At 36.7% G+C, this 72089-nt stretch overlaps 4 protein-coding genes across 6 annotated transcripts in view; 1 reads left to right on the top strand and 3 right to left on the bottom strand.

Moving 5' to 3' along the window:
• The window catches only part of LOC132606724 (uncharacterized), a 2143-nt gene extending 186 nt beyond the window's left edge, over positions 1-1957 (top strand). The window contains exons 1-5 of one of the 3 annotated variants that reach the window (XM_060320344.1): positions 1-131; positions 216-356; positions 1268-1387; positions 1537-1636; positions 1741-1957. The exon at positions 1-131 is cut by the window's left edge and continues 186 nt beyond it. In XM_060320344.1, coding sequence (XP_060176327.1) covers positions 1-131; positions 216-356; positions 1268-1387; positions 1537-1636; positions 1741-1769 — 521 coding nt within the window. In that variant the 3' untranslated portion in view covers positions 1770-1957. Of the gene's footprint in view, positions 132-215; positions 357-1267; positions 1388-1536; positions 1659-1740 lie in introns of all 3 variants that reach the window. The other 2 variants (XM_060320345.1, XM_060320343.1) reach the window with 2 other exon arrangements.
• Positions 1958-22809: 20852 nt separating this feature from the next.
• Positions 22810-24767, bottom strand: LOC132605276 (probable WRKY transcription factor 70). Its single transcript, XM_060318476.1, has 3 exons — positions 24294-24767; positions 23704-23808; positions 22810-23582 (listed from the first exon to the last, which is right to left on the bottom strand). The coding sequence occupies exons 1-3, from the start codon at positions 24641-24643 to the stop codon at positions 23042-23044; spliced, it is 996 nt and encodes a 331-aa protein (XP_060174459.1). The 5' UTR covers positions 24644-24767; the 3' UTR covers positions 22810-23041.
• A 14679-nt stretch (positions 24768-39446) lies between these two features.
• LOC132608128 (uncharacterized) lies at positions 39447-39920 on the bottom strand. The gene has a single exon (XM_060322204.1). It carries the CDS (start codon positions 39918-39920, stop codon positions 39447-39449), a length of 474 nt encoding a protein of 157 aa, XP_060178187.1.
• An 18577-nt stretch (positions 39921-58497) lies between these two features.
• On the bottom strand, positions 58498-60066 carry LOC132608127 (uncharacterized). The gene is made up of 2 exons (XM_060322203.1): positions 59323-60066; positions 58498-59202 (listed from the first exon to the last, which is right to left on the bottom strand). Exons 1-2 carry the CDS (start codon positions 60064-60066, stop codon positions 58498-58500), a joined length of 1449 nt encoding a protein of 482 aa, XP_060178186.1.
• Positions 60067-72089: the final 12023 nt, after the last annotated feature.

The following is a 72089-nucleotide window of genomic DNA, read 5'->3' as shown; positions in this document are numbered from 1 at the left end:
GTTCTTTCGATTTTTGCAATCGTTTGGTATCAACAGTTCATGCAATTTTAGCAGTAACTTTAGCTTCTCTTTCTGTTCAAGATTGGAGTTGCCCAATTTGTCCTTTGGCTTCAAGATCTTCTCACAAGCAGGTACTTTTTTGTTATTTTCTTTTTTACTCAAGAATATGGTAGAGTTCTGTTCTAATTGTGATGTTTGAAAAAACTAATGAACAGATGAAGGCACTAGCATTGACAGTGGCATACCTTATTTATGATTTTGTATGTTGCCTTTTTGACAAGCAAGTGAAGATTGATAACTTAATTCACCATGTGGTGAGTGGTGTTGGACTTGGAGCTGGGCTTGCTTATGAATGGGTAAGTACGATTCTCTTGTTATAATAATCGTTTTAATATTTCTTGCTGTTTTACTTTATCTGTCCATTTATGTGATTCTATTTGATTGTGCACGGAATAAAGAAATGAAAACTTCTAAAATTGGTGAACCTATATATTGATTATGCACCGAATAAATAGACGATGATTTTGAAACTTATGATATATTAAATATTGGATAAGATATCTAAATAGTCACTTTTTATTCCCTGTAATTGAAAAATAGTCATTGTCTTGAAATGTTCAATTCTATAGGTGAAACTCTAGGACATTTTTGCGAAATTTCACTTGTTGAATTAGAAATTCCTTAACCGTGGCTATTTTCAATTACACAACCGAAAGTGGTAAGGGACGCTACTTCTACTCAAATATTTCATAACATTTGTCTTGACTATAAGACTTTTGAAACCTATGTCTTGAATTTGTCATATTTGTGTGACCTAAAATTTCACCAGTGAAATTTGAAATTCAATAACAATGGTTATTTTTCAGTTACAAGATTGAAAAGTGGTTAGTGGGCGCTATTTCTACTTAAATATGTCAAAATATTTGTTTTGAATATAAGACGACTTTTGAAACGTGTGATCTTAATAAACGTGTCATATAATTTCTGTGTGGCTATAACAGATTGTCGTAAGAAAAAACTGAGAAGTTTAAGTTAGAGTTAGAGACATGTCAACTAAAAAAGAAATAGGATCAACATATACATTACCATGTTAGGATAATTATAGGTAACTTTTCATAGAAAGCGGAATTATAACCTGAAAAATAAGGTTGATTACCCTGTTACAAACATGTTAAATATATTGATAATGAAAAAGAAATTTAGACCGACAGTGTATATTAAGTTAAATCCTTAACTTGTAACTAATAAAAAATTCTGTGATATGCAGTGTGGTTCAGAAATGGTAGCAGCATTGTGGTTGACAGAGATTTCCAGTCCATTTCTACACTTGAGGGAGATTCTCAAAGAGCTTGGATATAAAGACACTGATATTAATCTTGCAGCTGATGTTAGCTTCTCAGATTCTAATTTATTTCTTTCCAATTTAAAGATTCTTTTTTATATATATTTCCCCGGATACATTTTTATATGATATACTCCATTAGTTTACTGGACACACAATTTAAGTTAGTCATTTATGGTTGATCTCCTTTACAGGTTTTATTTGCAGTGATTTTCAGCATTGCTAGGATGATAGGGGGCCCATATCTAACCTATGTGACTCTATCAGCTGATAATCCAATCCTCATTAAGGCCGGTAACTTCACATATTAAATAATGTACCAATATACAATTCTCTTACTTTGACAAATCTTATTTTAAAACAACAAATGGTGACATAATGTTTATATGATTTTACAGGCCATGGCTTTCGGACTGCTACTTGTTAGTGCTTTCTGGTTCTATAAGATTGCTAGGATGATCATGTTTAAATTTTCTAGGAGAACATAAGTTAAAATTGCTCCTTCAAATTTTTAATTTGCTGATAATTTTTATTATGCGGCAAATCAAATTCTTCTGTATCGAACATTTGTAGCCTTTGAGGAGAACTTAAAAAGGTTCATTACGTTTCCAAGAATTTGTTGGGTTCGAAATAATCGTGGTCATGCGAGAGCTAATAATTGCAAATCTTGAACGAAGATAAATAAGACGAAAAAAAAAACTATACTAAAAAGGCATAATATCTTATTATGGTTTGACCAATTAGCCTACATATGAGAAAACTGATATAAAAGAAAGCATAAAACTATGAGAAAATATATCCCCCTAAACAAGACTCTTTAACCCTAAGAGACAACATTGTGGATGCTATATATTATATTATTGTATGAGAAGAAAGATCTTCCATTTATAGAAGTTTAAAACTTCTCCTCCAAGAAAAGGGATAAATATGGTAAGAGTCATTTTCCACAAAGAAAGCGTTTTCTATCAAGAAATCCTTTTTGAAGTAAAATACGCTTTTGATAGAATCAAAATAAGGTAGAAAATCCAAGGCAAACCCTAACAGAATATGTAGATAAAGACAAGGAAAATTTTTGTCATTTGTATCCAAGGGTATGACCTAATGGTCAATAATGTAATCAAAAATCATGAGAGATACTCTTCGTTTCAAAATACTCTTCACATTTCTCTTTTTGAGATTCAAACTACTTGAACTTTGACCAATACTTTTAAAATGTATTTTTCACCATATTAATATAAGAAGAATACCATCTTATATTACTTTTTTGTGTTTTGAATATCTAAATTTAATATTACTAATCTGAAGTGCATGACGTGTCCTAGACTCTCTCGGCGCACGTTAGCCTAACGTGCACCACACCATGGGAAAGAGACCTACGACTGTGATTGTACCGAAAAACATGCCAAAGAGTGATGGAGGTAGGAAAGCTAATCAAATGACGGTCATAAAAAGTAGAGTGATGGTTTATCACCAGTTAGTAACACTGGGCCGGTAACGATGAATATGAGAACTAGAACAATTAATGAAATTGTGCAACAAGGACAACTAGAACAATTAATGAAATTGTGCAACAAGGACTAGTAAAAGGTACTCCAATGCAGGCAGCGACTGGCGTTAGTGGAACCAAATCAAAGGAGGGATCTCCGATTCGAAAACCTAGCGCAGTTAAAAGTAGGGCAGTGCAAGCGAAGGAACAAGTGGGAGAATGGATGATGGAAATTAACTCACAAGGAAGCACAGGCGGGCTGTTACACCTCGGAAACTTTTCCATTGGAACACAAGTAAATGAGCTAGTGATGCATGCAAATGGATGTGGATGATTAAAATGAGAAGTCTAAGAAATATGAGAAGTTGCAGATTTGCAACTGCCCAGTGGTCGTAAAGTACTAGGACGGACCGTAAATTGATATACGGTCCGTAAACTGGCAGTCGTAAATTGTCATGCAAGACTTCAACCTTCTGCCAGTTTGAGGAAATGGTATAATACGACCTGGAATACGGACCGTAAAGTGATTTATGGCCCGTAAACCATGGTCGTAAATCACCATGGTTGCAGTCTAAAGTTTCTGGTTCTGGAAATGGTTCAAGACGACCACGGGGGACGGTCCGTAAACTGCAATACGGGTCGTAAACCATGGTTTACGACCACTGTTCACTTCAACACAGATTTTTAAGTCATTAAATAAGGGGATCAAGACTTGTTTTATTTCATTTCTACATTACACTCCTTCTCTCTAAAACATCTCTCTACATCCATTATACAAGTTTTCAAGGATTATAAGTCATCAACAACATTAAACAAGTGAATCAAGAGTAAGGAAACCATCAAGGGTGATCCAAGGTCAAGAAATCCAAATGGAGATAAACTAGGGTTTTGCTCAAAGTGGGGTATTATCAACTAAAGCTTGTTCCTACAACTTCTAAGGTAAGAGTCATGATATTTACATGATGTTTAAGGTATTGGAGAATTAAAATACATGGATTGTAGGAAATATGGTAAAATGGGTTATGAATGATGAATAGTGACATTTTGAGGAATAGTTTAAATTGAATCATGAATGATGTTGTGTTGTGATATAAATGTGTTATAAATGGCATTAAGATCATGAACTAGACACTTTAGACGGATGGACGAAGTTGGGTGTTATGACCTTGAATATGGATGAATTAGAAGCAAGTTGAGAAATCTAGATAATGTGGATAATGTGAATGACTAATGGCCATTGTTATGATATCGATGAAGGTAGAAACGCTAACATTGGAAGGGAGCTTACAAGTGTAGAATAATCCGACGAAAAGGTATGTGAGGCTAACCCTTCTTTCATAAGGCATGGTTCTTTGGTCAAATTCCTAATTCCTCTATATGAGTATGACGTCTTCAAATGATTGATATTCCGAGCTCATAAGCTCACGACCCTTGATGTGTACTACGACGTTACTACGCTCCCCATATGATGAGTAAACCTATAATGTAGACGTAATTATAATGATGACGATAATAATGATGCTAAAGGTGTCTATGGGCTATGATACGAATGTGTGCCTATGAAGGGCTATAATGAAACCCCGAGCTTATAATGCCGGGTAGAATATGGGTATATGAATATATGTATATGTATGTATATGACTACGTAACGCGCGCGCACATCTGCAGATGGTACGGATAACCCTGAAGCCTTGGTAGGGCCAGGTATGAGTAACCTTGAGCCTTGGTTGACCAAGTATGTATAAAACACCGATCCTACGAGGTCGGGTATGTTATGTAAATGCTATGTATATAATATGAATATGAATGTGATAAGACTATGTATCTGAAAACGAATAAGGACATGTATATGAATACGAGCCCAAGCATGGTACGAGTACTATTATGGAATACAGATGATGACGTATGTGTACTAATACGTATGAGAAATGGACAGTCCCTATGTAAGGCAAGTAAGTGTCAGGATGATGATATTATTGTCTTCCCTCCTATGCTATTGTCTATGTTGTCTATTATGCTTCTATATCGATATTGATCATGCTTTACATACTCAGTACATTCTTCGTAATGACGTCCTTTTGTTTGTGGACGCTGCGTCATGCCCGCAGGTGCACAGGGAGACAGACTTGATCCATAGCGGCTTGTTCAGAGATTTCATAGCAGAGCTCCATTTCTTCGGAGCCATAGCTTTTGGGTACTTATTCTTTTGTGTATATAATTATGGGCATAGCGGGGTCCTGTCCCGCTCATGTGATATGTTATACTCTTAGAGGCTCGTAGTCACGTGTATATGGTTAGATATGTCCGGCCTTGTCGGCCTATATTTTGTATATCATTTTGTTGGCCTCGTCGGCCCATGTACAATGTTGTGGCACAGATGCCTATGATGATTAAAGATGTTGTCGCCCAATGGGACTAGTATGATTGATGCTTAGAGATGTATGCTTAATGATGTGGCTCACCTAGATGCAAGCATAAGTGTAAGCTAAGGGGTGCCCGGGTGGGCTAGCACCGGGTGCTCGTCGCGGCCCCCTAGTCGGGTCGTGACACGGGCAATCCTAGGTGGAGGAGGTGGAGCAAGTAGAACACAATGGAAGTGTCCAAAAGAAAAATGGTAAGTTCACTGAATTAGTGGCATCAGTATGGGATAACTTCGACATTACCAAAATTATAAATGTTGGATTTAAGCTTGAATTTTGTGAACCCTGAGTCTGAAGGGGATACTTTGATTGTTGAAATTGATGAGGAGGACATTACAACTGAGAGAGAATATTGGAAACATGTCATTATTTGCTATGTGTTGGGTGCTCATCCCTCATTCTCTGTGTTGAATGGGTTCATTCAAAGGATGTGGGGAAAACATGGCATAAATAAGGTAGTGATGATGTAGAATGGGATTGTGATTGTTCATGCAGAGGGGAAAAATGAAGTGATTCAAGGAGGCATATACCACTTTGACAACAAACCTTTGATTGTGAAGGCATGGGACTCTGATATGGAATTCACTAGGGATAAACAGTACTCTGTCCCTATTTGGATTAAACTACCTGGACTGGATTTCAAATATTGGAGTCCAAAGGGGTTGAGCAAGCTAGGTAGTCTGATAGGGAAGCCTCTCATGGTGGATAGAAATACTAAAAGAAAGATGGGTCTTAATTTTGCTAGACTGCTTGTGGAGAAAAAGATAGATGTGCCACTACCAGAGGTGATTTTGTTTAGAAATGAGAGGGCAAATGTGATTGAACAGAGAGTGACTTATGATTGGAAGCCCTCTTGGTGTAAGTTGTGTCATAAGTATGGGCATAATGAAGAGGTGCGTAGGAAGAACAAAAAGAAAGTGCAAGATGAGGAAACTCCCATAGTGCAAGATGGAGCCAGGAAGGAAATAGAGAACACTGACAAAATAGTACAACAGCAGCCAGGGTCAGAAATAAGCACTGGTGATGCAAAGGTAACTAAAACAAATAAAACTCAAAGGAATGGGATGGGGAATACAACCCAAAGTGGAAGGGGTGGAGAATGGAAGAGCCAGCAAGATGGGAGTAAAGGGTAATACTACAGATATGGTGGGAATAATAGAGGTGTTGATGCTAGAGGTAGAGGTGGTAGATGGGGAAATAGGCCACAGAACCAAGGGAATCAAGTGCCTATTATCAACTTCTTCCAACCTTTGGATAAGGGAGGGGGTGAGTCAAGCACAAAAACTACTGAAAATGGGAGGGGGTGTGTTGTGTCTCCTCCTGGAGATGGTTAAGCTCTTGACATGGAATGTGAGAGGCCTGAATGGCCTGAATAAGCAGAAGGAGGTTAAACTCCTCTGCAATGAATTAGACCTGGGATTATTATGTTTTGTAGAAACTAGAATAAAAGTTAGTAAAGTGGAGGTTATAGTCAATAGTATGTTTGGGGGATGGAACTACCATAGTAATCATAGTTCTCACTATAATGGGAGGATTATGGTGGTTTGGAGACAGGACAGGTTTGAGGTAGTGGTGCAAAGTGAATCACCTCAGGCTGTGACTTATCTTATAACTTGTAAGTCTTTGGAATTAAAGTTTGCTGCTACATTTGTCTATGCTTTTAATGTGAGAGAAGAGAGGAAGGAAGTGTGGAAGTATATTACACAACAGAACTTGGGGACATGTCCATGGGTGGTTCTTGGTGATTTCAATTATGTATTACATGATGAGGACAGAATTGGAGGTAATCATATTGTCACGACCCGGCTAGGGGCCGCGACGGGTACCCGTGCTAACCACCGAGCACCACTCGTTTTACTACTCCTTAGCCTCTTTATCAATCGATTATCCACTTCATAGTTAATTTATAAGAAAATAATTTTCATTTGGAAACAAAAGCATTGTATATACTTGAGCCCTATAGGCTAGCAAAATAATACATATACGTTCATACATACAAAATGACCCTTCCATGAGACCATACAACCCACATCGAGTATCTACGAGCCTCTATGAACTGACACATATACAACTGTACACAAAAGATTGTCATAGGCACCTCCGGAGCAATGAAGGGCTTTTAATCGGCAACTCTAGGAATCTGGAGCAACGTCTCCTCCCTGCCTACCTGTGGGCATGAACACAGCGTCCAAAGAAAAAGGACGTCAGTACGAACATTGTACTGAGTATGAGAGGCATAAACAATGAAGAAAGACAGTGATAATATAATGTGAACGTCAATATGAAACATCTGAATCTGAATGGCAATCATAAAAGAAGTATTGCATGTTGTCTTACTCATACTCATCATAATCTCATATATGCATAATATGCAAGCTGCCCGTCCATATCGGAACGGTGTGATAATCAATAACATTAGCCCGCGTCCAGGCCTCCCGCGTCCGGGGTACCATCTCATGCCGCCCACTAGTGGTGTCTGCCCATGCCCGAAGGTCATGGTGTCTCCGTATAGCTGCCCGCCTTGGCGGGGACTGCCCGGCCAACTAGGCACGGTGTAAAATGCTCATGACATGCTCAATGCAAAATACTCATAATAATATGCTCATCATAAATTACTTATCTTATCCTAATGCGTATAGAAGACTCATGATAAACTTTACCATATCGGGGTGACGTAAGGTCGTGATCCCCCGGTTACGTTATGGAGCAATTATGGACATTCTGCCTCACCTTGAAAGGACTAGTACATAAGGTGAGTGTAGGCAAGGAATACCATCCTCACATCGAATAGCTTAACTCACATAGACATTCATAAGCATAAGCCTCTAACTTCTTAGAAGGTGAGAGCTCATGAAAGGAATAGGAATTCAAGCTAAGAGATTCATGCCATTAGAAGGAAGGACTAGCCTCACATACCTTTGTCGTTTAGCTAAGCTATCGGTCTCTCGTTCACCTCCGATGTTACGTCGTCACCTTCATTAAAGAATGTGAGGTACATTAGCTAAATAACTATGAGAACGCGTCGTTATTTCTAGGAAAAATTGGGCAGCACTTCCTTTGTTTATACTACTTTTCCCATGTTCTATATCAACTCCCAACATTCCCAATGCTACTCACAATATCACAATCAACAATCATCATCTATGTGCATTTAGCAAAATCCACCATTTCTCTCCAATTTCATCACATTTATGGTTATAGGTTCGATATTGTATTTTCCCACGTATCACATTTATCTCAGGGTTTACAAGTCATTTATAACCTATTCATACTCACAACACCCTATAATCCATGATTCAATTCAACTACTAACCAAACATGACACTATTCACTCTTGAATGACCCATTTGCTATGCTTCTCTACAAGTCGAGTACCTTAAACTTCCAATATCTTAAACAACATGTAATAGTCATGAAACTTACCTTGGATGATGGTTGGACAAGCCTTGAGTGGAGTTTTCCTTTCTAGCACCAAAACCCTACTTTCCCTCTTTGGATTTCCTTGAGGAAGATGAACCTTACTTGGGTTTCATACACTTTGATTCATGGATTTGATGTTGTTAATCTTGGTTTCCCTTGATTTTTCTTGTGGATGAAAGTTTGGAGAGGGTTCCAGAGGTTTTAGGACTAAAATGGTGAAAAAATATGAGTTAGAAACGAAATTGGGTCTATATATAATTGTCCAGAAGATTCTGGACTGGCACAACATGTGACACTATGTGCGAGTCGCATGTCGAACATGCGAGTCGCATGTTGTGTCATAGGTCATGCCAGTTGATCAACTCTCACTGTCACAACATGCGACACTATGTGCGAGTCGCATGTCGAACATGCGAGTCGCATGTTGTATCGCAGGTCATGCCAGAACGTGATGAACTATCTGCCGTAAAATGGCCATAACTTTTGATCCCGATGTTCTGTAAGGGCCCACCACCTATGGTTGGAAATATATTTCAATTAACTACAACTTTTATACTGTGGTGGTTTTCCCAAATTCCGACTTAAAAATGGAGTTTTGGTCCCTACAAACCAGATCCTCCGAAAGTGTTTCCTTAACTCGCCCTTTTTGGATGGCTTGTGCCCATATTTGGCTTGTGGGTACTTCTTGAAACTCACTTGGATCCTAATTACCAACATAAGGGGAATTATAATTCTTCTCCTAAATATCTTTAAGACATCTCTAGTTCGATACTCGAAATTGTCCTTCGCCAGTCGATCCACTGTGCGCGAACGAAAATTTTCCGGGGTGTAACATTCTCCCCCCCCCCCCCCTTGGGAACATTCGTCCTCGAATGTTAAACGCTCGGGAATTCTACGAAAATTTCGCCAGAGTTTCCCCTGTACTATGGCGCTACTAACCTGTCACAACAACCCATAATATCATCGCCTCACAGGGCTACATCACAATAGCAACATATTTGTGGCCACACACGACCAAAATCATAAAAATTAGTGCATACACACCTTATCTTGTTGGCGTTTCGTCTTGGATTTCTCCTGGGGGTTGGAATAAGTGAGGATACTTTGACTTCATGCTCTCTTCTGCTTCCCAAGTCATTTCTTCCCAGTTGTTGTTCCGCCACAGGACCTTAACGGAAGCTACCTCTTTGTTTCGAAGCTTTCGCACTTGTCTATCTAAGATGGAAATAGGCCCTTCTTCATAAGTTAACTTTTCCGCTATTTGCACATCATCTAGCGGGAAAATCTTTGTGGGATCTCCAACACACTTGCGGAGCATTGAAACATGAAAGACTGGATGGATTGATTCAAGCTCTGAAGGCAACTCTAGTTCATAGGCTACCTGTCCCACCTTGCGGATGATTATGTAGGGTCCGATATACCTCGGACTTAGCTTCCCTTTCTTGCCAAATCTCATCACCCCCTTCATTGGCGACACTTTCAAGAACACCCAATCATGAATCTGAAACTCCAAATCTCGTCGGCGGTTGTCCGCATAGGACTTTTGGCGACTTTGGGCTGTCAACAACCGATATCGAATCACCTTGACCTTTTCTATTGCTTGTTGGACCAATTCAGGGCCCACTAATTGTGCTTCTCCTACTTCGAACCATCCGATTGGAGATCTACATTTCCTTCCATATAACGCTTCGTATGGAGCCATTTGTATACTAGAATGATAACTGTTGTTATATGAAAATTCAATGAGGGGTAAATGATCATCCCAGCTTCCACCAAAATCTAACACACACGCCCGGAGCATATCTTCTAAGGTTTGAATGGTACGCTCGGCTTGCCCATCGGTCTGTGGATGAAATGCTGTGCTAAATTTCACTTGCGTGCCCAAACCTTCTTGAAAAGACTTCCAAAACTTGGCTGTAAACTGTGCTCCCCTGTCTGTGATAATAGACAATGGTATGCCATGGAGCCGCACGATTTCCTTGAGATATAGCCTTGCATAGTCTTCTGCTGCGTACGTTGTTTTGACTGGAAGGAAATGAGCTGCTTTCGTCAATCTATCCACGATCACCCATATCGAATCATACTTGCCCCGAGAGCGAGGTAATCCCACAATGAAATCCATGTTGATCACTTCCCATTTCCAAGTAGGTATTTCTATAGCCTGCAATAAGCCTCCTGGCTTCTGATGCTCAACTTTCACTTGTTGGCAATTTGGGCATTGAGCTACGAATTCCGCTATATCTCTTTTCATACCATCCCACCAATACATTATCTTTAGATCATGATACATTTTGGTCGCACCTGGTTGGATAGAATACCGAGTACAATGTGCTTCTGCTAAGATTCGTCGGCGCAGGTCCGCCACATTTGGCACGTATAATCTCCCTCGGTATCTGAGAACCCCATCACTAGAAACTTCAAACGAAGAATTTTCTTTTCCATAAGATACGTCTCTATAATGACATAACTGAGGATCTTCGCGTTGCCGTTCTTTCACTTCCATAACCAAGGACGAAACTGTAGAATCTTTGATACTAGTACCTGCCTCACCCCCATCAAGCACACGCACTCCAAGATTAGCCAACCGATGTATTTCTTGAACCATTTCTCTCCTTTCCGGAGGGACTTCGCATAGACTGCCCATCGATCGGCGGCTAAGTGCATCGGCTACTACAATGGCCTTCCCGGGGTGGTACAAAATGTTAACATCATAATCTTTTAATAGTTCTAACCACCGCCTCTGTCGCAGATTCAATTCCTTTTGCTTGAAAATATACTGGAGGCTTTTATGATCTGTATAGATATCCACGTGCACACCATACAAGTAATGTCTCCACATCTTTAAGGCATGAATGACTGCAGCCAATTCGAGATCATGTGTGGGGTAATTCTTTTCATGCTTCCGCAATTGTCTCGATGCGTATGCAATAACCTTATCATGCTGCATCAATACACATCCTAACCCGACACCCGAAGCATCGCAATACACCACGTAACCATCTGATCCTTCTGGAAGTGTTAAAACTGGAGCTGAGGTTAACCTGTCTTTCAACTCTTGGAAACTACGCTCACAAGCGTCGTTCCACTGGAATTTAGCCGCCTTCTGGGTTAGTTTAGTCAATGGGGCTGAGATAGATGAAAAGCCCTCTACAAATCTCCTATAATATCCAGCCAAACCCAGGAAACTACGAACTTCTGTGGGCGTCGTAGGCCTTGGCCAAGTTTTCACCGCTTCAATCTTTTGAGTATCAACTCGAATACCATCATCGGAAATAACATGGCCTAGAAATGTCACCGAATTTAGCCAAAACTCGCACTTTGAAAATTTCGCATATAATTCCCGGGCTCGAACAATGCCTAGAACAATCCTCAAATGATCTGCATGTTCCGATTCCGTGCGAGAATACACCAGAATATCATCGATAAATACGATCACAAACAGATCCAAGAAAGGCCTGAATATGTTGTTCATCAAATTCATAAATACAGTCGGAGCATTAGTCAACCCGAATGACATCACTCGAAATTCATAGTGGCCATATCTCGTTCTGAAAGCCGTTTTAGGAATATCCGCCTCTCTAACTCTCACCTGATGGTAGCCCGACCTCAGATCTATCTTGGAAAACCACTTGGCACCCTGCAATTGATCGAACAAATCATCAATCCTTGGGAGAGGATATCTGTTCTTTATCGTCACTTTGTTCAATTGCCTATAGTCAATACACATTCGTAGTGAGCCGTCTTTCTTTCTCACAAACAAGACCAGTGCTCTCCACGGTGATGAACTAGGTCTAATGAATCCCTTCTCGAGTAAGTCCTTTAACTGTACCTTTAGTTCTTTCAATTCTGCCGGAGCCATCCGATAAGGAGGAATAGAAATAGGTTTTGTGTCTGGCAACACATCAATAGCGAACTCAATTTCTCTTTCTGGTGGAAGACCTGGAAGTTCATCCGGAAATACATCTGGGAATTCATTCACCACCGGAACCGACTGAAAAGTTGGCGGCTGTGCCGCAGTGTCATGAACCCGAACTAAATGATAAATATAGCCATTTGCTATCATTTTCCTCGCCTTGAGGTAGGAAATAAACCTACCCTTCGGCGATGCTGCATTACCCTTCCATTTAAGCACGGGCTCTCCCGGAAATTGGAATCGAACCATTTTTGTCCGGCAATCAACATTTGCATAACACGATGCCAACCAATCCATACCCATGATTATATCGAAGTCAACCATCTCTAGCTCAATCAAATCAGCTTGGGTCTGACGATCACATATCACAATAATACAATTTCTGTATACCCGTCTTGCTATCACGGGTTCACCAACCGGAGTGAGTACCTCAAAGGGTTTAATGGACTCGGGTTTCACCCCAACACAGTCGGCAACATATGGAGTAATATAAGAAAATGTAGATCCTGGATCTATCAACGCATACACCTTACGGGAGAATATAGACAATATACCTGTGACAACATCTGGGAAGACTCAAGATCCTGTCGCCCCGCTAGAGCATATACACGAGGCTGAGCAGCACCTGAAGTGGATACTCCCCCTCTACCCCTGCCTCTACCTGCTGTCATCTGGGGAGTCGGTGTTCTCTGGCGTGCTGATGAAGAACCCGCTGCTGAACCTGTGGGCTGAGTCCCAGCCCTATCTCTCGCTGAGGGGCAGTCCCTCATCATGTGACCGACTTGCCCGCAGGTATAGCAAGCATCCGACCCTAGGCGACACTGTCCCGAATGCAACCTACCGCACTGATTACACCGCGGTACTGGGGGACTCTGCTGACCCTGATCTCTCCTGGACTGAGAATCTGAGGCTCTCGAACTCTGTCCCTGTCCCGGCTAAAAAGAACGATCGAACCTCCTATCTGAGAATCTGGGGGGCGCACTAGTTGCGGACTGACCTGAGTGCCTGGGATGTGTCTGTCTCGGTCCCCCTCTATACTCACTGCTCTCTCCCATAGATCTAGCCCTCTTACCCTGTCTTTTGTCACCATCACGATCACCTTCTTGCTGTCGTTGTCGGTCCTCGAGATTCTGGGCATGGGCCTGTATCCGGGAAATATCCATCCCGTCTTGCAAGGAGGCCGTCAGACAATCTCTGTACAAATGTGGCCCTAGGCCACTCACAAACCTGTAAACCCGGTCTCCCATGTCTGCCACCATAGCTGGAGCATATCTTGCCAATGAATTGAACTGCATATTATACTCTCGAGCACTCATGCCTCTTTGTTTTAAATTCAGTAGCCTGTCCGCTCTAGCTCGGCGGACCTCGGGTGGAAAATAATGGCGAGTAAAAGCATCTACAAACTCTTGCCAAACCAGAGGAGGAGCATTCTCCCCTCTTGATAATACCCAATTGTTGTACCATAATACCGCCAAGTCCCGCAGTCTATAGGATGCCAACTCCACGGATTCAGTCTCGGAGGCATGAACAACCCTCAATAGCCTCAATATATCATCGATAAAACTTTGTGGGTCTTCCTCTGGCTTTGACCCGAAGAATTCCGGAGGATTTAGACTCATAAAATCACGGGCCTTTGTACTTGCTGCCCGATCACTTGAACCCACATTCTGTCGTTGTGCTTGTGCAGCCACCAACTGGGTCAATAACTGAATAGCCTTGGTCATTTGTTGGCCCGAAGCGACCGGCGGAGGAATTGGAGCTGGGGCTCCTGCTTGCCCTTCCACATTGGGCAAGGTAGAAGAAGAAGTGGGAGTGGCATGCGAGGAAGTGGCATCCTGAGCCTCGCTCTGTCCCCACTCAACTGGAGGTTCTCGGCTGGTGCCTTCACCGGCGGCATTTAATAGTGCGCGGATTTGTTTCTTCTTTGGCGGCATCACTGAAATCATAACGCACAATTAGAATAAAGGAAATCTTACATCACAGTTCTATCGCACGATCTTGTAGAAGAAAGATGTTCATTTTTACTAAATGCCCAGTAGCCTCTTGTTTATCGATGTGGCGCGCAACACACCATAAACAAGACTCTACTAGATACGGCTTGTAGACACCTCCTAAGACCGAACTGCTCTGATACCACTTTTGTCACGACCCGGCTAGGGGCCGCGACGGGTACCCGTGCTAACCACCGAGCACCACTCGTTTTACTACTCCTTAGCCTCTTTATCAATCGATTATCCACTTCATAGTTAATTTATAAGAAAACCATTTTCATTTGGAAACAAAAGCATTGTATATACTTGAGCCCTATAGGCTAGCAAAATAATACATATACGTTCATACATACAAAATGACCCTTCCATGAGACCATACAACCCACATCGAGTATCTACGAGCCTCTATGAACTGACACATATACAACTGTACACAAAAGATTGTCATAGGCACCTCCGGAGCAATGCAGGGCTTTTAATCGGCTGGCAACTCTAGGAATCTGGAGCAACGTCTCCTCCCTGCCTACCTGTGGGCATGAACACAGCGTCCAAAGAAAAAGGACGTCAGTACGAACATTGTACTGAGTATGAGAGGCATAAACAATGAAGAAAGACAGTGATAATATAATGTGAACGTCAATATGAAACATCTGAATCTGAATGGCAATCATAAAAGAAGTATTTCATGTTGTCTTACTCATACTCATCATAATCTCATATATGCATAATATGCAAGCTGCCCGTCCATATCGGAACGGTGTGATAATCAATAACATTAGCCCGCGTCCAGGCCTCCCGCGTCCGGGGTACCATCTCATGCCGCCCACTAGTGGTGTCTGCCCATGCCCGAAGGTCATGGTGTCTCCGTATAGCTGCCCGCCTTGGCGGGGACTGCCCGGCCAACTAGGCACGGTGTAAAATGCTCATGACATGCTCAATGCAAAATACTCATAATAATATGCTCATCATAAATTACTTATCTTATCCTAATGCGTATATAAGACTCATGATAAACTTTACCATATCGGGGTGACGTAAGGTCGTGATCCCCCGGTTACGTTATGGAGCCATTATGAACATTCTGCCTCACCTTGAAAGGACTAGTACATAAGGTGAGTGTAGGCAAGGAATAGCATCCTCACATCGAATAGCTTAACTCACATAGACATTCATAGGCATAAGCCTCTAACTTCTTAGAAGGTGAGAGCTCATGAAAGGAATAGGAATTCAAGCTAAGAGATTCATGCCATTAGAAGGAAGGACTAGCCTCACATACCTTTGTCGTTTAGCTAAGCTATCGGTCTCTCGTTCACCTCCGATGTTACGTCGTCACCTTCATTAAAGAATGCGAGGTACATTAGCTAAATAACTATGAGAACGCGTCGTTATTTCTAGGAAAAATTAGGCAGGACTTCCTTTGTTTATACTACTTTTCCCATGTTCTATATCAACTCCCAACATTCCCAATGCTACTCACAATATCACAATCAACAATCATCATCTATGTGCATTTAGCAAAATTCACCATTTCTCTCCAATTTCATCACATTTATGGTTATAGGTTCGATATCGTATTTTCCTACGTATCACATTTATCTCAGGGTTTACAAGTCATTTATAACCTATTCATACTCACAACACCCTATAATCCACGATTCAATTCAACTACTAACCAAACATGACACTATTCACTCTTGAATGACCCATTTGCTATGCTTCTCTACAAGTCGAGTACCTTAACCTTCCAATATCTTAAACAACATGTAATAGTCATGAAACTTACCTTGGATGATGGTTGGACAAGCCTTGGGTGGAGTTTTCCCTTCTAGCACCAAAACCCTACTTTCCCTCTTTGGATTTCCTTGAGGAAGATGAACCTTACTTGGGTTTCATACACTTTGATTCATGGATTTGATGTTGTTAATCTTGGTTTCCCTTGATTTTTCTTGTGGATGAAAGTTTGGAGAGGGTTCCAGAGGTTTTAGGACTAAAATGGTGAAAAAAAATGAGTTAGAAACGAAATTGGGTCTATATATAATTGTCCAGAAGATTCTGGACTGGCACAACATGTGACACTATGTGTGAGTCGCATGTCGAACATGCGAGTCGCATGTTGTGTCGCAGGTCATGCCAGTTGATCAACTCTCACTGGCACAACATGCGACACTATGTGCGAGTCGCATGTCGAACATGCGAGTCGCATGTTGTGTCGCAGGTCATGCCAGAACGTGATGAACTATATGCCGTAAAGTGGCCATAACTTTTGATCCCGATGTGATGTAAGGGCCCACCACCTATGGTTGGAAATATATTTCAATTATCTACAACTTTTATAATGTGGTGTTTTTCCCAAATTCCGACTTAAAAATGGAGTTTTGGTCCCTACAAACCAGATCCTCCGAAAGTGTTTCCTTAACTCGCCCTTTTTGGATGGCTTGTGCCCATATTTGGCTTGTGGGTACTTCTTGAAACTCACTTGGATCCTAATTACCAACATAAGGGTAATTATAATTCTTCTCCTAAATATCTTTAAGACATCGCTAGTTCGATACTCGATATTGTCCTTCGCCAGTCGATCCACTGTGCGCGAACGAAAATTTTCCGGGGTGTAACACATATGGGATTTGTTGAGGTGGTGGATTTGCAAGATTGCCTGGATACTAGTGGGTTAGTAGAGTCACATAACACTGGATGCAAATACATATGGAATGACAAGCAAGATGACAGAATTTTCTCAAAGATTGATTGGGTATTTATGAATGGTGAATGGATGGACACAATGTCAGCTTCTGTCACTGATGTGTTAGCTAAAGGAATAAATGACCACCGCCCTCTGGTGGTTAAAATAATTCAGCAAGATACAAAGAGGAAGAAGCCTTTTAGATATTGTAATATTTGGAGTTCACACCCTGATTTTAATTATATAATAGCAGAGGGATAGAGTATACCAATAAGGGGATATAAGATGTTCCAGATTACTAGGAAACTTAAGATGTTAAAGCACAAACTGAAAGGGTTACACCACCAGAAGTTCAGAAATGTAGTTAATGAAGCAGAAGATGATAGAATAGCAATGTTGCATAGCCAAGAGGAACTACAAAGATGTCCTCTTGATAATACACTTCAACAGGAGGAAAAGAGGCTCAGGGTGAAGTATAGACAGTCATCTAAGCTAGCTGAAGAATTTCTAATCCAAAGAAGGTTACTTGGATTAGAGTGGGGGATGCAAACACAAGATATTTCTTTTTCAGTGCTTAGACAGAGAAAACTGATCCAATTAGTTTATCAAATCCAGGATGATAATAACAAAGTTCACCATGACCCAACAATGATTGCTGACGTGTTTGTGAAATATTATCAGCAACTACTAGGTGAAGAAGGGGGCCACAGGTGTGCAGCATATCAGGGGTTCTTTCACCAGGTTCCAAGACTTCTTGTAGAGCATCAGTGTATCCAGTTGAAGCCTTTCACAGACAAGGAGATCAAAGCAGCTATGTTTGGTATAAATGCAAACAAGAGTCCTGGCCCAGATGGATATAGAAGTGGGTTTTATAAGGCAACATGGAGTGTGGTGGGACAGGATGTGTGTGATGCCATTAAGGATTTTTTCAGAACTGGCAAGTTACTGAAACAGCTGAATGCTACTCTAATTTCCTTAATTCCAAAGGTGAGTAATCCAATAAATGTTCGTCAATTTAGACCTATCTCATGCTGTAATGTCTTATATAAGTGTGTTTCTAAATTACTTTGCTCAAGGCTAGCTGTAGTACTGCCTCTGTTGATAAATGACACACAAAAAGCCTTTGTTAAAGGTAGGTCCTTGGTAAACAATGTCTTAATGTGTCATGACCTCCTTAGACACTATAACAGGAAGACATCTGCTAGGTACTTAATGAAGATAGACTTAAGGATAGCCTATGATATGGTCAAATGGAATTTCATCAGAGAAATGTTAGAGGGGTATGGATTTTCTCCAAAGTTCATCCAACTAATATTGGCATGTGTCACATCAGCTAGTTTTTCTATTAAAGTTAATAGTGAAAGTTGTGGTTATTTTGAAGGGAGAAGGGGGTTAAGACAAGGGGATCCTTTATCCCCCTTGCTGTTTGTAATGGTCATGGAGTATATGAGCAGGGTGTTGAAGCAAATGAGTCAGCTGCCAGACTTCAGATATCATCCCATGTGCAAGGATGTGAAACTCACTTACCTGACCTTTGTTGATGATCTAATGATCTTTTGCAAAGGTGCAGAACTATCAGTAGCAAAAATAATGGAAGCCTTGAAGCACTTCTCAAATGTTACAGGGTTAAATGCTAGTTCAGAGTAGTCTAATATTTACATGGCTGGTGTGGATGATGAAACAAAGGAAATGTTATTGACGCTTACAGGATTTAAGGTGGGAACCTTTCCTAAGAAGTACTTAGGCCTACCTCTGTCACCAAAGAAATGGACTAAGTTAGACTGCCACCAACTAGTGTTGAAAATCACAGAGAAAATTAGAGCAGTCTCAGTCAGGCACTTCTCTTATGCTGGGAAGTTGCAGGTCATTAATTCCATCTTATTCTCATTACACAACTTTTAGGGGCTATCTTTATTTTACCACAGAGTGTGTTGAAGATTGTGGATAAGAAGTGCAGATATTTTTTATGGGGGAGCAATGAGGAATCAAATAAAATGGCACTAGTATCTTGGGAGACAATATGCACCCCAAAGAAGGTAGGAGGCCTCAATGTCAGGAGTAGTAAGAAGTGGAATCTAGCCTCTGTGGGTAAGCACATATGGTTATTGGTGACTAATAAAGAGCCTTTATGGGTTAAGTGGACACATACAATCTATATGCAACCTAATAAGGATTTTTGGACTCATGTTCCACCTAGAAGTTGCAGTTGGTACTGGAAGAAACTAAATAGGACCAAATTGGGTATGCAACACTGGTATAGCAATGACAGATACATTCTAAATGCTACTGGTAAGTACTCTGTCAATAAGAGCTATCTAGCATTGCTAAGACAAGGAACAACCATTGATGCACATGGGCTCATCTGGAGCAAAATGCTACTACCTAAGCATAAGTTTATCCTTTGGTTAAACTACCATAGGAAGCTGCTAACCAAAGACATGATGGTGGGGATAGGAATGCAGTGTGATAATGCTGAGTGTGTGTTATATGACTAGCAGGAGGTGGAAGATGCTACACACTTATTTGTTGAGTGTACATGGGAAAAATCAGTTTGGCATAAGCTAATTCAGTGGATGGGAGTAAAAATACAACAACAAGAGACAGCACTGGCATTGAGTCTGATCAAGCAGAGACAGTAGTGCAACATGAAGAAGCAAGTGGTAGCTGCTGCGTATAGGGCAATGGTATACCTTACCTGGCAGGCCAGGAATTGGAAGATCTTCAGAGGAATAGATGTGCATACTAGTTTAGCAGTGTAGCAAATAAAGTTTATAGTTAATAAAAGGATAGATATGTTTATAGGTTCTAAACAGGCAAGGAAATGTATAGGCTTCCTTCAGCTAATGAGCAGTTAATTTTTGTTTTCCCTGAGGCATGTATCCTAGACACTCTGCTTGTAGAGTAGTCAAGGGTCCATATGCTCTTTGTTTGTAGTACTCAAAAGGTTTTTTTGGTGGTAATAAGATTTCACAGTGTATTACCAAAAAAAAATCCAATTTTGCTTTAAAGATTTGCCAAATTAACTCTCGAGAAGCAAAACTGACAACTAGCGCTCCACTTGGTATTAGATGGGAAGATATCTCAATCCCTATTTTTCTCAACAAATGGTGGTCTATTAAGTCCCAAAACAGTACTCACAAGGATCTTCCTGACACTCCAGGTAGGACTTTATCCTCCAATCGTAAGTTCTCTATAGCTACTGTGCCCTGGAAAGCATTTAGGCAGAGAAAGGAGCCCTCTCAATTTTTTGTCAAGCTTTGGCATAAAGAAGTTCCATTTAAGATGGCATGCTTAACTTGGAGAGCTGTCCACAATAGAATTCCTACTGATTTTAAATTTGATAGGCTTGGGATCAATGTTGTTTCATTGTGTTGTTGTTGTATGGGTCCAAACATGACACTAGAGGGGGGAAAATGTGAGCACCTTTTCTGTCAAGGACTCTATGCCCAACAAATTTGGCAAATTTTTCCTAGTATTGCTGGTATTGAGCATAGGAACACCTCTCTGGAAACTCTATTGTGGAAATGCTGGACTCATAATTAAGGCTAAAAACCCCATAGCAGTATATATCTACTCTATCATGGCTCTTATTATTATTTGGGAATTGTGGAGGTCAAGGTGTAGCAGCAAATATGAAAATGAGAGGGCATCTGTAGCTAGATCAAAGGCTCACATTTTTTTCAATATCTCACAACTTGCCAGTGCCCAGTGTAGAAGAATTTCCATTAGTAACAGATGGGAAGATATCTATAAGCCCTTTGACAATACTATTTCGACAAAAGCATCATTGTTATCAAATGATCCAGACCTCCATTGCTTTTTGTGAAAATTAATAGTGAGGGAAGTTGCATCAATGGGAGGTGTGGAGGAGATGGTGTGGTCAGGGACAGGAGTGGCAAAATGCTCACGGTGTACTCAATTCCTTTAGGTAATGGGACAAGTAATTGGGGGGAAGCGGCTAAACTTCTGTTTAGGCTGAAATGGTGTATTAAACAAGGTCATGGGTTGATAATTGGTGAGACTGACTCCATGCTGGTTCACAACTGTATCCATGACATATGGACTCCACGGAGAATAGAGAGAGTGATTGAAGAGATCAAAAAATTGGTAAATGCCAATGGTACTTTATTAAGCATTGTTACAAAGAAGGCAATCAAGTCGCGGACAAACTAGCTTCTTTCGGTCATCAACTGGAGGAGACAACTGTTTTTACAAACTTTAATACGATTCGCAAGTATGTTAAATGTCTGATTAATTTTGATAGATGGCAACTACCATCGTTCAAGAGGAGAAAACCAAGCACCCTCGTATTTGAGCCACCTTGAGCTTCCCAGGATTATTACCGCTTCTTTTTCTTTCTTGTTTATTATTGTCAAAGGTCTCTAGTCAAATTGGAGTTCTACAACTCCCATCTTGTATGAAAGGTCAGGTCTTGCCCCCCTTTCACATATCTGTTTCTTCAAAAGAGTGGTAATACAATCCTGACTTGGAATTAAAAAAAGAAGTATAAACTCATGTTTTTGACATTTTTTCAATTGGGTGAATCATCACATAACCATTATCATGCTTGTTTCGTCTTTTTATTCTTTTCACATTCAAACATCCTTAGAGATATTTAAACTTCTCACAAGATGTTTCAAACATACTGAGAGAGATACTATGATAGCTCTAAGAATGTTTAAATATTGATTTAGTGATAATTAAAATGTTTAAATATTGATTTAGTGATAATTGAACATCTATTTCAGTGATTCTAAGTACAAATAGTTAAACATATTTTAGATATTTTTCTAATCTGAATCATCATATGGTTATAATTATACTTGTATCCTTCTGTTCTCTTCCACCTCCAAGCATCTTGAGAGATGTTTAAACATCCCTAACGATGTTTGAAACACCCACATCTCAATAAATGTTTGAAACACTATCTTACTGATTTAATGGTGATTGAACATCTATTTTAAATATTTTTCCAATACTAAGCAAACTTCTTGTGTCCTTGTGTTCATTTCCACCTTCAAACTTCCTGGAGATGTTTAATGATGTTAATTTGGACATTTATTTTTAATATCTTTCTGATATGTAGCAAGCTTGTTGCATTCTTGTATTCTTTTTCAACTTCAAATATTTTGATATATGTTTAAACATCTTTGGGATGTTTCAGAATTTCGACTATTGATTAACACCTCTATTTTTGTTCACATTGCATATTTTAATATCCATTTCCAAAGCCGTAAAATTATTGTCTATATCGTGTTACAGCAAAAACTCACCCTCAATCATTTGATGTTTACATCAAGTTAAAAAAATGCATAACATTTGTTTGTACATAAACTTCTCTCTCTTCACTTTATATTATGATCTCCACGTTAAATAACTTAAGCATGATAAGATAATATTATTTAATGTAATTAAACACAAGGTGCAAGTAAAATTTTACCGTCTAATTACCTTTCCCTTTTTTTTTTCTCCACAAAAGTGTCATTTTAGTTCGATTGAAATGTAAATAAAACTGAAATCTGGGCCCACAATTACGTGCACGCAAGGAAGAAAAAACTTGGAACGAATTTAAAAATCACTTTTCATGTCAAAGCATCTAACATACTGTGCTACAAATTCTATGTCAACGAAATCCGAAATAAAAATATAGAACACTTCTACGAGCCCCTACCGCTTGTAGCAAGTCTCAATAAGTAATGAATTCAACTAAACTCACAGAACAAGTTCTAGATGCACCAGTTGTACAGCGCTCTACTTAAAAGAAAAAGTGAAGAAAAATAAATCTACCATTAAAATTGAAAAGGCAAATGTTCAAAGTTAATTGAGCCTAGCATCATATCCATTTCCATACAGTACTGATCTGTGCTAGTAGAAGAAGAGTAGATTGATCCATATGAGATGAAATCCCCATTATCTGACTCTGATGATAACGCCGCCTTAACATGACCGGAAGTCTCAGCTGTTAGAGTCGAATAATCATACTCTAACGGGAGAAAATAGTCAGAGCTTGATGATTGGATTTGGTGTTGATTAGGGTAGGAGCAAGTTAGGGAGACCTCTTTCTTGATTTCCTTTTTTGTTGAAAGAAATGTTGGAAAACAAGGATTGTAATAATAATTAGTGTTGGAATCAAAACTCAACAGGGTTGAAGAATCATCATGATCTTTCTGAGAATCTAAGAGAATTTGGGAAACTGTGGGGTAATTAGTTGTACATGTGTGATGACCTTGGTACATGGTCCGAAATCGAGGTGGATTAGCTTGGATTCTTTGCTCTTGTTTAGTTGCTTGGCATCCTTGATCAAACTTATAGGTGCATCTATAATAGCTCCTGCATATGTGTTAATGCATCTGTTAGTAAATCAGATCTGAATCTAAATATGCATGTATTGATCATTAACCATTGATTTAATTTTCTTAATGAACAAGACTTAGTGTTAAGAGAATTAAACCTTGGAAAAGGGGCATCAAGGATTTGTTTCTGGCCATATTTTCGCCAAACGTGGCCATCATCCACCAAAGTTGAGGTTTCTTTTACATTTTTCACTGAAATTTTCCTGTTCAATATTTGACAACCATTTGTTAGCGACATCACTCATCATCATCAAAAACAAAAACAAAAAAAAACAAAAAAAAAAATAAAAAAAAATCTAGAAATATCCTATACCCTGCCTAGACCCCACTTATTGGAATACACTTTGTATGTTGTTTTTCTTGTCGATTGCAATTAGAGCTGGTACTATTGAAAAAAGACTAAGCATCACACACTTTTTAATTTTGTTCTTAATTATAACTGTTGGAAAACCATAAAGACGTTAGCAAACAGATAATATACAACAACAACAGCAGCAACATCATACTCAGTGTAATCCCACAAGTGGGATCTGGGAAGGGTAGTGTATACGCAGCCTTAGCCCTATCTTGTGAAGGTGTGAAGGTAGAGAAGTTGTTTTTGATAGATCTTCGACTCAAGTAAAGCAAGCTAACAGATAATATGTGATGACATATTGGCGACAAATTAAAGATTAAGTCAAATCCTTACCTTCTCTTGTTACATCCTCTTTGATCTTTTGGTGATGATATCTTGCAACTACCCGTTGAGTCTTCATCCGGCAATCTCCGACCACCTTTCCGACAAGACGAAACAGCCACCATCGGATTAACCTGAGAATCTTCATCTATGGACTTGCTAGACTTTAGTATTGAGATAGTTTTGCAAAATGAACCCATAAGTTTCTCCACTAAATCCTCTGCCAACAAATTCTTGCCTCTATCACATAGAGGTTTGTTGATCACCTCTTTGAGCCGGTTTGTTAATTCCTGGCCACAGTTCAACTCATTGATCAACATTTTCATATAAGCCAATGAGTTTTCTGGCCATTGGGACTCCATATTTTATTATGTGTGTAAAACAACGGTAGGAAACATAGCAAGAAGTCAAGGACTGTGAGGGGCTTATTTATATCGAAAAAGAAAAAGGCTAGCTAGTGGTTGAATTTAACACTTCGTTTGGATGGTCGTTACATATTGTTCCATAATGTTTCGTATTATACTCTATTATGTTGTATTGTAACGTTGATAGATTGTATTGTTTCCCCTAGTTATATAACCTTACACATCATCAATTTGAAGGATAAATTATGAATTATGCAATAATAAGACAAAATGAGAAAGAAAAAAGATAACTACACGATCACACCAAATGAGTCATTAGACAAAATGAGACTTTTCGTTGTTACATAATAAATTTAAAAATACGATATAATAAAATTTAAATAAAAAGCATAATAAATATTATATTTAAACTAACAACACAATTTAATACAATAGGTAACAACCATCCAAACAAGCTGTAAGAAGTTTTTCAAGGATGAATTGTCATTAGGTCGAGAAAAACAAACACCAAGACCAAGTGCATAAAACACTTTTTAATATTTCATCGGTTTTGGTTAATGTGAATCTATCTGACCGTATAAATCGCAGTCAATGAATGAGTTTTATAAAATTCATTTGCAAAATGTGATGTGAGACTAATGTCGTGTCCTAAATGTGCTCAGTTTGTACTGAACGCATATGTGGCATATGGCATTCTCATAAAAATAGCACATCACTTGCCATGTAAAGTAATTTTGATTCAATTTGTCATTACAATAGAATCTTCTCTTATATTAAAAAGATTTAGCTACTTTATTATTTACAAATATACTATAGTAGTAATTTTCAGACGAGAGATAAAAATCTGTCACAGCATGTAAGGTGTTACAAAATGTTACGCATCGCAGATGACGTAAATCATATGTTGTCACCGTAATATCGTCATACACGCTCTACCTAACATTATATTATTATTAAAAAAATGCTATCTACCTGGCAAGAATTAAATGTCAACTGCTTTTTAGCAATAGTTAATTGGTAATTTTTTATTTTTTTTTGGGAAACTATAGGTAGTTGTTTAGTCATAATTAGTGCAAGTTGAGTTATTGAATTTCCTAATTTTGCGTGTTTGAGTACGGAAATATTCAGAACCATTCACAAATGTACTGTCTCGATATCAAATTATTTATCGTGTTACCGATAAGAGTTTTCTCAAATTATTTATCGTTTTAAGAGTTTAAGGCATAATTTTTTATTTTTTTTTATTCTTAATAGAATTTTGTCATTAATGATGATGATACATAAATAGAGTAAACATTTAATGAATAAAGATTATAACTTAGATATAAAGAAGGATAAAGTTAGTCAAATACCCTTATTGATATTTCTTAAGGGGCGTGTAAAAAAATAAAAATAAAAAACGACAAATAATTTGAGACGGTGAGAGTATATGACAGAAATGACCTTCATTGTCTTACTAGTCTCTGTGGTGGGCTGGTGGGTTCTTTGTGTTTTACATCCTATTTTATGCTTTACACCTTATCTTCTAAAATTTTACATTCTATCCCTTAACCTATTTATTTCTTTACAAATTACGTGTGATTAAAAGAAAAGAAAAAAAAAGGCTTAGAAGAGGGAGACGGGGAACAAGGAAAACTGCTCATATATACATATGATATGAATATCTATTGCTGCTACTAATTTGTTTTTATAAACCAAAGAGAAATAATCATTTGGGAGGCTGAACGAGCCTTTAAAAAAAAAAATTCAAATTTCTTGATTCCAGTAATTTGTTGCTCATCGTAATGAAAACGTTATATTTCTATATTGCCTCCAAATTTTTCGAATAATTATATTGTCCCATGTTAGGTTGTTAAAATAAGAGTTGTATATTGCTCGTAAATTCTACTATACTATAAATGGGAATCCGCGACTTAAGTAGCACAAAAAAAAAAGTTGAACCAAATTAGTACAAAAAAAAAAAAAGACATTAGTAGTTTTCACGCACGAAATTCGTGTGTGAAGCAGCTGTTCTGTTTTTTTTTTTTTTTTTTTTTTTTTTGGTGTTACCTTTCAAATCACATTTTTTTCCATACTTTGGGCAAAGATTAGTCATGTTTCAAAACCCCAAAATATCAATATTTTATATAAAACTTAATATCTTTTTTTGCGTACAATAATGTCGGCTCATTACATCAAGTCCACCTAAACGCTTGGATCGTCATTTTAGGGGTTCTAAAGTGCCCCGAAGTAAGTTTTGAAACTTGTTATATTTATAGGGTTTTGATTTAAGTGTTTTATTATATTTGATAATTCATCCAATACGAGAGGTTTATACTAATTAAAACATAATTCATTCCATTTAATTACAATACTAATTCAAAGCAATACAATAATAAATTACAATAATAATACAATCTTCAAGTTCTAGAGACTCTATTACTTCGAGACGTGCTTGTACTACCACGGCCTTGTTGCCCACACGAACGCTTGTCATGTCCATATTGCTTACATGTAGAGCACTTGCGAGAATAAGTTCTTTCACTAACATCCATTTCATTGGGTCTACGACTCCGTGAGTTAATGCCCAATTTCCTAATGTAATCCTTGTTAGCAACCATCGAAAACGGCTCGTTTGGCCAATAAGCTTCATTACCAAGTGGGTGAAATTGGCCGGAATATGCTCTAAGGTAACTGTGGACCTTGTATTCCCCCACCACATAACTTGTTACCGTTTTTCTCATTCTCTCGAAGCACTTGACAGCATGAGAACACGGCATGTGGTACGTTTGCCACTTACCGCAAGTGCATGTTCTTGTTGCCTCATAAACGGTATGCACGTTTCCACCCTTACCGTTGTGATAAACCGTCCTAACTTCATACACATGTTGAATTGGGTCATACTCGGTCATTTGGTGATGCTCACATTTTTTTCTATAATGCTCCATATTTTTGAAGGGCTTTGGCATCCATGTCCCGCCGTCGGCTAATATCGCTCTAGCCTGCCTTGTCCTAACAACAAATCGCTCCACAACCTGCTTGAAAGTCATTCTCACCATTGCGGTGACAGGTATTCCTCGAGCAGATTTCAGCAAGCCATTGAAAGACTCTGAGTTGTTTGTTGTGAGCATGCCCCATCTTTTGCCTCTATCAGCATGAAGCGTCTATTTTTCAACTTCGAGCTTCATCAACCAAACATATGCGGGTTCACTCACTGCCCTGATCAGATCCATTTTTGCAGCCCATTTTCGTTGTTGATGCTCCATCGCAGCCTCCCACATCAATTTGTTTAGAGTGCCATTGTGAAATGCCTTCAAGTGCCTTAAACAATAGCGATGGTAAACAAAGGGAGGCTGCCACCCCGGTAAATTAGCCATATTGTGCAATATGCCATTATGACGATCAGACAACACGCATATACCGATACGATCCTTAATAACATGAGTTTTCAAATAGGTCAAAAAGATCTCCCATGTGTCGTTGCTCTCGTTAGCGGCAATTGCGAAAGTAAGAGGAAATATTGACCCATTGGCATCCATTCCTATTGCAATTAGGAGCTTGATGTCGTAGGCACCATATACATGCATACCATCTATGGATATCACTAGTCGGCAGTGAGCAAAACCATCAATGCATGGTTTGAATGTCCAAAATACGAAGTTGAAGATTTTACCCTTTATAAGCCGCCACTCTACAACAGTACCATTATTAAAATGTTGTAGAGCTACCATATACCTTGGCAGCGATTGAAAAGAAGTATGCCAATTTCCAAAGACCATCTCAAAAGCGCGTCTACGCCCGAGAAATCCCTTTCTGTTGCTTATAGTTTTACTATATACGGTTTGAACGTTTCGAATACAATCTTTGATGGGGATCCTGCACAAGTTTAAACAAACAACATTTAGTAATGATCTTTTAATCGATATAAGACATATAATGTACTAGGTAGGATAAGTTACCTTGGCGTTTCAGTAACGTCTTTAAGTAATACTTGAGCAATCATGTTTGTATCTAAATTATAATGATCTGCTCGATTTTCTTCCATATCACAAGTGTGTCTTTCGCGGAATTTTGTGATAGCCCACATACCATCAGGCTTAACAATTCCTCGAAACAACCACTCACAGCCTTGATACCGTCGTTTACAAACTAGTCTCCATATCGTTAAGGTTGACTGATCAACCTTAAACTCCCTCATGCCCTTAAAACAATAAATTTTGACAGCCCGTTGCAACGCCTTTTTGGATGCGAACAACATTCTCTTTGCAAGGTAGCATCGATCTTTGTTGAGATCCTTTGGTTCAATCCAGGTTTTTTGGCGACTATCATCATCTTCTCTTGTGAAGACAAATGCATCATCACGACCCTGCAGGCTGTCAAGATAAGGGATATTGTTAGAATGCCACTGAATTGGGCTTTCAGAAGCTGGGTTTTCAGCCATCGGTGGTGGTACATGGTGGTGCATTGGTTCTTGTTGGTTTTGGCTTTGAGGAATATTGTTGGTCATACCAACTTGAACATCATCATTATCTTCATCATCGGTTACCTCTGCATTATTAGCTATTTCATCGTCATCACTTGATGATGACTCATAATAATTAGGAAAATCTTCATTATCAAGTGCATTCATCCTCCTACATGAAAAGTAACATATTTTAAATACCAATATTATATATATATATATATATACACAGATAATTTAATATCAATGTGATGAACTTACTATCGTTCATAAGTACTGTCATGGTGTGGAGAATGATCAACTCCACCGAACTGAGAGGATTGACCAACATCCATATTTGGTACCACTGCGAGTTTTGAGAATAGTTCCTATAAAGATTTGAAAACTGGTTATTTACCAATTCATACAACAAACACGTGCTACTACTACACATAATAATATGAAAAATCCATATTTACCAATTTTCATTGTAAGTTTGATTAAATTGCTGCCTTAGATTTTCCAGCGGCACTTGACCACTCAAAATGTCTCCATAAGAACTAAAGTCCCCATAAGTATTACCATGAATAGGCTGGACTTGAGGGACTTCTTCTCGAGGTATCTTTTCAAAATACATCTCAAGAACATTAATGAATACTAAATCACGATATTCTTCTGGCGATCCCAAATAATCACTCAAAGATTCATCATCGTTGATATTGTGCATGCCATAACGCACTACGCCGTTTGATATTGTTTGTGGATATCTGCCAGTTATTGAGATTCCAAACTCAGTGGGTGTAGTTTTCATTCTTTTGTGCATGTAACTGACTAGTGTTTCATAATTTAAAGTTGTTGGAAATTTAACATGGGCTTTTGGTTTGATACTATAACGAATGGAGTAATTGTCCTCGACGATATCTCCATCCCAAAATAGTGAAACCTTAACAGTTGAAGCATTTTGAAACATTTTTTCTATGAAGTTTGATTTTTTTTTTTGAATGACTTGTAAGACTTAGACTTATGAAGTTGATGAGTTTTTCACTCGTCAAGCCTTCAAGTTAAATAGACCACTCAAAATTGTAATGCGTGGTGTGTTGTCAAATCAACACTTAGATTGCGCATTAAAATGGTGCGCGATACAAGTCATGTTAAAACGGTCAAATAATGCAGCAATGTATTGTCAAATCAAGGCTTTATGTGTCATAGATTCCTGAAATTGTCATGCGTGGTGTTACATTGCGCATTAAAATGGTGCGCAATACAAGTCGTGTTAAAACGGTCAAATAATGCAATAACGTATTGTCAAATCAAGGCTTTATGTGTCATAGATTCCTGAAATTGTCATGCGTGGTGTGTTGTCAAATCAATACTTACAGTGCGCATTAAAATGGTGCGCAATACAAGTCGTGTTAAAACAGTCAAATAATGCATTGTCAAATCAAGGTGATGGGAAGGGAGGCCTTTTCACGCACGAAATTAGTGTGTGTAAGGGAAAAAGCCTTTCGCGCACAGTTTATGTGCGTGAAAGGTTGATTCACACAGGCCAACACTGATTTTTGAGTTTTGGTCCTTTAACGCACGAATTTCGTGCGTGAAAGGCACTAGCTGCATTTTTGCAGTTTGGTCCTTTCACGCACGAAATTCGTGCGTGAAAACTACTAATGTCTATTCTTCTTCTTTTGTACTAGTTTGGTTCAACTTTTTTTTTTTTTGGTGCTACTTAAGGGATAAGCACACAACAGGTCAACATGCCTGCTTTGGCATTTTGAGGGTAATTTGGTCATTTCTGTTAAAATGAAATAACATGGTTGGTTGAAAATGAATTCTACTGTAGCTGCGATATTAAATTTTGAGTGAGTTGACTAAATTGTCCTTTTTTCTTGTCATCATTCATCAGACATTCAAAAGCCATACCCTATCTTTTCCGTTCTACGTGGGCAAAAGACATAAATTTACCCTTAAATTATACCCCAAAAGTCATTTTCACACTTAAACTATCTTAGCGACCCATTAGGCCATTACGCACCTAATATATGAAAAAGTGATATTTTTTACTCATTGATACAATATGACCAGTTGTACTATGGAAGAGTGTGCACATTCCACGTCAGTGCCACGTCAAAAAATCCTCTAATTTTTAATTTTATATTTTTTTCCTTCCCCCTCCTCCCCCACCCTCCCTTTCTTCTTCATCCCTACTCTCTTTCTTATTGCATAACCACCATTGTTTCCAATGAGCTTTAATATTTTTCGGTGAACTTCAATATTTTCCAGTGAACTTTCATTTTTTCCTATCTTCTTCATTTTCCGGTCACCAAATTTGCATCTAATATACTTAAAAATAATAATGAGCTTCAATATATTCCGATGAGCTTCAATATTTTCCGGTGAGCTTCCATTTTTTCCGATCTTCTTCATTTCCGGTCACCAAATTTGCATCTAATCTATCTATAAAATAAAATGGGAAATATTGAAGAAATTTGCATCAAATGGGAAATTTTCCGGTCACGAACTGCCCATTCAAATTGCACGGACTGCCCTTCAAATGGCAGTGAAGAAATTGCACGTACTGCCCTTCAAATGGCAGTGAAGAAACTGCACAGACGACCCTTCAATGGGCAACAATGAAGAAATTGCATGAACTACCCTTTGGGGGTTGGTGGGAAGGTGGAGGAGAAGGGGGTGGGTGGGGTTGGGGGTGGCGGGAATGTGGAGGAGAAGGGGGAGGGGTTGAGGGGATGGTAATTGTAGGAAATCAATACGTGATTTGTATTGATGTATCAAAGTCATTATATACAAAGTAGGTATCTCACTATCAGAATGATACTAGGCTAAATTATAGGACCTAATTACTATATATAAGGAAGAGAATATTTACATAGACTATTACATAGTCTATCACACCCCCGCAGTCGAAGCGGGAGGTTGTCGTACGATTAGACTGTCCCTGAAATCATCAAAGAGCACGCGCGGAATACCTTTAGTGAAGATATCTGCGATCTGGTAACGGGACGGGATGTGAAGAACACGAACTTCTCCACGGGCAACTTTCTCACGTACAAAATGTATGTCCATCTCAATATGTTTAGTGCGTTGGTGCTGAACTGGATTACCTGATAGGTATATGGCACTAACATTATCACAATAAATCAATGTAGCTGTCCGGATGGGACAATGGAGCTCCAAAAGAAGGTTGCGAAGCCAACAGGACTCAGAGACGACATTAGCGACACCACGGTATTCGGCCTCGGCACTCGACTTAGACATAGTAGGTTGTCGTTTGGATGACCATGAGAGGAGATTATCGCCAAGGAAGACACAGTAACCTGATGTGGACCGGCGAGTATCTGGACAACTACCCCAATCTGCATCTGTATAAGAAACAAGAGAGGCAATGGAGGATTTGTACAAATGGAGACCAAACTCAATAGTACCTTGAATGTATCGGACTATGTGTTTAAGAGCATGCATATGTGCAACCTTTGGATCATGCATGTGAAGGCATACTTGTTGAACCGCATAGGAGATGTATGGTCTTGTGAATGTAAGGTACTGCAACGCGCCGGCCAACTTACCATATTGGGTGGGATTATCGCAAGGAGGCCCGGCCGTGGCATCAAGTTTGGCTTTGGTGTCGACCAGTGTCTGACTTGGCTTACATGCAGTTATGCCCTCACGCTCTATAATATCTGCTGCATAATTTTTCTGAGAGAGAAACATGTCGTGTGAAGTCCGGGTAACAGCGATACCCAAAAAATAGCTTAGAGGGCCTAAATCCTTCATAGCAAATTCGGCACTAAGCAGAGACATGATGGATTTTCTGAGAGCATCTGAGGAAGCTGTGAGAATAATATCATCAACATATAGCAGAATGTAAGCAATGTCAGAACCTTGACAATAAATAAAGAGAGAGTAATTAGATCGGCTATATGAAAAACCAATAGTGGAGACATAGTCTGCAAAGCGTTGGAACCATGCACGGGGAGCTTGCTTAAGTCCGTACAACGATTTCTTCAAGAGACACACATGATGTGGATGTTTTGGATCCTTAAACCCAATAGGCTGATGCATATAAACAGTCTCATTAAGATTACCATGTAGGAAAGCATTCTTGACGTCCAACTGATGAATGGGCCAAGAGTGTGCAAGTGCAATGCTCAAGACAGCGTGAATAGTAGCTGGTTTGACAACCGGACTGAAAGTCTCGTCGCAGTCAACTCCAATCTGTTGAGACCTGCCATCACAGACAAGACGGGCTTTGTGCCTTTCAAACAGAACCATCAGATTTCTTTTTATGACGAAAAATCCATATAGAACGAATAAGATTCACATCAGTGGGACGTGAAACCAACTCCCACGTCTTATTACTAATTAGAGCATTATATTCATCAACCATGGCAGTTTTCCAATTGTGGTCATTTAGAGCACTGACAGGATTTCATGGGATAGGCGAGATGGAGGGAGTGCTAGAAGTATTTAAGTTGAACGGTTGTTTGGGATTAAAAATCCTATGTTGGCTTCTAGTGACCATGCGGGTGGGCTGCTGGGCAGTCACGGTTGGGGCAGTGGGGGGTAGGGGTGTATGACCATAGCCTCGAATTGGAATAGTGCTACCATTACCAACAATGATTCCAGAATTATTTCTCAAATTAAAATAAGACGTGAGAGTACCTGAGTTGGCAGTCATGTGGGAAGTCGCTCCGGTGTCCATGTACCAATTATCATCCGGTTGATGCATGGACAGAGTGTGCATGGCTGCCTCCACGTCTATCGGAGTGTACCCAGAATAGGTCGGACCATGCATGGAATAGGCCTGCTGAGGTCGTGGACCCACATCGAGAATGCCGCTGCCGGGCCGCGGTGTGGTGGAACGCTGCTGCCACTGTCTCGTCTGATACGGGCAGGGGGGCATTGGCCACTGCTGGGGCGGCCAGGCAGACCAGTAGTAGGCCCCTGCCGGTGGCTGTCCCGTCGGCCACTGGCTGTTGCTGGTCTGTCTGCCGCCGCCGCTACCGGATTTCCCGCGGTTGTTGTTGTTGTTGTTATTCCCCTTTTCCTTGTTCCTGTTAGAATTCCTGCCACGATTATTATCACGACAGTTAGTTGAATTATTGTTGCCGCCAGGTGGCGGGGAGGGAGTATCATTATCAACAAGTAGAGCCGCGGGACTGGAATCGCGGGCACGTTCCTTGGCTGCTGCGTCTTCGAGCTTGAGTCTGGAGCACACTACAGAGAAAGAGGGCAGCACATCCTTCTGCTGGATGGTGGTGACAAAGTGTGCATATGTCTCCGGTAAGCCTCCAAGGAGGCGTAAGACCATACGTTGGTCGGACACCGGCGACCCCACGTTGGCAAGCTGATCCGCGAGAGACTTGAGCCTATTATAATAGGTCATAACCGAGCCGAAGTCGGCCATTTTTGTGGTGGTGAATTCAGTTTCAAGGTATGCTGCCCTTGAGTGCTTGTTATCTTGGAAAAGTTGAGCAACTCGATTCCAAGCCTTCTCTGCAACATCATCCGCCACGAGAATAGAGGTAAGAATATCATGGGATACGGTGGCGTATATCCATTGAAGGACCACCGCATCTAGCCGTTTCCAGAGCGGAAGGTTAGCCGCCTTTGTTGCGTTGTACGCGGTGAGTTCAGTGGTGTCAGTTGGTGGTATGATGTGTTCAAGTACGGAGTGGACGCGGGCTAGAACTTTGAATAGTGTCGCCCATTCGTGATAATGGCCGGTTTCCATGTCTAGAGTGATTGGGATTAAAGATTTCACATTCGTGACGGTTAAAGCAGAATGAAAATTTTTGTTGTCAGCCATTGAAGAGAGGAGAGGGAGGAGGAAGGGGTGGCGGCTACGGCTAGGGTTAGGAGAGAAGAGGGAGGTGGACGGCTAAGGTTTAGGAAGCTAGGGTTTTTAGGAGAAACCTAGTCTGATACCATGTAGGAAATCAATATGTGATTTGTATTGATGTATCAAAGTCATTATATACAAAGTAGGTATCTCACTATCAGAATGATACTAAGCTAAATTATAGGACCTAATTACTATACATAAGGAAAAGAATATTTACAATATTTACATAGACTATTACATAGTCTATCAGTAATAAAGAAGAAGAAGTTGCAAAAAAAAAAAATTATAATAATTTTTTTAAAAAAAAAAATTGACCTCACTCTCTTATTATTTAAATATAAATTTTATTTCTGCCACATCAGCTCTGGAGGGGTAAAAAATATCACTTTTAAATATATTAAGTGTGTAATAGATCGTCAGAATAGTTTAAATGTGAAAATGACTTTTGGGGTATAATTTAAGGGTTAATTTATGTCTTTACCCGTTCTACGTGAGATGAATTTTGAAGATTATTTCCTTTGTACTATGTATTCTAACTTTTCTGTCTCTGTAGGAACCTAGTAGCTCTGTTGATTGGCTATTTGAACTTTCGCGTTATTGGTGAGGGTTCGAATCCCCATATTGTAATTTTCTCTCCACTTTCCCTTCCCTAGTCCTATGTAATAAAAACAATTTAAAAAAAAAAAAAAAAACTTTTCTCTCCACGTAATAGCACCTTTCTGACCAGGTATTTATTTCACTTTTCCGTTGCTTTTTTTTTTCTTTTTATTGTATTATAATAAGTTTAAGCCTAGCTTTACATTTAAAATTCACGAAAACCAATATAAGTAAAATAGCAAAACATAAAGGACGTTTAAAATGAATTTATTCAAAACATCTGACGCCCAAAACGATTATGACGATATTAAATATAATAGTTTAATCTATGTTAACAATTTTGGTAATAAAATAAAAACAATCGTACATCCTGAAGAGTATAAGATTCTACTAATTTTAATACAATAGAAGTTTATATTACAGTTTAGACAAAGCACAAACAAACTATATCCGCACTTAAATTGTATTCATTTTCTCCAAATTTTTGTTCAATTAATCGTTGAGCTCTATTTGGGGCTTATAATTTGTCATAATATACATTCTATTAAAAAAAGGATATTAAATATGCTAACAAAATCCAAGGGGGAAAAACACAAAAGAAAATAGAAATATTAGTTGCTTTTACGGTTCAAAATTTGAAGTTTAAAGTAAAAAAGAATTGAATAAAATAATCACAAATTGAAAATATAAAAAATTGGTATACGTAGAAGTAGAGATGCTTCCGATGTTATTTTTATTGATCAGGATCGAAATATTTAAATTCCTGTTGAATGCATGCAACAAAAAATTTGAAATAAGTAAAAATAAAATTGGCTTTAATAAACATTTTAAGAAAAATGTTAGGAACAGCATTAGCAGTTGAAACATAAATGAATCATATTGAAATTGAGATTGTTGGGCCGTGCCGCCCACGGCCATTCCTTCATCTAGTACAAATATAAATTGCATCGAGATAGAAAGCTCTTTTCTACTGGAAAAACAATGCTGAGGTAAACCTTAAGAACAGCACATTATGATTTATTTTTCTTGAAGAACATTCCACTTAATTAATCAGGTACATATTTCATTAAGAAATTGAAAGTAAGAGAAATCAATTTGACTTTTAACTTTGCATCGCCATTATCTTACCACACTAATCAGTTATGACGACAGCCAATTGAGCATGAATAGATAAATATGAGGAAAAAAACAAATCAGCTACACCATCCAATTAATTTAGTCCCCATAACTGCAGGTGTACAAATTAAGGATAGAAACAAAAGGGAATCTTGAAAAACAATTGTGTGTACAGAGAGGATAGACATATGCCAGTTTGCGAAAACTGAACAAAACCATAAACAATTCAAAATCCTATAAGGCATTATTATAATGTGTAGCATTATTATAATATATATATATATATATATATATATATATATATATATATATATATATATATATATATATATATATATATATAACTTCAACATGTGATTAGCTACAACAATTGTGCAAAATTGAAAGTCTTTTTCATTGATATCAACGACATTTAAAAGTAAGAAGTGGATCTTACACAAGTCGTTACATTTTTATGAGTGTTGACATGGATCTCCCAATTACTTTAACATGTGAAAAGGAGTAACTTCACTCTAACTACCTAAGCATGTGAACTTCACACACCCTGTTGACCAAATCGAGCATGGAGGATATATGCCCTTAATAGTAGTTATGTAACAACCCCTTAATTAGAAGATGAATTGAATTGGGATGCAAGATGGGCGTAGTTTAATTTGAAGTGAGGGACATGTTCACATGTGTACAGTTCACAAATCATAAACATTGGACTTTAAGTGATGTTTGTTACTAGTAAGAAATATCTGACAGAATACACGGCATCTCTTACGACGATAAATTGGGGAATTGTTTAGTCCTTATACCATGGGCTTCATTTTTCTATTCCTTTACCATCATTTCTCTGCATAGATTACCAGGTATTGGTAAAATCAACCTATTATTATCGCAGGCAGAAGCAAATCTATGATTTGAATATTAACCTATTATTATCGCAGGTAGAGGCAAATCTATGATTTGAATTTTTATGAGTTTATATTCGTAATTCTACCATTTCTATCAAATTTACTGGGTTCATAATCAGTTACACATATTTAGTGAATATTTTAACACACATGTATATAGGCCAAAACTTAGCTTATTCATGGGATACACCCCTGATCATGTGTAACTTTTCATAATATGATAAAGTGAAACTTATTATAACCAGTTAAATTGCATTAATATTGTAAAAGAAAGTATACTATTGATGTATAATTTTAATTTATATTTAAGGAAATTATTGAAGTTGAGAAAAGAAAAAATTTAAGTCATAGATTCTGACAGTATCGAGAATTTTATACCATCAAGATAATTTAACCTGTTGTAGCAAGTTATTTTTTTATCTTTTAAGCTATTATATCCGGCTTGTTATGAAAATTTACTTATTATTGTAAGTGAACTTAAACCTAATAATATAAAACATTATACATTGACAGTACATTGATTTTAAACTAGAGAAAAGTAGTATGGCAAACAGGCAAAGGCTGGCCTTTACCAACGGTTGCAAATGTATCCATATGAATCGAGAGATGTGTTCCACTAATAGGAGTTTTTATATCTAGCCAGTATTAGGTAAGTTAAGATAAATACTTATTCTCACTAGATGTTCACACTTAATTAAACTATTAACCATAAGAATTAACAAATCAAATAGTGAGATTTTCCATTCTTTGCACATTACTTGTTCAGTTGTTTGGAAGGAATAAAGTCGGTGTCTCAATTTTGGTTTAAGTGATGTTATAACTACTGATCATATTCAATTCCGCCTTTCTCACTTCCAATCCAGGTCTCTTTCATAAATAATCTGACCAATTGTTTTTTATTCACTCAAAAAAAAAACTTAATAATAATATCGTTTGTCTTTTACAGTGATGGAGGTGGGGTGATGACGACCACAACTACATGGTGATGATGATATTTTGATTTTATTAATAAGATGTTTTGACTAATTAAATAGAACTTGGAGGCAACATTGTTTAGCACCTCCAACTTTCTTGTTCACACTACATATATTTTCAATCTCCAAATTCCACGGGCGAGCAAGTTGACCTATATAAACAATATATATATATATAGGGATTACGTACAAGATCGATTGAAATGTAATTAAAAGTGGGCCGACAATTACGTGGAAAGAAAAAATCTAGTAATTAAAACGATTTTTTCATGTCAAAGCATGTAACACCTCGCTGTAAATTCCACGTCAACGTAATGTTTTAAAAAAAAAAAATAGAGTACAAACAAATTTTTGAGAAAAATCAATAGTACTTCAAAGGTCAAAAGGAACTAAATCAACAGAACCCACCGTCGTTCTATCTCCATCTCCAAACTACAATCAGTAGTATCAGTAATACAAGAAGGGTAGATGATATCTCATTATCGTACGCTCTGATGAGAATGCTGCTTTAATTGGACATCATCCGACGGTTGATAATAATCGGAGCTTGATGATTGACTTTGGTTAACATTAGGGTAGAAGCAATTTGGAAAGACCTCCTCTTTAATTTCTTGTTTTGTTGAATAAAATGAGTAAAAATATGGTTGGTGATAATTTATATTGGAATGGGAAAAGATGCAAATATACCACTCAACTTTGCGATTTAGAGCAGATTTACCCCCGTTAAAAAAGTGGGGTATATATACCCTTACCGTTACAAAATGGTGCAAATATACTCTTGCCCTTACACAAATAGTGCAAATATATCCTTTTCTTTTTTGGTAACCAACAACTTTCCATTAATTACCATGAAACATTACATAATTAGCTAGCCAACACAGCTTGCTAGGTTCAGAAATACATGGCACTTGAACTCCTAAGGATCAAACAACAGTAGCTAAAAAGAAAAATTTTGAACTAAAACTTGGCTGCCAGTTGGTGCACGAACAGTGCAAACATATGCTAGATCCTTGGCTAATCTTTCCACTGTGACACTTTTCTTTTCAAAGATTCTTTGGTTCCTCTCTCTCCACAGTGTGTGAAGCACTTCAGCATTAATAATCATCTTGCAAATTTGGGCTTGTTGACCTTTGCCCTTGCTACTGGCAACGCTCCACTTCATAAAATCCTCCCAGTGGACTACATTGAACATCCCCTTATTGCTCCATGTCAAAATTCTTGCCCATAGTGTCCTTGCAACTGGACAGAGGACGAACAGGTGCTCGTGATTTTCAGGCACTCGGTTGCATAAGACACATATCTTTGTAGCCTCAAGACCCCATTTTAACAACCTATCAGCAGTTAACAACCTTTGTTGTAGACCAAGCCATAGTGTGAAACATGCTTTTGGCCTTGCTTGGTTACCAAACATTATACACTTCCATGCTATTCTAGGCAAATTACCTCGCAACTGGAGATAGACAGATTTGATCAAGTTATGTCGTGAATTAATAGAAGTCTGCAGCATGGTATCTCTGGCCCCTATGATTTTCCTTGTCATCCAACTGGTTGTTTTAGGGATTGGACAGTTCCTCAAAAGCTGGCCTTTTATATAGTATGTATGAATCTATTTGACCCATAACTTATCCGCTTTATGGGCCAAATCCCAGCACAACTTTGTCATAGCAGCTTGATTCCACTTTCTCAGGTGAACCAAATTCAGACCACCTGCTGATTTAGGACTGCACATATACTCCCAAGCCACTAAAGCTTTCTTTGTGATCACACCTTCCCCTGACCAGATGTAACTCCTACAGTAGCCATCAATCAGCTGGATTACCTTTGATGGGATGAGGAATAGTTGTGACCAATAGGCTTGCACCCCAAATAGTACAGATTGGACCAGTTGCACCCTCAATGCATATGATAATTTCTTAGCTATCCAGGTGGAGATTTTAGCAGTGATCTTTTCTACAAGGGGAAGCCACTGCATAATGGTCATCTTCTTGGTAGATAAAGGGACTCCAAGATATTTGAAAGGCAATACACCCAAAGAGTAACCTAGCTGCTGCAAAATCTGATCTTTCATCCTTTGATCAACACCTCCAAAATATACTGAACTTTTACCCAGATTAGCCTGAAGGCCAGAAGCATTTGAAAAGTTCATGAAACATTGATGTAAAGCCAGTACTGATTTCAAATCACCCCTAGAAAAAAGCAATAGATCATCAACAAAGCATAGGTGTGTGATACCAAGTTTGGCACACTGAGGGTGAAACTTGAACTCCTTGCTACCCTTCAGATTATTCAGACTTCTACTCAGAAATGCCATAGCTATAGCAAACAAGAAAGGGGACATGGGGTCCCCTTGTCTTAGTCCCTTAGCTGCTGGAAAGGGTGGAGTGTGCTCACCATTGACAATTATAAAGTAACTCACAGTCTTGACACAATTAAGCAACCAAGCAACAAACATGTGAGGGAAACCCAGTTCTGTCATTACTTTCCCTAAATAGACCCACTCCATAGAATCATAGGCCTTTTGAAGGTCAATTTTGATCATACACCTTGCAGAAATATGCTTCCTACTATAACCCTTGATTATCTCATGTGCAAGAATTATATTATCAGCAATATTTATACCAGGAATAAATCCAGCTTGGGCATCACAAATGACAGAACCAATTACCTCATGTAGTCTGTTGGCCAAAATCTTGCCTATGATTTTATACAAGACAGAAAAACAAGCAATCGGCCTAAACTCCTTCACAGTAGTAGGACACTGAGTTTTGGGAACAAGAGAAACAATGGTACAGTTTATAGGAGTATAAAGGTTACTGCTTCTAAAGAACTCCTTAACTGCTGCTATGATGTCAGTTTTAACAATAGGCCAAGACTTTTTAAAAAAGAGAGCATTGTAACCATCCTTACCTGGAGCTTTGTCATCCCCTATAGCTTGTAATGCATTGAAAATGTCAGCTTTTGTCACTTCGGCACATAGAGCAAGTTTTTGTTGTTGGTTAAGTACATGCCCCGTTTCATGGTATCTTTACACACTGCTGGCAATGCTCCTGCTGAGGATCCCATTAAGCTTTTATAAAATTTGATAAATTCTTCCTTGATCTCCACTGGGTCACATAGCTTAGTACTAGTAAGGGAAGTAATTTCTAGAATTTGGTTCCTATGGTTTCTCCTTGCATACCGCAACAAAGTATTTATTGTTAGAGTCTCCCAGCTTCACCCATTTCACCCTAGACTTTTGTTTGAGGGCACTTTCCTCTATCAAAGACCATTTCTCAAGGTTCACAATAGCCTGTTTTTCTTGCAAAAGTAAGCTGTCATCAACTTGTATTTTCCTTTGCAAGACTTCCAACTCCTCCCTAGTCCTCTCAATTTTAAATTTAATATACTTGAATTCCTGATTGTTGAGAGCTCTCAGAGCTGGTTGCAAAGACTTCAGCTTAAGCCATACATTTTGCATAGGGTTGACAGATTTCCTCCCTTCCCATTTATTACCAACAATCTGTAGAAAATCAACATGGTCGGCCCAAATATTGAAGAATTTAAAGGAGGCATGTTTAGGCAGAGTATTATGTTTTAGATTGAGCAGCATGGAAGCATGATCCGAAATGAAAGGTAGGTCATATTGTATGGTAATTTGACCCCACTTAAGCATCCAATCAAAATTGCCAAAGCACCTGTCAATTCTGCTGGTAATCCTCTCAGTACCCAATTGTTTGTTAGACCATCTGTAATAGTCTCCTTGCCAAGGAAGCTCATGAATTCCACATTGTTGTATGCAACCCGAGAAGTCTTGTTACTCATGGAGGGTCACTGGACTGCCAAAGAGTCTATCATTCAGATGTAACACAACATTAAAGACTCTCGCAGCTGGAACTCATCGGCAACGACTCTTACCACTGCAACCTAGGCACTCAGGCCTTGGAGCTGATCTGTCAGTCCACCGTTACCACAAACCTCTACTTTGAAGTGAAGCGACTTCGTTCATTCCCGAGTCGATAATTGCCAGAGGATGGAATCCCCAGTAACTAACCAGGGGCAGGTGACACCCAACGATATAGTTTCCAGGTCTTGCCATAAAGTCCTTCTCTGTTCACCAGTATTAAACCCATAAACCACTGTAATGACACTTCTCATCAGATGTTTTGTCCCTAACTTCGCAATGGATCAGCTGTGCAGTGGCCTGAATAAAGTTAACCTCAAACCAATTTGGATCCCATAGAACCCAAACTCTACCATTGGCAGCATATTGATAGTTGGTCAGGACTTCCCATCCTGCAGCTATATTCTTCATTCTACTCTTCACATTATGCTTCTTTACTCTAGTTTCAATTAAGCCAACTAGTTTGATCCTTTTATTCACTAAAAACTTCTTAAACTCTTTCTGTTTATACCTTTTATTAATACCTCTAATATTCCAAAATAGCCAGGTCATGTTAAGCAGTTAAAGTTGTTCCACCTCTATCCACATGTAAAGAAGTAGTCTCACATTTCCCTTTACTCAAAGACCCATAAGTATTTTTAGTGGTTACTGCAGACAAAACAGGAAAATTCACCAGGTTAAACTCTAGACTGGTGGTCTGATCATTAGCAGTAGCTTCCACAGGGGTGGTTCTCAAAATGTCAGCTTTTTTGTCCAACATACACCGAGCTTACATACCACCAAACATAAAAAAGATATTGCATGTCCTAGATAAAATATTTATATTCGCTTAAATTGTACTCCTTCCGGCTCAATTTATGTGATAAAATTTAATAGAACACGAAATTTAATAATTAAAAGAAGATTTTTAAATTTTGTGATCTAAAATAAGAAAAAGATATTTGTGCGATTATAGATTATCTCGTTAAGCGTGAAAGGTGAAGTTTAAAATTAAATTATTATCAAATACAGAGAAAGTAAGAATTACCGTCAATAATCAGCAAAAAATACTTTTCCGTAATCATAAAAAGATCATTAGAATAACCAGACTTTTACAAGTAAAAATGTATACTTACTTCAGATAAAAATATCTATCTTTAACCTATATAAAAAAAATATTTAGCGCAAATTATCATTCAAATTAAATTAAACAGGGAAAGTACAGCCGTGGGATTAACTCGTCGTAGAGCTGTCCCTTCCCTTACAGTGTTCAGTGATTAAGAACCTGTTTGGATGAGTTTATGTCTATAAGCTGCAAACAGCTTATAAGCTAAAAAAAATAAATTGGATAGTCTAACTTATTTTTTTTGGCTTATAAACTGTTTTCAGCTTATAAGCTGCTTTAGATAAGCTAAGTTAAATGGGCTCAATTATTTTTTTGAGCTTATTTTAAGCACAAAATGACTTTAAGCTGGTCAGCAAAACACTCAAAAAAGCTGAAAACAGCTTATAAGTTACTTATAAGCACTTATAAGCCAATCCAAACGGGCTCTAAGTGTGCTGACTGCATCAATCTAACTCACACCTTTGTTTTAAATTACAAAAAAAAAAAAAAAAAAAAAAAACTCTGCTTTGTATAAATAAATTAAAAAATAAGCGAAAAAGATGAAGCTCACATTAAACTCCCTGCCTTTTTGCAGGATCTTAGCCATCTCCTCTTTTGTCCATTTCCTCTCTGTTTCTTCCACATGTTCCATTAACTAGATCCCAAGAACCCACAATAAACAAATAAATACAGTACTGGACAATATTTGTAAGATCTTACTCTGTTTCATTTTATATTTTGTCTATATTTATTGTGCACGAAATTTAATTAGAAAATAAAAAAATTGTTATGTTCACATGTCAAAAGTACCTTTAAAAGTTTCGTTTAAAATGTCATAATAAGCCTATGACTATAAGAATATGTCTTCACATAAAAATTTAAAGTTTAAAATAAAGTAAAATAAGTATCAATTTTTCTGTTCAATTCTATGTGATTATATTGGACACGACCTTGATCGTTTTGGATGAAACTGAAATGTCGTAGTAATTAATAACTAGTGAAGTAGCCCGCGCTTCGCGCGGTACAACTACGACATTAATATGTAAAGGATATAACTGATCTAATTATAAATTTTCTCAAAATTATTTAAAAGTTATAATATTCTTTTTTTTTTGTTTCTCGTCGAGTGTTCGGTATTTATATTGGAGTTTGATTAAGCTGCGTAAGGCCCCATTCGGGGAAAAGCGCTCCCTAGCAAGGATTTTTTTTATATCCAGAGCTCAAACCTGAAACTCTGCTTAAGGGAGGAGCACTCTATCGGCTACCCCACATCTTTTGGTGGTATAATATTCTTTATTAAAAAGTAAATTTAGATGAACTGAGTTTTTTCCATTATCAAATTTTTTAAAATAGAGAAATGAAAAAGTATACGTACATATAAGTTTTATAGACATTTTTTTATCTAAAAACTTTTGTTGGCTTCAGATCTAAAAGATCAAATTTAACATTTTATGTTAATTTATTTTTTGACACTTACTTTTATATTTTTCTCTATTTTTCATTCTAAACTAATAATAACAACAACAAAAGAAGAATGAAAGGTAAAAATAAAGTAAAACTGAAAAAATATAATATGAAATTCACTGAGTCAAATCGTAAGAATCTCGTATATATTTAGTCCTATCAGTTTTCCTTTTATTTTTTCTCTATGTTTTTCATTTTCCTTCTTAATTCCCTACCCGCTCATTTTTCATAAAAATGTCAAATTTGTCTATGCCCAAGTGGAGGAGAGCAATGTAAATTCAATATATAATTACAATTATTTTATTGCATATACAAAAATACTTCTTAAACAATTCAACACTCAAAAATATTTGAGTTTTCATTATTCATTTATATCTCTCACACCAGAACATGTTTGTCGGTTGTCACCGTGGGATACTCTTGTTGTCTTGTACTTTTAGTTTATAACAATTTTGAGAATACAATTATTTGGATTAGTTTCTTAAACAAAACTAAAAAGGTTAAGTTTTTATTTATTTATTTCAATTAAATATTTTTAGAAGATAAAATCATAAATAATCACTATTCTATTAAACCATCACTTAAACCTAAAATATATTAAAACTTATCACCTATGACAGAACAAAGAAATTATTTCAGCAAAATATATGTACTACCAAATTAAATGGTCTGATTGTGATTTTAGTTTTTCAAAGAGCGACGGAGTATTTTGGAAAAAGAATAACTACTAATAGTTAAAGGATACACCATAATGATTGAAATAAGCAGATTTTACAACCTTCCATTGCTACAACCACCTTTTATCTTCCTTCTTCCTTTTGAACATAAAATTACCGCAAATCTACATAAAGACGAAAATGAAGTATGGAATTGCATTTGTAACTATTTGAGATTATAACATTACACAAACGACTTCGTATTTACCTTGTCTCTTCTGTCTATATTTTACTTCTGCTTGAATTACCTAAGAACTCAAGGAAACTTCTTCATCCTATAAGCGGACAAAATAGAAAAAAAAAATCGGGTACATAATATTAATTTTGATAAATGGTAGAAGAAAATCGAAGCATATTTAATTGAATCATAGTTCCTATACTTTTGCTAGATCATGGAACGGGGAAAAAATGCAACAATCAAAATTTGCAATAGCACAAAAAATAAACAGAAAGATCTGTAATAAAACAAATCAAACTAATTATATTACAAACAAAACAACAATGTAGGGAAACAAAATAATCCAGCAGAAAATAATATTACTCCCTCAAATCGTTGGCAGAATTAAAGAATAAAATATGACTCTATCATATGCAAGAATTTAATTGGATGAACAAAATGCAAGTGGAAGATCATTTGCAACGTTCTTTTGTCCAACTTAAATAGCAGAAGAATTGATCTTATGCTCTATTGATTAAGAATTAAAAAAGAAAACAGTTACAATGACAGCTAACGAAAACAAACGGATAGAGAGGTGGAGGTAAAGGTGTATTAAAATAATTAAGAGGTGTAATTAAGAGAATTAAGAGAGTGGGTTTTAAATTATTTAGTAGATAGCATATTGATTTTAAAATGAAAGAAAATCCAAAAAAATCAGAGAAAAGATAAATAGCATTCTAGGTCATAGAGAGGTGCCACATCACCTTGTCTATGCCTAGCTTTATATTATATATAGATTTGTGATACTAACAACCATGATTTAAAACAGGTAAGAATGGATTATAATTAAATGACTATTTATTTAATAATGTCAAATTAAATTAAACGTCTTTATTTACTAAATTTGGACTTCATTTGTTATTTGTTTTTTCATCATCAAAAAATTCTTCAATTTAGTTTTACTTGTCACTTGTGAGAAATCATAAAATTATTCATTTATAAAACATGTTTCATTACAAATAATCCGAGATACTAACATGGAAGGTCACCCAACTTCTTTTTTATCACTTCAAAAGTCACTCAATTAATATTTGACCAACAAAATATGATATGATATTTAATTTAGTCCATATGAACTTTTTTTTTCCTCAGTCCACATGGCAACAAGACATGACCCGATTCAAACCCATAATCCAAATTAATCCTATTCTATGTTAATTAAAATAGAGTTTCACTCTTTCTGGGAAAAAAATTAACCCATCATTTTATTAAAATCTTGTCGTCTTTTTTTTCCTTCTCTCATATATTCACAGACTACGGCATAAGTGATTTTCCTCATGCAGGACTGATTTACTAATTTAAATTAGAGACATGGTAAGTAATGTTAAAATAGATTATTTTTTTTAATTAAATGATGGGCCAATTTTTTCTCAGAGCTTGAAATTTTATTTTAATTAAGAGAGAATAGGTTTAATAATGATTAATTTGAGTTATGAATTCAGGTCGGGTGGGGTCATTGCCATGTGGACTGAGAAAAAAAAAAGTTCTTGTGGTCTGAATTAAATGTAAATGTCATGTCATATTTTATTGAACAAATATTAATTGGGTGACCTTTGAAGTGATAAAGGAAAAATCGGGTGACCTTTTGTTACAAATAAAAGAAATATGACTTTAAGAAATCATTACACATAGTTGAGTGACCCGGTACTACCTCGAAATAATCCTATTGACTTTTACTAATGATCATAAAAAACACTAAGCAATTGGAAATTGACGGCTTGAATTTATAAATTGCTCATGAATCATATGGAGACAGGGTCATTTTATATAAATTGTTCATGGACAATATGGAGACAAAATCATTATCGGAATGACCATTTTTCTCCAAACAATTTTCTAGATATTTTGGTTTCAATAAAATCAATTTTCATGTCTTGTGATGATTAAACTCGTGTTATTATACAATCATGATGATTGATCTAAAATATATAAAACGAATTATCATATGATCAAAAATATAATATTTTTCTTACTGTGATATTTTAATTTCTTTGTTTTTTTCATTTAGTATATATTTTCCTTCTCATTTATTGTCAACATAAATTTGAGCTTTAATTTTAGTAATTGAAATTAATTATTTGACAAACTTAATTATAATTTAATCTGTTTCTGGTAAGTTTTTCATTATTCCATATTTTTGGTTTTTGGTTTATTTATTAAGCTTTCTGTTACGTTATATTATACTGATAAATAAACCATAGTACGACTTTTCTTATCATAACTCAAGAAAAAATTATTTCAAATTCAAATAAATTCTATCATTTTATATTTGTAAAACTGATTTTTTTTTTTTTGTTCCTTGTCAATCATTATAGCACTATTAGTGTTACCACATTGTCATTGTCATGTGACGCTTTATTAACTTACCTCTTGGTTTAATATATTGATCATTAAATCCTTTTTGATACAATTTAGATGATGAGTATATATTTTCTTACTCTCGATATAAACTGTTGATATGCTTTTAAACTTTTATTATATTGAACAGATTCTTTTATTATGTAGATTTATCTTTAATATTGTTTTAGTATTATTCATAGCTTGCTTTATCTTTCCTTGATTCAAAATCTATATATTGTCACGTTGTCTCTGCCTAATTTCTGTACAATATTTTTCCTACAATAATAGTTTAATTTTCATTTAACATTTTCATTTATAATCCAAACAGTATCATACTTTAGTTTTGAATTATAATTTTAAGTTAGTCTGAAATATAAATATCTTCATGATTATTTTGTTATAATTAAAGGCGCCGCCAGTGTTTGTTTTTTCACCTCCATACCATATAACCATATTTGGCTTGTTCTTTTGTTTCTTTTCGTTTTACAAAATAATTATTTAAGAAAATAATGGTATTGAAACAAATACATTATTTTTAAAAAGGTTGTTCTCGTTATTCTAGTCTTACCCATGAATAACATAAGTATAATTTGCTATGAACTTCTATTATATATAGAAGAATGCATTAGATCCACATCTAAGATCTATTAATATTTTTACTTTAAACTAATCACAATCAATAAGAGAAATTATGTTTTAACACAAATTCAAAAAATAATCACGCCCAATCTTATCCATTTATGTTTTGAAAAAATCCCATCCATGTACCGTTTATCGATTTTTTTCTTAACGCCATTTTTAACCATTTGGCTAAGATTAACTTTTAAGATTTATTCGTATCAATTTATCTTCTTTTCAAGAGTATAAAAAGTTCATTTATTCACATATGTTAGTTTACCTGATAAAGTACCATAGAATGTATGTTGCCAGAAGAAAAAAAATTAGTTTCCTAGATATAAAATAACTTCTGCTTTATTGTTTCCACAAAATTTAGAAATTAGTCTTAATTGTATGATCAATGTCTTGCTACTGAATATGAAGTACTTAATATTCTTGACAACTAAGTTTGTAAACAATAAAAAATTATAAATGAACAATGAAAATGTAGATAGAAAAGGTAAAAGTTTTGAGATAAGACTTCTGTATGTTTTTCAAAAGTAAACAATTTTTGCATCTTTGAATTCAAGGATGGCTATGGATTCACAATGTTGCATGCTAATTCCATTTTTATGCATCAGAATTACTCAAGTAATTCACATAAATAAATAAAAATTATAACAAAAAATATTCACATAAATAAATAAAAATTATAACAAAAAATAGCAACAATAAAACACGATCAAAAGAGAAAGGGAATATGGTGGTAGATCAAAAGAGAAGAGTGCCATATGGTGCTAGATCAAAAGAAAAGAGGGGCAAATTTCTTTATTTATTTGCAAATAATTTAACTGAAACCTTTCAATTTTAACCTTAATAACAAGTTTTTATGGCACACAATATTATGACAATTTTAAAGCCACAAGTTTCAAAAAATTTAAATTTATGATATTTTTTTTCCGGAGAAGTCTGCTTTTAACCTTTATACTAAATCAAATAAGTTTACTTAAATGAAAAGGTAATATTATATTTCCATGTGACTATTTGATTCTGTCCTTCTTACCTATTCCCTTCTTAAGAAATCAACAACAGTTTTTCACTCATCTTCATGATGATTAACCAGGACATAGCTTAGACTTTGAGATAGAAATTGTTGTTAGCAAACTGTGTTCAAATTAGTAAATTACTAAAAGCAGTTTCTATTTTGAAGAAAGCAAAAAACGTTGAAGACAGAAATTAGAAAATATTCGAGCTCACAGAATTCATTGTGTGTCCTTAAGGAATTTAATCCCCTCACTGTACCCGAGGCTATGGATTACTTCCTCCCAGGATAAAACGGATATACCTGTCGCAGAAGTAGCGGTATCTCAAACGTGTACAACTTCGTCGAACTCAAATTGGGCGACAAATCACAGCAGGACTCGATATAGTTTTGTTTACAGAAAAGTATGCAAAGTGCAAAAAATTTCAATGCAGAAAATGAGGCATTGCCTCTGTTTATATAGCCACTGTTCTGGGTGGAAATACTTGTTTAGAACAGGTATGGTGCCTGTTCAGAAAGGGCTTGCCTTTTCCGAAAATGAAAAATAAAAAAATGACCATTGGAAAATTGAATTAAATAAATTTAGTCTAAAAAGATTAGATACGACGACGGCTCGAGGGGAGACCTTCTTCTCAACTCTTTAAGAGCTACAAGAAGTGTCTCTCTATATAAGCACATAACAAATGTTTTCCCTCACTTATGTGGGACAAAGTGCATTTACAAAAAGTGCCTTTGCACTCATTTCCCTCCATTTCTCATTCACACCACTTTAATTTAAAGCCCAACCACTTAATGGGTCTTTAATCCCAACAATCCCCCACATGAATGAGGAATGACTATATTATGAAAAAAAAACGCATAAAGAAAAAACTTTTGATTCGTAAGCAAGGATTAATCGCATCTGGATAAGTAGATTTCTCTTTGAACTTTCCATAATGAACATATATCGGATATACTCGGTTAATCAGTAGATTTGATATCTTTGAACCGTCGAGCTTTGGTGTATACCTAGACAACCATATGTCACACAATTAACCCTTTAACTGTCTTTGGTTCTCATTGTTTTGTTCGTTTCAGCCATGAACACTGTCTGGTTGATAAGTGCGTAGAGAATTAGCCTTACAGAATTCTCCTTGAAGCGGCTTTCACTTCACACTTACATAGGTGATTCCTAAATGTGTCATCTCGTAGATACACCATTTGATATACCCTGTATCCAACTTAGAAACCATTAAGAATCCTTTATGCTTCATCCTGGTTCTGAACATTGTCTCATCACGAGAATGGACGGAAAAAAAAAGTTATTTTGACAATGTTGAACCGTCATCAATGACTTTGTTTGATCTCTTTGAACCTAGATCTTGGGATCTCCAATTTTCTAGGTAGTGTTACCTCCATGATAACTTGTCCTCGGCCGTAGTCTCATTCCCCTCGATGATCTTTCAACCACCTCTCTAGTTAGGCCTTTAGTTACTGGATTTGACACATTATCTCTTGATTTAACATAGTCAATTGTGATAGTTCCACTAGAGAGTAGTTGTCTAACGGTATTATCTCTTCGTCGTATGTGACGAGACTTTCCGTTATACATAACGCTCCCAGCCCTTCCTATTGCCGCTTGGCTATCACAATGTATGCATATCGGAGCCAACGGTTTGGGCTAAAACGAAATGTCTTCTAAGAAATTTTGGAGCCATTCAGCTTCTTCACCGGCTATGTCAAGATCTATGAACTCAGACTCCATTGTAGAGCGGGTGATACATGTCTGTTTGGAAGACTTCCAAGACACTGCTCCTCCACCAATGGTAAAAATGTATCCACTTGTGGATTTGGTTTCAGTTGATTTGGTGATCTAATTTGCATCACTGTATCCTTCAATAACTGCAGGATAGCTATTATAATGCAAAGCAAAGTTTTAAGTATATTTCAAATACCCCAAAACTCGTTTCATTGTCAGCCAATCATTTTGGTCGGGATTACTAGTGTAGCGACTCGGTTTACTTATAGCACACGCAATATAGTAGAGTTTCATGATATACATCAAACTTCCCAACACTCTGGCATAATCCAATTGAGAATGACTTCCACTTTTATTCTTAGCAAGAGCAAGGTTGACATCAATTGGTGTCTTTACAATTTTAAAGTTCAAATACTTGAATGTTCAAGTATTTTTTCAATATAATGAGATTGAGACAATGCTAGACCTTGAGGAGTCTTATGGATTTAATTCTCAAAATTAAATCGGCAACTCCTAAGTCTTTCATATCAAACTTACTAGCAAGCATGCTCTTAGTAGCATTTATGTTAGCATTGTCGTTACTCATTATCAACATATCATCCATGTACAAACAAACAATGACGTGGTTCCGTGTGTTCTTAATGTAGAGACATTTATCGCACTCATTTATCTTGAATCCATTTGACAGCATCGTATGGTCAAATTTTGCATGACATTGTTTGGGTGCTTGTTTTAGTCTGTAAAGAGACTTAACAAGTCGACACACTTTCTTATCTTTCCCGGGAATTACAAACCCTTCGGGTTGTTCCATGTAAGATTTCTTCCTCTAAATCTCCATTTAAGAAGGTTGTTTTCACATTCATTTGATGGATTTCAAGACCGTACATGGCGGCTAACGCTACTAACACCCGAATAGATGTTATCCTCATTACCGGCGAGTATGTATCAAAGGAATCAAGACCTTCTCGTTGTCTAAACCCTTTAACAACTAGTCTTGCCTTATATTTATCAATAGTTCCATCAACTCTCATTTTCCGTTTGAAAATCCATTTGCAACCTAAAGGTTTGTTCCCTGGGGGAAGATCAACCAATTCCCAAGTATGGTTGTTCAATATGAATTATATCTTACTATTGATTGCCTCTTTTCAAAATTGAGCTTCCGATGAAAATATAGCTTCGTTGAAAGTTCGAGGCTCATTTTCCAACAAAAATGTTAGATAATCTGGTCCAAAGGAAGCAGATGTTCTTTGACGTTTTCTACGTCTTGGATTATCCTCGTCAAGAATATTCTCCTTTGTTTCTTCCCGAGGTCATTTAGATTATTCGCTAGACAACTCACATTCCCTTTTATATGGATATATGTTTTCAAAGAAGTCAATATGTTATACCCCATTTTAACTCGGGTTAAAGTAGAGTACAACATATTGGAGATTCCTAAATTGCTTGTTTATTTTAAGGAGTCGCCACCTAATTGATTTTAAGGTGAATTAGGGCACCTAAATTATTAACTAAGGTAAAGCTAACTAAACCTCCGTTAATAGTCTGCTTAATCAGTATGATTCTAGGTAAGGGTTCTATATTATCCTAAAGGGAAGGGGTTAGGCATCCTTTAGAATCCGTTAACTACGGTTATCCGGCCAATCTTAGGTTAATTAATTGAGGTTTAAATTTAAGAAAATAGCTTTGAGAAAAAAAAGAAAAAAAATAACTTATAGCTAACAAAGTTTAAAATATTATTATATGAATGATGGCACTCTATATGGTGAAAAACAGGTATTTAATGTTCAGAGCGGTAATCCTAAATGAGAAAATCTACCCATTCTAATCCTACGTGAATCATAAGTTACACAAATACTTTCAAACCACAAACAAATTAGCAATCATAAAAATGGATGAGAGGAAATGAATGATAAGAAAAAGAATAAAATGTTGCAGGGGATCTCTAACGAGTTTCGCCTGCCCGAGGTGACTTAAGAATAGCGACATGAGATGACTATATGGAGGGATGTGCCGAGTCTCATCTTGAGACTTTGTTTTGATAAAGTCACGAATTAAGACTCCGTTTGCTCCGATGTGTACATGTAGAAAAAATGAGAGAAATAACAATTAGCAAATGATCTTCACATAAAGTTGTGTTTTGCAAAGAATATATAATAATTAGAACATACGTTCTTCATTTTGAATATTTGTTGGAATTCAAAACTTCTTCCACATAGCAACTAAGAGTACACACTATTCTTTGATTATGAGAATTAACAGATATGGCCATGATGTAGGCATAAACAATTTTCTTTTGGATCTTATTTATCGTTTAAGACCCTAATTTCTAGCACATTTGAGGTTAGACACAAAGGTTGAGGATAAGAACCAATCAAACTAAGCTAAGAAGGATACAACTTTAAGGATTTCTACAAATCTGCCAATGAGTTCTACAAGTAATAACTTCTAAATTTAAGAGTTTATTCAAGATCACCCTAACGCTTATAAACTAATCCTCTTGGAATATTTGAACTAGTTTCTAGACTCGGTTAATACCCTACTGACTTTAAGGAGTAGATAACATTAATTCACCAAACAAAACAGAATCAAACAATCTATCTATCTCTGAGCTTTCTAAAACAGTTTCAGACTAACTGTTTCAATAATCAAGATGAACAACAAAAAAAATAATCAGCAGGCCAGGTAGACTTTAACTTAGGAACTAAAATGCTGGCAAATAATGACAACTTCACGGGAATGAGGAACCACCATAACACGATGGCTTGAATAACTTATATGCTAGTACGGCTTCGAACTTGGGGACAATCATTCAAAAGCTTCGAACTTGATTCAAATGGGATCAAAACAGAACCAAACAATTATCTTTGAATGTTCATACAACTAAGTTAAAAAGGAAAACTAATCTTTTTCATTTCAAGCGGGACTGAAACAAAGACTAGTTTGCACAAAATATAAACAGATTGGCAGGATGAAATTCTAAAGCGGAAAAGAAACTAGCATTTGAACCCAAAAAAAAAACTTAATCAAGCTAATTATATATTTTTTTAAGGTAACATAGGACTGGAATTTGAACGATATGTGTAAACAAAAACTGAAGTTAATCTAACCTTTGCCACATAGTGGCTGAATTAAACAGCAACACAAAACACACTTAATCATAAAATATGCTGATATAATACATAACTAACTTCATATAGCTACAGAAACCGAACAAAATGCAAACGATAAGAAGGAAGGGGAATTACCTTCTTCGGGCGCAGCGAAGTGGGCGCGGGTTTCGATATAGCCTGGAACACTTCAAATCTACTTCGAAACGCTACGAATCCCGAATTTATATACCCTTGAATCCAACAGATGCCAAGGGTAAAACAGAAGAGAAAAATGGTGTGGATTTTGACTCAAGATCAGACGATACTGCTAAGAACTAGTATTTTCTATGGGGATTTCTGTGATTTCAACCCTGGTTCTTGGGGAATTTCATGACTAAAAAAAACGTTTCAGAACTTAATTTCAGGGGGGGGATTTTGCGATTCAAGCTCTGGTTTTGTAAGGGATTTTTTTGCGATTCCAGCCCTTTTTCCCCAAAAACAAGACCCCCTCAAACGATTCAATCCGCCACTATTTATAGGGTTTTGCTTTGTGTTGACGAAAGAGAGAAGGAGGAGCGGGAGAGAGAGAAGAGCGGGGAACAAAAAGGGAATGGGGTGACAGACGCGTGGGGGACAGGGGTAAGTGGAGAGGAACAGGGAGAAGTGGGGGGGAAAGAGGAAGGGAGCGGAGAAGATGAGAGAGAGGAGGAGAGGAGAGAGAGAGGAGTAGGGGCGGCGGACGGGAAAAGGAGAAAATGATGGGAAACCCTAAAAGGGTTTCCCTTATTTTGAACGGGGTGGGCCGGATCCGAAAATTTGTGGGCTGGGTCAATTTATTTTTTTGGACTGGGTATTAAATGAATGGGCTGAATTAAGAGCATGGACTGGTCCTAAAATTTGGGTCAAAATATGGGCTGGTCAAAATATTTATGAGTTGATTGGACTTTGATTTGGGATCCGGTAAATCAAAATACGGACCGAGTGCAAGAAATAGTTTGGCTTCTAAATTTGAATAAAAGACCCATTTTGATTAACGATGTACTAATGGTGCCAGAATATCACCTAATACGGAAATATGCGATTATAAAAGATCCGGATAATAAAATTACATGATGTTGCAATGACCGTGCAATAATATTTAATAACAAACGCTATCATTAAAATGTGTGAAGTAAATGCGATGCGTATGCGGAAGTTGGTAGAAACGTTGAGAAATGCAAGTTTGAATAATACTAAATAATAGCAGCAAATAAATAGCGGTAGTAATACTGCTAATAACAATAATGATAATGGTAATAATGATAATGTTGATGATAATGGTGATAAAAATAATAATAGATATAATAATAATAGTAGATAACAAATATTGATAATTAATAACAAAATAACAATAAGAATAATGATAATAATTAATAATAATAATAATAAAGATGATAATAATTAATAATAAAAAAGTAATAATAATAAATTATTGACAATAACAAAATGATAATAAGTTAATAACAATAACAATAATAGTGGTAATAATAAAATAATAATGATAATAATAATAAGAAATAATAATGATGATAATAATAATAATAATAAATAAAAATTATTGATAAAACAATGACAATAATTAATAATAAAGTAACGATGATAATGATGATTAATAATTGATAACAAAAATAACGTTGATAATAGTGATTAGTAATTAACAATAATAATAATAATGATAATGGAAATAACAAGAATAATAATAATTAATGACAATTAGTAATAATGATAATTTAAGAATAATAATAATAGTTATTAATAATAATAATAATAATAATAATAATAATAATAATAATAATAATAGTAATGATAATAATAATAGTTGTAACAGAATAATAAAACGCCGTTATTGATAAGAGACTAATAACTATAGTAAACATAATATATATTATTATTTTTTTTCCAAAAATATTAGAAGCGTAAATAGGTATTTCGGAGGAGAGGCGGGACAAAATTGGGTGTCAACAACTTGTCCCTCTTTGCCCGGTAATGATGAAAAGAGTTGTCGGGCAAAGACGTTGACTTAGTAGCCTATTTTGTCCCGGCTAAAGGATTACGGAGGACTAAGGGTAAAGAAAATTACGGCCGAACTCTGGTCTTTGAATCGCCTACATATCTCGGGTTGCACGAGAATCAGGCCGCGTGTAGTTCTGGGATGGCTACGACACTTATGGCTGGCAACTCACGATTTGGCGCGAATCTTTGCAAAATATTGTCCCAGTGTCGAATTATGATGACACTGGGTATTGGGATAGAACTCTGAAAATTGAGTGTGCTGGAACGCGAATGGAAAATTTGAAATTGGAGCCGAGTGTTCGAGGTAGATCTTTGACCCTCGTCGGGAAGTCTGCTTATCCTTCCCGACGTATTGCCCCAGTTCGCTGCCGAAGAAATAGTTCCACGTTATGCTAAAACTCCTGCGAAACTTTAAACTAGATAAAAATAGTCAGTAAAATAAATATTGAAGTAAAGCGATGCAAGTGCGGTGAAATGTGGCTGCGAGCGCACGCAGGGCATTTGAAAATAATAATAAGACAGGGCAGGTGCGGTGCGATGTCTTATGCAGAAATTTTTCAAAGGGCGATGCGCAGCCTTATGCGGAAACTACAAAGGGCGGTGCGCAGCCTATGCAACATGAAAGGCGGTGCACAGCCTTATGCAGAAAATTTAAAGGGCGGTGCATGGCCCAAGCAATATATGAGAGCGATGCAAAGGGCAGCCTTAAGCGAAAAATTTAAAGGGCGGTGCATGGCCCAGGCAACACAGGAAAAAGATACAAAGGGCGGTGCGTAGCCCATGCATCATATGAAAGGCGGTCGAGCCCAAAAACGTCCTATTATAGGCGAAGAACCCGATATCCTATTTTAGGGTGGAAGAACCCGATATCCTATTTTAGGGTGGAAGAACCCGATATCCTATTTTAGGGTGGAAGAACCCGAATGCTGTGTGTTTGCGAACAATGATGCTGTGCCTTTGCGGGGCATTTGAAAGTAATAATGCAATGAAGGTGCGGTGCTTTTGCAGTGCGAGACATTTGAAAGCAGTAGTGCGTATGCAGTGCGGGAAATTCAAAGCTATAGTGCATATGCGGTGCATGGTATTAAAAATAATAGTGCATGCGCAGAGCATTTGAAAGCAATAATATTTGTGCGTGTTGTAGGAAGATTCAAACCGCTCGGTGCGCAGTCCCTGCAAAGCTGTAAGCATACTTCGGCTTCCACAACTGGAAGCCTTGGCGATATTTCACCTTGCTAAAGTGTTTCCATGAGTAAAATTCCTGCGCTCAAAGAAAATTATGAGTTTCGAAATTTGTGTTGATTTTGAATCATCCTTGAATCACCCTTTGCTTCATGACTTTCGTGAGGTTTTCTTGATGCTAAGATTCGTATGCCGTGCATTATCGTTGAGGAGCAGCTAAAATCGGTTCTGCATTACTCAAAGAAAATTTGTTAGTATGAAAGAAAGTGGTTGCCTTGCGTTGAACATTGAAGCTTTGGCTTTGAATCTTTGTTTCTCGTTGCTATGCCATTGCGGAAATCTGATTATGTGAATATGGCTTGGGATAAGCCGTCTGCAAAATTTCTCCAGTTCGACTTGGGGGGAAATTGGAATTTTTTATTTATTGAGACCGGACCCAACATGGGCGCCTACGTATCCTGCTACTAATAGGAATCAGGTCGACCGTAGTTCATTACAAAAGTCTAGAAAAGATTACAAGATAGCGGCTACTCCTAAAGATGGGCATGTGGAGAATGATATTCTCAAGTGGCGAGATGATGTCCCTGTCAGTCTGCTTGACTTGTTGCACGCTTTCTTTTCAAATGCCTCGGTGCCAGTTTCGATGGATCACCCTTAACAACAGTTGTCTTTGTGTTTGCAATATTTCCGGTTGAAGGCTCTAGTTGTAGCTTTATCTTGCCACTTTCAATCATGCTTTGAATCTTAAATCTTAGTGCTGGACATTCTTCAATGCCATGTCCTTGAATGTTTGAGTGATAAGCACAACTCTTAGATAAATCAAAGTTTGGCGGTGGATGCTTAGGTATAAATCCCTTCTTTGGTTGTAGAATACCCTTAGCACTCAACCTCTTAAATATATTTGCCAATGGTTCATTTAGAGTAGTGAAGCAAAAAGATTTCCTCTTCTTTTTATGTTGAGAGCTTGATTGTGCTTGGTGAAACTGTCGTTGGTAGCCCTGCTGGGAGTTTTGCTGACGAGGACATTGCATGGTGGCATAAGATTGAAAAATTTGGTGACTTTTATGGCATTGCGCTTGATGCATAGTCGCGGAAGCAAATTGGTTTTCCTTCATTTCACTTTGCAGATTTCCTAGTATCTCCGCTTGGAAGGTTTGGTGAATGGCTTGTGTTGCTGAGCTATCTGTAATTCTCCCTTCTTGAATGGCATTTTCTAGTTCCCTACCAATCCTAATCAAATCAGAGAAGTTGTGTGCACAAGCTCCGAGCAACTTATCATAATATAAGTCTTCCTGAATTTGGATGAAGGTTGAGATCAATTCCCTCTCGGACAATGGAGGATGTATTTTTTAAGCTTCTAACCTCCATCGTATCGCATATTCTTGGAAAGAAACATGTGGCGTTTTCTTTACTCTGAGCAAATCGGCTATATGCGGATCGCCTCCATTGTTAAACTCGAATTGCTTTACAAATCCGCGGGTCATATCTTCCCACGTAAGCCATTTGCTAAAATCTTGTTTAGTGTACCAAGCGAGTGCTGATCCTGATAAACTTTGAATGAACAATCTCATTCGTACGGCTTCATTATGTCCAATACCAATTAATCTGCTGCAATAGTCCTTTAAATGAGCGACGGGATCTCCCTTCCCATCGAAAGTGTTAAACTTAGGTATTTTGTACCCTGACGGAAGCTCAACGTTTGGATGCACACACAAATTTTCATACTTCAAAATCTGGAAATTCCTTGAACATAGCTCTTCATTAATGACTTTCCTCAAATTGTGGAGTTCTTTTCCCAAATCTTCATGGTAAAGCGACTTGATTTCCTTTCCAGGCCTCCTGTATGGGGATATTGTCAGTTCGTTTTTCTTACTTTTCTCGAATTGAGCGGTGGTTATGGAAAATTGAGGATTAGGAATTATCGCTACTTGATCGGGAGTGTAGGTTGAAGGTATTTGTGGAATGGTATAGGTAGGATCTAAGTGAGGCGAAATGGCTAAGGAAACGTTGCTGGGAGTTGAGGTTGTGTTAGGAAGAAGGCTTAAGGTATTTCCCAGATTGGCTACAATATTTTTTCGAACCACCTTTCCCCTGCTATCGTTTTGTTCTTGCACCAAACCCATACCGGTGTTGAAAGCTTCAAATCTCTCTGCCATTGTAGTCTCGTCCTTAATGCAGATTCGCAGCCAAAACAATGTTCAATGCCAGACAACCTTTTAAAGAGAAAAGTAAAACTTCTTAAACAAAATAAAATGTCAGTGCATGAAGTAAAAGCTTCATAAAAAATAAATATATATCTTTTTTTTTTTTTAAGTAATCTAACTAAGCAGGCTCTAGATTAGAGACGACTTGAGTCATATAAAAGGAACGAACGGACGAAAATGAATCATCAGCTATTTAGCTCTGACGATTGAGAATGAATCGGAAGAAAGAAAACTGCATTGGAGTAGAACATGCTATTTGAAAAAAGTTGACTCATATCGAAACGCCAAAGCTTGGTTCTGAGTTAATTCTTACCAATTCCAGCATATCTTTTAAAAAATTTGCCCCAGTTTTAGAATGTTTTGAAAAATGTCTTGGGTTGCATTCCAAAATTGTCCCAGTTTCATGCTCCTTCGTTTGGGGAATATTAAAATTTGTAGTAAATAAGACCGGATCTTATATAGGCTGCCTACGTATCCTGTATCCGACAGGAAATCAGGTCAAACGTAGTTCGGTGCGTGTAAAAAGTTTTTTTTTTTTTAATAATGCAAGAGATTAGCTTAGAGAAGATCATGATTGATCGGGCGCAAGACAGCTGAATTTAATATACTCGAGAGTTACGAAGCACTGGCGGGTTGCAAAATGTCAAGGAGAGAAGACTAATGAGGTTGTCCTTCGACTTGCATGCCAAAAATTGAAATTAATGGGTGCGCGAAGATAAATTTCAGCGACCTAGAATGACGCGATTGGCTGAGCGAAGGCTCCGAAGAAGCAAGGTACTTGAACAGTCATTCTTGAACAACTTGATGACAAAAATCGAACAAATATCGAGAAGTGCCATTTGATAGATTGGACCAATAAATTTGGACATCTACCAATTTAAGAAACGATAAATGCTGAAAATGATAGAATTTGAAAGTAAAAGTTCCATGACGTAAACCGAGTGCAAAATGGATTCTACGAGGCATAGAGCTAACGGGTCAAATGTTACGTCGTTTGAGACAGAAGACCATACCCGTAAAAGAAGGACACAAAAAGCTCTGGAATTTGCAGTTTGATGCGAGACAAATTGTTCGACACTTTTAGATTTGAGTTAGTAAGCAAATAATGATAAGAGAATGCCTATTGAAACAAAGTTGGAATGATAAGAGTTAACTTTGAGGATTTTCAAGGCTAGTTCATGTATGCGAAAATTAGGAAATTCCCTCCGACGATTAGAAATTTGTCGGGAGTCATGCTAAGAATGCGAACGATCTTAAAGGTGCTCTAGAGTGGCTAAAGTGCGCTAACCGCGGAATATATATATATATATTTTTTTTTTTTATTTTTTTTTTTATTTTTTTTTTTGAAGTGAAGGTGATGCAAAATAATTAATGAACGATATGCAATTGTGCGGCAAAGCAAATATGAATTTTTCTTTTCTTCTGAAACAAAAATGATGTTAGTAAATATCAAGTAATAACTAAATTCAAATAAGAGCCTGCAAATAAGTTTAAGTAATGAGTTTGGCATCAGGTGATAATCGCAAATAAATTCAAAAGCAAGTATATTGCAAATAAATTCAAATAAACCACTTAGCAAGCAAGCAAACACCTTACAAACATTGATAAGACGTCCTAATATGCAGGGACCTCTTTACGCCAGAGGTAGGCCTAACGCCAAATATTCGAGATTATGATAGAGTGATCCAAGCCATTTAATTGGGGACACTTGAATTTTGAAATAAAAGACCAAGTTTCATTGAAATAACAAACTGAGTACATTGATGAGTCAATAAGCCAAAATACATAATGTAAAGACAATCCTAAGACTTAAGACTTAGCTTAGAGCTTTCGCACTTGACCATGTTGGCGGCTGATCAGTAGTCATTTCAGTTAAATAGCTCTTATGCCTGTTTCCAAATCCAAGACAAAGGATTGGAAGAATTAAAATATCTAGAATTAGTCACTTTCAAATGGCTTGCTCAGTTCTTCTTGCTTATGGAGACGGGGAAATGGTCGAAATGCCTCAAACGATTTGGTGGATTAGATTGATTCTTAGTGAATGACCTTCGGGGTGCTATTGATAACTAATGACTTTTCCAAGGCGGTTGTATTGTTAGTTTTCTTGGAAAGATCGTTGCACCTTTCCTTTTCTCCATGTCTACGTGGAGGTTGATTGGTTATAATGACTTTCTAACCTCCTTTGTATACAACCAAAAGTGATTGATTCTAGACAGATAGCGTTTGAGGAACTGTTAAAGTTTTGTCTGAACTCAACTTGTTTTAAAAGGGTGCATGATTACGTATTCATATTGAGTATCTTCCTCGTCATTTGTCTTTGTGAACTGCCATTATGAATTGTTTATATTTGACCAAGGCATGGTACCATCTTGAAAACAAGGAATGTTTGTTTGCCTGTGCTCGCTCATCTTTAATACCAAAGTCCTCTTCCGATTCTTTCTCCAATTATTTCTATTCATTAGTATGCATGGAGTGTTGTTACCGATCTACTGTAATATGATAGCAAGCGTACGCACTAATGTGTTTAGCATCCTTTATAAGAAATAATTCACTTCATGTAGCTGTTGATATCTTAATCCTTCAACTAGTAGAATATTATGGGTATTTTATTTCACCATCAATAATATGGACTATTATAGGAAGTCAAATGAATATCTCAGACATGAATGAAGAATTTTGGAACACACTTTTTGCAGCATAAAACTGAAACTTTTGAGCACAACAATTTCAAGAATCCCGTGCCAAAATCAATCTGAACCAATCAACACATTAAAAATTGAATCTTTTTGGGACCCATTACACCAAATAAGATTTCAAACAAATCCACCCTTATCTTTAACTAAAACTTAACCAGAATAAACACCACCCCATTAAGTGTAGAAATCTGCTCTTTTAAAGAACATAGCAGCAGCAACTGCTTTGCTTTCATCAAGTGTGGCATCTTTGTAGTAGCAATTTTCAGCAAAGAAATGACATTAGTTGGCCCAATGCGGCACCAGTATCTTAAAGCCATATGTTGCAGCAACCAGCAACCAAGTAGCAATACTAGTTTAACTAAAATAAAATACGCCTATGATGCAACATCATCTAGAAGTCTCAAAGTGTGGCATCTCAAAGGCAGTGGAAACTTTGCCCCAATTAAAGCAGACTCATGCCAATGCATCAACATGTTAGCAGAATGTGGTATAGTGCTGCAGCCATAAGTATTCATTAAGCTCCCATATAGTACCAATAGGCTTCACAACAGCAGGGCAACAATAACTTCTCTTAAATTCAGCAGAAACAACAAAGAGCAGTAACAGTATGCAATAACAAGTGTATCAGCTTGAGTGTATTAAACGGCGCTTAAAACTTAATGGTAAGACAAACACATTTATCCCATAAAACATCGGTCATTTGGCCTTTAACTTGCAGTAGCACAAATCCAGAACCAGCAGCAAATACCCAACCTATGCCTTAACCAAGAGTGAGTCTATTTCTTTTTAATGAATGCAACAACTTTATCCCAAAACCTGGCAAGATTTATCTTAAAACACAGCAACAGTAAGTAACAGAAACATGTAGCAGCTGACTAAGTGAAATAACTCATCTCCACATACTCAACATTCAGTAATATTCAGTCCAAACATTGCAGCAACAATCTGCCCTTAAAGAGCAGCAACAAATGACCATAAAGTACAAACCTTTAGCCTTAAAGATCCAGCAACAAATGGCAAGAAAGAAGAACAATTTCAGTAGCAGCTCAGGAGCATTTGGGGGTTTGAAAATTCCCCACGTCATGTAAAGTAAAAGAGGGGTAAATGATGAGTATCAAACAAACATAAAGGAGTTATAACAAAATAATGCATAGGACCGAAGGCATGTCTTAGGCAAAGAAGGATCTGCTTGCGTATCTTGTGACTGTGGCATAACATGCATTTACCTCATGCTTTAGAACCTCTAGGTATACCTAGATCGAACATATGAATATCACAAAGGCTAACAATATTCCTGATAAGATTATAAAAACTGAAATCCCTTTAAAAGGGACATTTTTGTTTCTATTAAGGCCTAAGACAGACCTATACCACATTTGGATAAGTTTAACAAAGCTTAACTTTATTGTAACTTGAATTTGAGTGCACATGAGAGGGCTACCACAAACAAACCCCGTTGTTTTATAATATCTTTATTCAACCTATATTTAGTTTAAGACCTGAATAGAGAATGATTTCAACTACTAGAAAAGGAGCCTTATGCTCAACTGCAACTTGTTTGAAGGAAAGAGAATATTTAGCTCTAGGAAATAACATCTATAGTTAGGCATTTAACTAATCTAAATGAAATAAGGGAGAAGAAAATTATTAAACTACAGACTTAAGTAAATCTCCACGAATATCACATGAACATAAGCTATGTATGGATAAAACTAAGGCCTCACGTTCACTTCCTATAGTATTTGAAGATCTGAGGCATTATGCAAGAACCAAACTTTTACAACATGAAAGAGTGCACTTATTTAAAGATGTGAAGAAACACTCTCTTCTTCTAACAAAAAAAATGCCCTTTTTTATGAGACGTAAAGGAAGTACTCTTAGAAACTAAATCTTAACAAAAACTACTGCCTGATATTGGTTCACTAGCCAAGTTAACCAAACCAATTTCTCATAATCAAACTTATCCATCTCTCAAGAAGGGGTACAAACAAAATACACAAAGGATGCAAACATATTCCCTGAACTGGCAACAAGAGAGAATATAGAATCTTTAAAATACAGATCCCTTTAGGAGTTAGGACTGTTATGAAGTGAAATTATACACCTCGTGGCATGTTTAATTTACCACAGAAATCAAATGGTCAGTTAGTCCGAATGAATACAACACGGGAAGGACAATAACCAGCAGCTGAATCCACCAACACTAAAACATCTTCATGTTTTTGAGCTAATCTCACAACACCACAAAGCAGAGAAACCTTAAGGGGCCACACTATCCATCACGTTGTTTCGTTAAACGAGAAAATGAAAGAAAAACTGAACAAAACCTATTTGAACTTAACAATTTTTTGACGTAAGTTAGTAACAAAAACTCCAGGAAATTCCCTAGAAACAGTTTTAGACTAGCTCATTAGGAATGCTATGACAAAAGACTACATATCTACCTCCTATGATAAAAGACTACATTTCTATCACTTCAAATCATGGTTCAAGAGTTAATAGAGCTTACAAAGAAGAACTAAATCTTAATTATTTGAGCCATAGCACCAATTTACAAAGACTAAAATAGATCAATAAAAATAGCAGAGGAGGGGGATTAAAACAAACAACAATCATACAAGTTTTATAGGGAAAACATGAGAAACAGTGAAATGCCAACAAACCAGTTAGGCTACCGAAAATGAAATGCAAGCATTAAGGGAATTCAATATGGAAAGTGGAATGCTGAAACTAAATTCTTATTTTTTCTATACCTCTATCGCAACTCAACAGGTAATAAAAATAGCAAGACAACCTAATGTAATATGATTTGGTTTAATATTTCCTAAACCAAAACAAGACCAGAAATCTTCATACTAGGCCCTGCTTTTGTTATGAATTTTAAGACAGTAAATATACCTAAAAAAGGGCAGTCCGGTGCACTAAGATCCCGCTATGTGCGAAGTCCGGTGAAAGGCCGGACCACAAGGGTCTATTGTACTTAGTCTTAACTTGCTTCGATAATTTAAGAACTTGATTTATAAGAGAAAATTTCTTATTTTAAGCCAAGTAATTGAAAAGTTCAGAACTTGGGGGGTGAAAAAAATAATCCTACAAAAGGAAATGATTCCCAAACTCGACATGTCATGATTAGGCTTGGATCCTTCTATCATTATCACGTTACACATAACATGCTTGTTGGTCGTTGGGTTATGAAACCCGTCAACAATTTGGTAGGTTTCCTAATCGTGGAGTCGATACCAAGGACCGACCCATCTAAGGCTTATGCATGCATGACTTAATAAAATTGGTGGCAAAGCTCTATCTTAAGGTTTTCTGAGATTTGGCTTACTAGACACAGGGTTCCCGAGCGGACTACTCGAGTGAGAAGGCTACGCGGTCCCCGTTACTCGGGCACCCCACGCATACGCCAACTCTCCTAAAATTTGGATTCTACGAAAAAAAAGATTGCGGGTGCGCAAAACACACCTCGCGTGTACGTGTGATAGTGTGAGTTTTCCAGAAGTGGAGGAAATATGAACGGAATGCCAATTTAAGGAAAGCAGTAACATATTATTACATACAAAATTTCACATAATAAAGCAAATACTTAAAAGAACATAAAAGAGACAAACAAGGCAACAATAAAAGCAAGCATACAGAAAACAACAAAACATCCAACAATTTAATTATTAACCTAAGTTTGTTATGCACTATTGCTTTAAATTCCCCAGCGGAGTCGCCAAGCTGTTATACCCCATTTTAACCCGGGTTAAAGTAGAGTACAACATATTGGAGATTCCTAAATTGCTTGTTTATTTTAAGGAGTCGCCACCTAATTGATTTTAAGGTGAATTAGGGCACCTAAATTATTAACTAAGGTAAAGCTAACTAAACCTCCGTTAATAGTCTGCTTAATCAGTATGATTCTAGGTAAGGGTTCTATATTATCCTAAAGGGAAGGGGTTAGGCATCCTTTAGAATCCGTTAACTACGGTTATCCGGCCAATCTTAGGTTAATTAATTGAGGTTTAAATTTAAGAAAATAGCTTTGAGAAAAAAAAGAAAAAAAATAACTTATAGCTAACAAAGTTTAAAATATTATTATATGAATGATGGCACTCTATATGGTGAAAAACAGGTATTTAATGTTCAGAGCGGTAATCCTAAATGAGAAAATCTACCCATTCTAATCCTACGTGAATCATAAGTTACACAAATACTTTCAAACCACAAACAAATTAGCAATCATAAAAATGGATGAGAGGAAATGAATGATAAGAAAAAGAATAAAATGTTGCAGGGGATCTCTAACGAGTTTCGCCTGCCCGAGATGACTTAAGAATAGCGACATGAGATGACTATATGGAGGGATGTGCCGAGTCTCATCTTGAGACTTTGTTTTGATAAAGTCACGAATTAAGACTCCGTTTGCTCCGATGTGTACATGTAGAAAAAATGAGAGAAATAACAATTAGCAAATGATCTTCACATAAAGTTTTGTTTTGCAAAGAATATATAATAATTAGAACATACGTTCTTCATTTTGAATATTTGTTGGAATTCAAAACTTCTTCCACATAGCAACTAAGAGTACACACTATTCTTTGATTATGAGAATTAACAGATATGGCCATGATGTAGGCATAAACAATTTTCTTTTGGATCTTATTTATCGTTTAAGACCCTAATTTCTAGCACATTTGAGGTTAGACACAAAGGTTGAGGATAAGAACCAATCAAACTAAGCTAAGAAGGATACAACTTTAAGGATTTCTACAAATCTGCCAATGAGTTCTACAAGTAATAACTTCTAAATTTAAGAGTTTATTCAAGATCACCCTAACGCTTATAAACTAATCCTCTTGGAATATTTGAACTAGTTTCTAGACTCGGTTAATACCCTACTGACTTTAAGGAGTAGATAACATTAATTCACCAAACAAAACAGAATCAAACAATCTATCTATCTCTGAGCTTTCTAAAACAGTTTCAGACTAACTGTTTCAATAATCAAGATGAACAACAAAAAAAATAATCAGCAGGCCAGGTAGACTTTAACTTAGGAACTAAAATGCTGGCAAATAATGACAACTTCACGGGAATGAGGAACCACCATAACACGATGGCTTGAATAACTTATATGCTAGTACGGCTTCGAACTTGGGGACAATCATTCAAAAGCTTCGAACTTGATTCAAATGGGATCAAAACAGAACCAAACAATTATCTTTGAATGTTCATACAACTAAGTTAAAAAGGAAAACTAATCTTTTTCATTTCAAGCGGGACTGAAACAAAGACTAGTTTGCACAAAATATAAACAGATTGGCAGGATGAAATTCTAAAGCGGAAAAGAAACTAGCATTTGAACCCAAAAAAAAAACTTAATCAAGCTAATTATATATTTTTTAAGGTAACATAGGACTGGAATTTGAACGATATGTGTAAACAAAAACTGAAGTTAATCTAACCTTTGCCACATAGTGGCTGAATTAAACAGCAACACAAAACACACTTAATCATAAAATATGCCGATATAATACATAACTAACTTCATATAGCTACAGAAACCGAACAAAATGCAAACGATAAGAAGGAAGGGGAATTACCTTCTTCGGGCGCAGCGAAGTGGGCGCGGGTTTCGATATAGCCTGGAACACTTCAAATCTACTTCGAAACGCTACGAATCCCGAATTTATATACCCTTGAATCCAACAGATGCCAAGGGTAAAACAGAAGAGAAAAATGGTGTGGATTTTGACTCAAGATCAGACGATACTGCTAAGAACTAGTATTTTCTATGGGGATTTCTGTGATTTCAACCCTGGTTCTTGGGGAATTTCATGACTAAAAAAAACGTTTCAGAACTTAATTTCAGGGGGGGGGGGGGGGATTTTGCGATTCAAGCTCTGGTTTTGTAAGGGATTTTTTTGCGATTCCAGCCCTTTTTCCCCAAAAACAAGACCCCCTCAAACGATTCAATCCGCCACTATTTATAGGGTTTTGCTTTGTGTTGACGAAAGAGAGAAGGAGGAGCGGGAGAGAGAGAAGAGCGGGGAACAAAAAGGGAATGGGGTGACAGACGCGTGGGGAACAGGGGTAAGTGGAGAGGAACAGGGAGAAGTGGGGGGGAAAGAGGAAGGGAGCGGAGAAGATGAGAGAGAGGAGGAGAGGAGAGAGAGAGGAGTAGGGGCGGCGGACGGGAAAAGGAGAAAATGATGGGAAACCCTAAAAGGGTTTCCCTTATTTTGAACGGGGTGGGCCGGATCCGAAAATTTGTGGGCTGGGTCAATTTATTTTTTTGGACTGGGTATTAAATGAATGGGCTGAATTAAGAGCATGGACTGGTCCTAAAATTTGGGTCAAAATATGGGCTGGTCAAAATATTTATGAGTTGATTGGACTTTGATTTGGGATCCGGTAAATCAAAATACGGACCGAGTGCAAGAAATAGTTTGGCTTCTAAATTTGAATAAAAGACCCATTTTGATTAACGATGTACTAATGGTGCCAGAATATCACCTAATACGGAAATATGCGATTATAAAAGATCCGGATAATAAAATTACATGATGTTGCAATGACCGTGCAATAATATTTAATAACAAACGCTATCATTAAAATGTGTGAAGTAAATGCGATGCGTATGCGGAAGTTGGTAGAAACGTTGAGAAATGCAAGTTTGAATAATACTAAATAATAGCAGCAAATAAATAGCGGTAGTAATACTGCTAATAACAATAATGATAATGGTAATAATGATAATGTTGATGATAATGGTGATAAAAATAATAATAGATATAATAATAATAGTAGATAACAAATATTGATAATTAATAACAAAATAACAATAAGAATAATGATAATAATTAATAATAATAATAATAAAGATGATAATAATTAATAATAAAAAAGTAATAATAATAAATTATTGACAATAACAAAATGATAATAAGTTAATAACAATAACAATAATAGTGGTAATAATAAAATAATAATGATAATAATAATAAGAAATAATAATGATGATAATAATAATAATAATAAATAAAAATTATTGATAAAACAATGACAATAATTAATAATAAAGTAACGATGATAATGATGATTAATAATTGATAACAAAAATAACGTTGATAATAGTGATTAGTAATTAACAATAATAATAATAATGATAATGGAAATAACAAGAATAATAATAATTAATGACAATTAGTAATAATGATAATTTAAGAATAATAATAATAGTTATTATTAATAATAATAATAATAATAATAATAATAATAATAATAATAATAGTAATGATAATAATAATAGTTGTAACAGAATAATAAAACGCCGTTATTGATAAGAGACTAATAACTATAGTAAACATAATATATATTATTATTTTTTTTCCAAAAATATTAGAAGCGTAAATAGGTATTTCGGAGGAGAGGCGGGACAAAATTGGGTGTCAACACAATATTATTTGATACAATTACCATATTCACATGAATGTCGGGATTTTCTGATTTGTGAACCAAAAATCGATATGCTTTATTATTAGTGGCATATCCTATGGAAACACAATCAATGGTTTTAGGTCCCATTTTATCCTTTTGGGTTTAGGAACTTGCACTTTGGCCAAACACCCCCACACTTTGAAGTATTCCAAATTGGGCGTCCGTCCTTTCCACTTTTCGTATGGAATAGATTGTGCTTTGCTATGGGGTACTCAACTGATTATTCGGCTAGCCGTTAGGATAGCTTCCCCCCACAAACTCTGGGTAAACTAGAACTTATTAACAGGGCATTCACCATCATCTTTAGTGTTCTATTTTTCCTTTCCGCAATTCCGTTGGATTATGGCGATTAAGGGACAATTGTTTGATGAATAATGTCATATTCCAAACATATTTATTCAAAAGGAGATTCATATTCGCCGCCTCTATCACTCCTTATCATTTTAATCTTTTTGTTAAGTTGTGTCTCAACTTCACTTTTGTATTGCATGAATGCTTTAATAGGTTCATCTTTACTATTAAGTAAATAAACGTACTATTGTCAATAAATGTTATAAAATACTTCTTTCCACCGCGACATGGGATTGACTTCATGTCACAAATATATGTATGGATTAAGTCTAAAGGACTTGAATTCCTTTCAACTGACTTATAAAGATGTTTAACCTACTTAGATTCAACACAGATTTGACATTACATTTTAATTGATTGCATTCAAACTTAGGCAATGCTTTCAAACTAATCATTTCAAGCAAGGTCCTATAATTGACATGTCCTAAAGGTGAATGCCATAAATCATTTGACATATACCGTTAGAAAATCAGGATATCCAACGGACTCTCCATCCAAAATGTACTCGTCGTACTTAATTGTTTCTGACATATACCGTTAGAAATTTCAATTTTTTGACGAATTTCCAAGGGAAGCGGCCATTAGGCATTAGATATTGATAGATTTCTAGCAATGCATACTTTTTAGAATGGACTAATTAAGAAAGTTTGTAATATAACTCAAACAGATGGAGTATAGTATTAACTACAACTTTTTATAATGTTAGACTGTTAGTTATCACCTTCTCTTGTAGCATCTTTTTTTTTTTTTTTTAAATCTTTTAGTGATGAAGTCTTGCAACCACCAGTTGATTCTTTTGAGAACTTCTGACAAGCCGAAATTGGCCAACAGCGGAACTTGAGAAACTTCATCAAACATTTTAATTATTATTAAGGCATCACCTTAGGTCGTCATTCCTTTAGATACCGTGTCTATTAATCCAAAAAGTTGCACCTCTGAGGGGGCGCATGGACCTTACCTCTAACTTATAAGTTTTTCATAAAACACTGTCTACAAACGTAGAAAGGATTAGCCTATACAAAATTCTTTCCTACAAGTATGAGAAAAAAATTTAACTTACAAACACTACTAGAAAAGCTTGAATTACATGGGGATTTTATCTGGGAATTTTTTCCGCAGATAATTCCTGCAGATTTTCATGCGAAAATCAAAAAATTCCTAAATTGTGGAATATTTACCTGCGGATATGATTTCCCCAGGTAAATCGGCAGGTAATTTTGGCGCAATTTAGCGCCAAAAAATTTACTGGGGATTTATTTGAGGAAAATAAGTGTCACTTTCGTAGGTAATTCCACAAGTCACCGATAAAAATATGAAAATTTTATTTTCTTTGTGTATTTGTAGGAAATTTCCCAGGTAATGATACTTGCGGATTTATCTAGAAATTATTTCTTTGGGATTTCCTTGGGGATTATATTGCCTAGGAATTTACCTAGGGAT

This window comes from Lycium barbarum, chromosome 8 (genome assembly GCF_019175385.1).
Source record: "Lycium barbarum isolate Lr01 chromosome 8, ASM1917538v2, whole genome shotgun sequence".
Lineage (NCBI taxonomy): Eukaryota > Viridiplantae > Streptophyta > Magnoliopsida > Solanales > Solanaceae > Lycium > Lycium barbarum.
Note: the sequence above shows the minus strand (reverse complement) of the source record. Positions and strands in the feature narration are given on the sequence as shown.

Bases quoted from the DNA above. Each gene is read 5' to 3' on its own strand.
- LOC132608127 (XM_060322203.1), bottom strand. From the start codon at position 60,066: ATGGCAGAGAGATTTGAAGCTTTCAACACCGGTATGGGTTTGGTGCAA. The intron at 59,203-59,322 runs GTAAAGAAAACG...ATCCAAATTCAG, and splicing joins ATATAGCCGATTTGCTCAGA to GAAGACTTATATTATGATAA.
- LOC132608128 (XM_060322204.1), bottom strand. From the start codon at position 39,920: ATGTTTGGTAACCAAGCAAGGCCAAAAGCATGTTTCACACTATGGCTT.
- LOC132605276 (XM_060318476.1), bottom strand. From the start codon at position 24,643: ATGGAGTCCCAATGGCCAGAAAACTCATTGGCTTATATGAAAATGTTG. The intron at 23,809-24,293 runs GTAAGGATTTGA...AATATTGAACAG, and splicing joins AGAGGATGTAACAAGAGAAG to GAAAATTTCAGTGAAAAATG. The intron at 23,583-23,703 runs GTTTAATTCTCT...ACACATATGCAG, and splicing joins CTTGATGCCCCTTTTCCAAG to GAGCTATTATAGATGCACCT.